Below are 72,089 nucleotides of genomic sequence, written 5' to 3'. Positions count from 1 at the left end.
GAATGGACAATGTATTTGTGAGAAAAAGACATGACTAGAAATAGTAGCACCATGACATTGGCAAACATAATTGGGGATGGTCACTACAAGTTTACTAATGTGTGTAAGTTAGTAATTTATCATAACTACACACATCTAAATACACACACACCTGCAATCACAGTTGAACACATAGACAAGCATTCAACTTAAAAAATGTCACAATGTCACACTTATTTTTTATTTTATTTTTTTTATTGAAAGTTCATGACAATAGTATATCCAATAAATACAAGAAAAACACATTAATACATAGAGACAAAATAAGTATACGTCAAAGATGTTAAAACAGGTAAGAAAAACCGATAATGTAGGAAGAGTGATAATATATCTGTGGAGGACAGGAGGGAATTTCTACATAGGTACTAAGAACTGAGGCACGTAATTTTCGACCGCCTCCATGCTGCAACGGGCGACCACAACCTTAGCCCCATATCCCTGGATTTCACTCCCTTCAGTGCATACAGCTCCGATTCGATGTTATGAATCCCGAGCAGCCTGCAGATCCACATCTGAAAGGATGGGGCATCAGAGTCTTTCCATGCAGCAGCAATTAATATTCTAAAAACAGCTATTGCTAAAAACCCAAGTGCCTCAGCCTCGATGCTTAAACCCTGTTTGGCGTCAAACCCGAATATTAAAAGTGTAGGGGATAGGTCGATCTTGACAGCTAGCAGCCCCTCTAAAAACTTTGCAATTTCGTTCTTAATTGGCCCTAGCTTTTCACAGCTGCAAAACATGTGAGGCAGATCCGCAGGGCCCTTACCACATCTAGGACAGTTGTTATCCACTCTCTTACCCCAATCATACAGTTTTGCCGGTGTATAGTATAAGTTAAATAGGGTTTTAAAATGCTGTGCTCTTAGGTTTGATGAGCGTAAAAACCTTTTATCCATAAGGATGGCTCTATCCAGATCAATATCGGGATCGTTCAGTTTCCCAGCCCAGGTAGCCTCTGTCTTGAGCATATCATCCGGCAGAGTTCCCAAAAATATTGCATATATTTTCCTTATACGGCGACCGCCACCCTTCAAATAATCTAATAGTATACATTCTTTTGATATATCTATCACAGGTCTTTTGGATTTAATTGTGTTAGTCAATTGTATATATTTGAAATCTTGAGGGCCTTGAAGTGAATATCGTGTCTTTAGGAGTTCAAGAGGCCTCAGAGCATTCTTTACCATAACTTGACCCAATGTAGTAATTCCCTGCATTTCCCAGTGTCTCCAAGAACCATCTCTGCTTAAATGCGGGAATAACCCTGATTTCCAAAGAAGAGTATGTTTATTAAACTTAGGAATACTCTGGTTCTTTTGTATTGCCAGCCATACCACCCGGATATCTTCCAATATTTTGTAGCCTGGGGATTTGAAAAAACGTTTATCATAGTTCCTTAACAGTATACCATACGCCTCATTTCCTAGTACTAACTGGTATATGGATGGGATAGTACACTGGGAATGTATCATATCAGCAGGGAAAAAAAGTATAGCCATATCAGTGAGGAGACAATACCAGTGATATAATTTTAAGTTAGGTATACCCAATCCTCCCTGTTCCTGGGGTAGAGACATAAATTTAATTGATCTCCTCACCTTACCGTATTGCCAAAGGAAGTTCATAAAAATAGCCTCCATCTCCCTGATCAGGATATCGTCTATTTTGAAGGGGATTGACCTAAACTTATATAGGATTTTTGGGAACATTGCCATTTTAATGACATTGGCCCTACCTATAATTGATAAGTGCAGAGTATCGATTCTTTTTAGGTCCTGTTTCATTTTCAACAGTAGTGGTGAGAAGTTATCTTTAATGATTTCCTGTATCTGGGCATTAATTGTGATTCCCAGATATACTACCGAATCCACATATCTATCATCCAATTTAGCTATTTGGTTTGAGCATAATACCTGTGTTTTTGCCACATTAAGTCTATATCCAGAGACATTCCCAAAATCAGAGGTGATGTTGATTATTTCACTCATAGCACTAGCTGGATCGACAGTGGTGATAGCTATGTCGTCCGCATATGCGAGGATTTTGGTTTCAAGACCATTGATGATAATTGGTTTAATATTAATATTGCTCATAATGCGGCAAATCAGGGGATCGATATAAAGTGCAAATAGGGTGGGTGAGCACGGACACCCTTGTCTCGTCCCTCTTGAAATCTGAATAGGGTTGGAGGCCTCGCCCATTGACTGAATGCTAGCTATTGGATTGTGATACATGGCCTTAATACCCTGAAGAAAACGGGGACCAAATCCTTTGCCGACCAATACTTCCCAGAGAAAGCTCCACCTGACCCGGTCGAACGCTTTCTCTGCGTCGAGGAAGATCATCGCGATCCCCCCCTCCCCCCGAGCATGCAAGTCAAACAAAGTTATGGCTCTTTTGATATGGTCGGTGGTACCTCTGCCAGGGATAAAGCCATGCTGCCAGGGAGAGACAAGGCCCGCAATGATCCTACCCATCCGTGAGGCCAATATTTTAGCGTAAAGTTTATTATCGCTATTAATTAGTGATATAGGCCGATAGGAGCCCGGGCTCTCCTTGGGTTTGCCCTTTTTATGAAAGACAACGATATTGGTTTTAGTCCAGGATTCAGGTATAATACCTGTGTTGATAACCCCATTAAATAGATCTAGCACGAGAGGGGCCGTTTCTTCCCTCAGGCATTTATAAACTTCAAGAGGTATAAAATCGGGCCCTGCTGCCTTACCAGCAGAAAGATCTTTTAGTGCCTGGAGAAGCTCCTCCATAGAAATTTCCTGTTCTAAGGATTCCCTCTCATTGGACGTCAGATTAAGACCTGTATCCTGCCAATTAATACCAGGATGTGCTGTATCTGCCTCCTCCTTATAGAGGACCTGATAGAATCGCCTAAAGACCTCTATAATTTCTATTGGTTTTGTATACATCTGCTCGCCCTCTTTGATCTCAGTAATAATATTTTTTGAGGTGGCCTGTCTTATCCGAAGCGCTAGAGCCCTGCCAGCATTCTCGCCTGTTTCATACATGCCTAATCTACGGGTCTGATATTCTGCTGCAGCCTTCTTTGCTAAATGTCGCTGAATATCTGCTTTTATAGTATTTAGGCTCTCTAGGCTCTGTGACCCCTGGCTCCCATGACAGACATCCCTCCTGTGTTGCTCCTCTGCCTTCACCAGTTTAACCAAAAGACATTCCCTATCCTCCTTCATTTTTTTCCAAAGCCGTGCAGAGAAACTAATTGTCTCCCCTCTTAGACCAGCCTTAAAACTATCCCAGACCATACCGCGGGAAGCGCTATATCTATTGGCATCAAAAAAGGACTTGGACCACTCCTTCATATGTTTTAAATAGTCGCTATCCACTAGTAGTTTCCTGTCAAAAGACCATGGCCTCATTTTTTCCCCTGGTTTGGTGATAGAAAAATTCAAAACAAGAGGATTATGGTCCGAGATTAGTTTTGGCAGCATTGAAATTTCGACATTACTAAATTGTGTGGCTGAGACAAAAATATAATCCAATTTTGTGTATTTATTAAATGGGTGTGAAAAGTATGTAAATCCCGGATCATTTTTCTTTTGGTTACCCCAGACATCCTTCAGGCCATAAGAGTGCAATATAGAGGACACTGCCCTAAATACTCTAGGCTTACGGCCGCTATATGGGGTGTTACCTGTAAAGTCGGCTGAGATATTAAGATCACCGCAAAATACCATGGGTGCTGGCCAGTTAGTAAGCTCCCGTTCAATGTGATCCATCACCCCTGGATCGTCCAGATTAGACCCGTATACTGAGCATAGAGTGATGCCTAATTTTAATTCACAAATTGCCCATCTTCCCAACGGATCAGCTTTTGATTTTCTAGCACCTCCCAGTCCTACCCGGCCTAATATGGCGACCCCCCTGATGGTTGAGGTCTGTGAGGAACAAGACAAAATTTCATACCCCCTTATGTTCAGCCAATGTTTCTTTTTCCATGGTAGGTGAGTCTCTTGTATACACAGAATATCGGCCCTGATTAATTTGACATACTCCTCAAATTTTTCCCTCTTTTTCCAATCGTTCAGTCCTCCTATATTGAGACTGATTATCTTAATCCTTGACATATCCCTGAAGAGAGACGAGCCAACATACTAACCAGTCACTTTTTATCCTAAATCTGACATCAACAAGTTTATCCACTTTCAACAACTCCCATATATCAATAGACATGTTTATTGCATGAACTTTGTTTTTGCTTTGGTTTCGCCCTCCCCCTCCCCCCCCCTCCCTCGAGGTTGCCCCCCCTCCCCTCCCCCCCGACCCCAACTTACTCCCTGGTGAGGCGCGCAGACTTGTCTGTGCGTGTGATGGGTGTGGCCCTACGCTGGACACAGTGCAATCAATAAATCCAAACTTCGACCTTAAACCTTATGTGTACCCACAAATCTCCATAACGTGACACATTTCCCTTTATGAAATTTATGAAATTCAAACTTAGGCTTAGACCAAACTAGCCCCAAGACTTCAACCAGTGACATAAATTAAAGCCTTAGCCTTTGTTGATTGCCATTAGTAATATAACATGCTATAGAGAGTCTAGGAACTCCTTAGCCTTAATTTCCGAGGAAAAGTATATAGCCTTGCCTAGATGGATTATCTTCAACTGAGCTGGATTGATGAGATAGATCTGCACTCCTTTATCCTGGAATGGTTTGATTAATTGTCTTAATCGCCATCGGCGTTCCACGGTGGTATGGCAGAAATCCGGCGTGACAAAGAAGGACCCTCCTTCAAAGGTTCTTTTAGCGTCTGGCCTGGCTTTCTCTGCAATGGACTGGCGAAGAAGAAAATTGCCTATATAGATTAGGATCGCTCTAGGCTTATCCCCTTCTCTAGCGTTTTTTCTCAGTCTGAAGGGTGTCCTGTGTGCTCTCTGTATTTCAGTGGTCCAGTTCCATCCGGCAATATCTGGAAAGGCTTTCTCGAATATTTTAACAATGAACATTTTGGCATCCTGACCCTCGGCCCCTTCTGGAATGCCCAGGACCCTGAGATTGTTCCTTCTTTGCCGATTCTCCAAGTCCTCCAGCTTCCACTGGATGTCGATAGCTTGAGCTCCCAGTGTTTCGACTTTATTTGTGGCTGCGGCCGCCTCAGCTTCAGTGGCGACTACCCTCTCCTCTAGATTTGAGACCCTGTCTCCAACGTTTACCCAGGCTTTTGACATCTTTCTAACCACTGCTTTCATTTTTCTTATTGCAGCTTGGGATTTAAGACTGCCTGAACGGGTTTCTTCTCTGTGTGCCGTTATCCCCTGTTGGATTGATTCCATCATCGCCATCATTGACAACTGCGCCGTATCGTTATGCCTTATATCACCCGTGGCCAGGTTAGTGCTCCCTTGCAAAGATGTCGTAGGAGAGTGGTCCCACGTGAGTGCAGTGTGGTCCCTTTGGGGGGGCACGTTTTTGATAATAGATGACGGTAGTCCTGCCTCACTGTCGCTCTCGGTCTCCGGATTACTACCATCGATATCTGAGCTGTGTGGCTCGTCATCATCATCCTCTGACCAGTTGGCCTCCTCTGTGACAGAGAAGAAGCACTCGCTGGGGGTCTTTTCTTTTTCCGCCTCACCATGTGTGACCCCAAGGTGAATTGTACTAGCTGTAGAGTCGGCAGGTAGACCCCTATGTACCTCTAGGGCAGTGCATATCTCGGCTGTTGTTGAACCTCCTTGATTGCCCACAATGTTGGCTGGTGGGGCTGCTAACTCTTCTGTTGGGAGGTTCAATGGGAGGTTCAATGGGAGGTTCGTCGCACATTGTGAGGATACTGAGGTGATAGCCTCAGTGCTGCCGGCGGCTCCGAAATCATCAGTCCTTAATTCAGCCATTAGAGACTCTGATTGAATCGTCTGGATCATGTCCCCGCTTGCGGCAGCCTCCCCAGCTTCCTCCACCTGAGTTGACTGGGGGAACTGTGCCTGCGGATGAGTCTGCTGTAACTGCTGCTGCTGCGGATTCGGGACTAATAGTGCGACTGTTTGCGGTGCAAGAGTTGTACCTGGATCCACTTCTGAGATAATGGCTGGTGTTGGTGGAGAAAGCAACTCAGGTAAAACAGATAGAGCGGGTCGTGAAGATGACCCCGGTAATCCAGACGCCGAGGCTGCCAAAACTAACTCACTGTCCTTCAATTTTTTTTTTCTTTCATTCCGATTCAGCATTTCCACCACACTGACAGTCGCTGTGGCTGTAGCTTGTCGGGTTCTGGCTGAGGGTGGACGCATTTCTTTAGGGGTGTTCTGTCCTACGGGCTGTAAAGGTTTTGCCCGCCCTAATCCGGCTTCCAATGCAGGACCTTCCACCTCGGTATTTGCCATAGAGTCTGAGCCTAGAGCATTGTCTGCGCTGCCACCATCAGCCGTGCCTTTCTTTTTTGTCTTGCCCCCAGTATTGCTTTTAGGAGCCATAGATAGTGCCAATCTTATGAGGAGAGAAACCCTCTGCCTCACCTTAACTGTAACTGTAACTGTTACTCCGCTGCGGTGACCCCCTCCACCTCCTTGCACCAACCTGACGTGACTGATGAGTCTATAGGGTCTGACCGAGCTGCTGCCGCTGTTTCCGCTGTTTCTGCCGTTTCTGCCGTCTCTGCTCCGTTTCCCAAGTCTCGCCGGCTTTGATCGGCTCCGCCTCCGGGCTCCGCGAGCTCCGCGAGCCCTGCCTTGCGCCAGCCCTCCTCCAAGCGAAGCCTCAGCCAGACGCCGCTGCAGACCCATGCGGAGCAACACGGCGTGGAGATCACCGACAAGCACCATTGATCCCGTCACGATCATAAAAGGTAAACACCGGGTGCACTTTTGCCGCTTTGCCGCGGCCGCTGAAATGCTGAAATGCAACTTTCGTTCCCTCGTTCCCTCGTCGCTTTGAAGGTTGTTATGACTTCATGTCTATCTATCTCCTATGGCATTAGCTTTGCTCCATGTGTCCATATGTCCAGCCGGTCGTGTAACACCAGTGTAACACCAGTATATTCACCGTCCTAATGCTCAAGAGATGATGGCATCTATAATCACAGCATCACCGCACTGTGCACTGTGTCTGGCGCTGCCGCTCAGCCGCTTGTCACGGCCGCCATCTTCCTCCATGTCACACTTATTTGTATCTCTCAAGGAATGTACAACATGCACTGTAGAAAACATAGTTGTGCAGGATGGCAAAAAAACATATATGGCATGTGTTGCAGTCCTGTTTGGCCAACCAGTACCTCCAATCCAGTCATATGTATGCTACACCAAAACCTATGTCCGGACAGAACCAAGGGAAATCCACCATACACACAAGAACAGCATACGATGTGATGATGAAAAGCAGACCCACATGGTTATCTCCTGTATGACAACTTTGGAAAGCAGAGAACATGTGAGACATATCCCATGTAAGCCAGAGTTGTACAAGAAGTGTGAACATGTTTTTATTAAAGATAACATCGCTGTGCCTCAGCTGCTTCAAATAAAACCATCTTACAACCATGGACAAGACAAAAGGCCTCTAAACACAACGCACTTTCATAATCAGTGACTCACCTAGCTCAATCCTTGGTCAGCTGTGAGTAAGCAAGCATGGGTACAGCTAGGCACTCCGAGTATGCTGGGGAAACCACATGTGCTGGATATGCAAATGGCCTCTCCAAGTTACCCAGTCACAGGAACCCTGCCATTCAGGATTTGTCAAGTTCATGTGCATCACAATCACCAGCTAATGCTCTGCACAAAACATCATGCATGATGATGTGAAAAGGGGCAGGACGAAATAGGATGTCACTCCTGTCAGCCCACTGTTGTGTTGGTGTGTGCCATGCAATACATAGTACCCTGTGTACATGATCAGGTGCACCTTGAATGTTCACCCCTACAAGGTGCACCATGTGTGCTTCTCCTGTCTGCAATGGGTCTACATCTGGCCTGCCAGAGTTTGTAGACATCTAAGTGTCATTGATGCTGCATCAATGTCAACTGCTAGTGCCCACAGGCTTGTGGATGAAGCAGGTCTAGCCTTCAAACACATGGGTCAAATACAAAAACTCAGTGATGAGTCAATTCAATGGGGACAGTATGTGCTTACTGCCATTGCATGCCATGCTGCTGTAAGAAGTGCACTAGGTAAAGTGCAGCTTTGTTGTGGTCGGCCAATCATGCCCTATCCAACTTGGACTCTGGCTCTACAATATGTTTCCACATGACTTTGTGTGCTTTGTTGACCTCTACATATTTTGCACCAGACTACTGCATTCTGAATTCCCGTGCATGGATTTCTGCAAGCATCAGCAGTGCTACCAGAAGCTCATGTCACCTACAGAGGCTGAAACATGACATATTGCATCACCTGTCCAGCCATCATATTGCTTTCTACCTAGCTTCAAGCTGTCTATTGCTGTCACACTAGACTGATGTGAAATTTTGCCGGACACAAACTGGTCAGTATGCCATGTAAGAATGTATTGTACCGATGTTGCTGAAATGACAAATAAAATGCGAGATCTACTCAGTTTGCAAACATCATCAGATTAGTTTTAATTCCTATTGCGTCCCACAACCACCTTGATTCATGCACATGAGTGACTTTGCAGCTGGGCATGGAAATTGTGCACATATGCCATTCTAGCTGAAGAATTAGCAAATATAAATCTGTGGCCAAGCCTTTACATTGCTTGCAGCATCCAAAATACGTTTTACAAGTACTAGATGCCTGATGTTCATTTACATGTGTGTTGCAAGCCACTCAAACAGTTGCAGAGAGTACAGCAATGTGTAATTTGACAGTCACATGTGTTGTCACACAAACAACCTATGCCAACTATAATGACTACCATGTATGCATGCATGTCTTATCACACATGAATCAATGTTGATAGGCTGCAATGTGTGGTCCAAGAGCACGTTGACAACTATGTGTAACTGTAATTGAGACATATCAAAATGACTGAAGTCACATACACAGCACTGTTCACATCACATAGACAAATGGTGTCAACAGTCATGCTATTTCATGAAATCTTGTACATCTGTTGAACAACATGCACTTAGAGTTAAAATTCTGCAGAATAAACATGAAAGCAATCATTGTTTTCACAACCACTGTAGGACTTGGCCCTTTTTGGCTACAGTTCCCTAAATTCTTTGCTTTCCCATTAGACTTTTTTCTGACATGGTGATGCTTTGGACACCTTGCCACTGCTAAACAGTGTCAAAGTGCAAGTGCTCCCTGTGTAAAGTATAATGGTAATTGGTTGTCAATGATTGGCATCTTTGACTTACTAGTAAAGTCCACAGTAATGGGCACTATGCTCTATGCACTAAAGTGGTAATGCAAATGTTACAAGTGGGCCTGTAACACTAATTGTGCCACCCACACAAGTAGCCTTAAAAAAGGAACACAGGCCTGCCATTGCAGGGCCTGCGCGCAGTTTGTCAAACTCCCATGTTTTTCTGACAAGTGCACCCACTTGCCAGACCTTACCCTTCCCTTTATATGCACATCAGACACCTCTATGGTAGACCCCCACCAATCAAAGGAGGAATGTGTCACTGGCAGGGAGGCGCTCAGAACTGGTTTGAACAGGGGTCAGTGCCCCCTGAAACACAAATACTTCTAAGCCACTGAGGGGTATAACTATGATTTCTGAAGCCCCTGAACTTTGGAGAATGGCTTGATCAAGATTGAACAAGACTGGAGCTACTTCATGGTCAAGAGGATCCTTTGCCAAGGAAGAAACAACTGAAGAGACTGATGGAAATAACTGACCATTGCTGTGTGTTCTGGGACTGGCCTGCAGTTTGCTGTTCTAACCAAGGAAAGGCTAAAGGGACTTTGCTGTGTGCTTTGTCCCCCTGCTTGAAAGGACTTTGCTGTGCTGTGGCCTGAAGAAACTTATCCCCGAGGGCCCGAGGAGAGCTGGCTTCCTGTTGCGGAAACACATGAACACAAAAGTTTCCAGGGGAGTCTCAGCAGTACACTGTGCGCGTGCTTGTTGCAGCCTGAGACCCTCGTAAGGTGTGCCCTGTGATCGTGGCACCTGGAGTCTAAGCAAGGATCAGCAACGCTGTGTTTGTGTGTGTGCTTTTTGCAGCCTGAACCTTTTGTGAGGATTGTCCAGTATCCCGTGCACCGGAATCCAAGTGAGTCTCATCGACGCTGTGTGCGTGTGATTTGTCCAGCGTGTGACCTTTGTGAGTATTTCCTTGTTATTGTGCACACCCGGAAGCCAAGTGAGTCTCATCGACGCTGTGTGCGTGTGCTTTGTGCAACGTGAGACCTTAGTGAGGATTGCCTTGTTAACATGCACCCGGAGTAAAAGTGAGCCTCAGCAGAGCTGTGCGCGTGTCCTTCGTACAGCTTGAAACCTTCTTGGGGAGTACCTGGTGATCATGCACCCTGAAGCGTAAGGAAGTTTCAGCGACACTGTGTGTGTGTGCCCTGTGGCAGCCTGAGATCTTCCTAGCAGAAGTAGCCCGGACTGGCAAGCCCCGGCGGAGCTGAGCCGCCGGCCTGAGCCCGCTATTGCCCATTCACCAAGATTGCATCAGAGACCCAAACTGCTGGTCGAGGAGAGGAGAGTGAGTTTGCGCCCCCTAGGTAATGTGTGTTGACTTCAGGGGCAGGGTGGGGGCTCGGAGTGACATGCTCTCTGCCTCTCTTTCGTTCTGGCAGCGCGAGCCTCTGCTTCGGCTCGTATCGTGGCCTGTATTGCCAAGGGCGTGGCAGTATCAGGGCTGGAGTGCGGAGCTGCAGTTTTTGTTACACCGTACCTGTGTTAGGGGCAACTGTTACACAGGTCGACTGCGAGTTAGAAGAAGTGGGGAAGAGGCTGCCAAAGGCACCGTGATTGGTGCCGGAGTGTATTACGTGTATCTGATTTCTGCATAATTGAGTACTTGATTATCGTATTACACATTGCATCATTTCTGCATAACAGAGTACCTGATTACTGTATGACGCATTGCATTATTTCTGCATAACGAACTACCTGATTAACGTATTACGCATTGCATTATTCCTGCATAACGAACTACCTTTTAGTGTATTACGCATTGCTTATTTCTGCATAACGATGTACCTGGTGGTTGTATTACGCACTGCATTATTCTTACATTGCAAATTGACAGATTGTTGCATAACGCATTGCAATATTTTTACATTGCAAAGTGCCTGATTATTGTTTTACGCATTGCATTATTTTTTCCCTTGCAAAAGTAACTGATTCTAGCATTACGAACTGCATAACATGGTATTAGGATTACAGTAGGATGTTTAGAAGTGCTCCTTAATATCGCCAGAATTTACAAGGGCTGTTTGGCCTAACAAATGGCCAGGAGAGATAGTACATATATTCATATGTTGGATATATATTTTACGGTCTTACCGTATATCTTTAATATAAAATGTATACTTGTTTTTATAAAACTTGTGTGGAGTCTATTCGTGATGTCATCATTGGGTTGCTGTGAGCGTGGATGCAAATACTTTACACATTTGCCTTGAAGATAAGCCTGGCTGCTCGTGCCAAGCTACGGAGGGTATGAGCGGGGGCTATCTCAGAAGGTGACCTTGCTTACCCTGACGTGGAACCGTGGGTCCCTATTTGGAATAATGTACATACCTCAGCCAACCAGGGATCACGGGTCTAACAACAACCATTGAAAATAATTTGAATATACATGTTACAACACTGAAAATTACTGAAAAGCCAATAGCGTGCAAAATAATATTACAGAGTTGAAAAATAGGCCGCAAACACACAGGAAGTGATGTCAGCATGCATCCTGTATAACGGAGGAGTAATGAAAACTTTCACTTTCTCTTTTGAGCACACTGTCAGTGTCAGTACAAGTGTTGGAGGTGGATTGAGTTGTGAGCTGGTTTGTTTGGAAAAGAGAGTGGTGTTGTGTCTGTAAACTGTCCCTAGGTTCTCCATGAAGTCCTGTGTACTTGTCTTCACATGTATTTTGCGTCTTGTAGTAAATCCGGTTGGGTGTCTGTCCAAGAGGTACTTTTATCATATTAAGTGTTGCTGGGTAATATTTTTGGGCTTTTCTTTTTACATAGTGGGTTTAGGTCTGTTTTTGGAGATGTTGGGTGTGGGTAGGGAGGGCAGGCTGTCAGAGGGTGCATTGTGGGGCTTCCTCTGGCTTGTTAAATTTTAAATGCCATTGATGTTTGAGAGTGGGGGAAGGATCCTGCAGGGATATGCTGTCCATGTTTGCAAGGTGAGTTGGGAGCATGTCCGCAGCCAATATTCGGAGTGGACAGGAATGTCCACTAATGGAAGCGCTGATGGCAGGATTGCACGGCTGTGAGGGTGACATGTTGGACCACCTGGGAGTCATTGTTGGCAGGCAAGGTGGTAAGTACATCTCAAAAGTTTACCAATCAACTTTTTTTTTCAAACTGAAATAATGCAGTCTGTAACAAACTCTACAGGATAATATCATTCATTTTTAACATCAAGCTGCCAGCTCAAACACATTCCACCTTGCACACATTGTGCAAGCATGACAGTGTCAATTATGATGTATGACCATGTGCAGGAATGTCTACACTCCTGCACACAATAAATATGTGTCATGTTTCAATGTGTGCTGCACAGTGCATCCTATTAAGATTGTGTTTGAGGAGATGTATGTGTGTGGACCCTCAATGTTAAAGAAGTGGCCATGTGAGCAGTACAATGCAGGACACATGACAAATCACACTGCCTGATGGACAAACAAGTCCAGCACCACAGTGCAACGGTCTAATCATATGGTAATACCTCACAATGTATGTGAAGCATCAAATGTCTGCCACACTGCTTTAAATTCAAAATTGCTATATGACATGGCTGATTTTGGGTAAGGTACAATGAGATAAAAAAAATTGCATTGGGACTCATATGCCTTTTTTGAAGTGTCAGTCAGTCTTATTCATGATGTGGGATCAGACTACATCAGTTGTCTCAACACATCCTTGTGAGAGCAGCAGAGCAAATATTGTCTACAGGAAGTAGAAAAAATGAGGTTGTGGCTGGAAACTTGGCCTTTGTAATGTGTCACGCAAGTAGTGTGCGCAAAATGAGCACATTTAGTAGCAGGGTTGTCTTATGTTGCACAAGCCTGCACTGGTCATGTTTTGTGGGGACGACAGGCAAAGAAGATCCAGTCATGTATTTATTTATTTTGTGTTTTATAAAGCCATAGCATGACCTGTTATGGTATAGAGCACGTTACAGAGGTAAAAGTTGCATACAAGTAAGACGTAGGTAGGGGGTTGAAACATTAGGGACTAAAACAAGTGCATACAATTTTCAAGTCGAAATGTAGAGAGAGTCCAAGAGGTAAATGTGTGGGAGTACAGGGAGGTGCAAATTGGATAGCATCTGAACAGTCCAGGGTGTAGTAGCAACAAAATGAAACAAGGTTGCTGAACGATGTGTGCACAATGCAGGAGTTATGAGAGAAACTTGCCCATTAGGAATGTTTTGGCTTCCTTTGTAAAAAGTGCCAGAGAAGGAATTCTTCTGATGGCGGGTGGCAGTGATATGGGAAGAATGTTTGAAAAAACCCATGTATGTAGTTGAACACAGTCTGGGTGTGTATCATATGGACCTCGCCTCTAGGGTGATGATGGATGATAAATGTATGATGTATGCCCAAATATATAAAGTTGATATGGAGCACAGCATTTGTCTTCATAATGTAACTCTGCACATCTAAGTATCAAACACAAAAGTCTGTAGGTATATCAGACTCCCTAAAGAGAGCTTGTGAGCACAGACAGTACAAGCGATTGGCTCCTACTCAAACATGGAAAAAGTCCTAGTTAAAAGGATGGAATCCCATCACCCACCGAGGTGGCATGCTTCATCATCTGGTATCTCCTCTTGGTTCCAAATCCTAGGGCAACAAGGGCTACAACCCCCTCACTGTGAGGAAGGAGCACAGGGATGTTTTGAGGGTCAATAGAAAGGATCTCCTAAAATCCGTTTGATTCGAAGCAAGAACATGTACGGGGTGATGGTTGTAGTGCAAGGAATGTGGTGATGTGTAACGTCATGTTAAAATTGGCTACCAATAGAGAAAATAGTTTAATAGTTGCCTCTTGGTGTCAAGGTTAAAACACAGTGCAAGCGCGGTCTGAAAGAATGAGTGCAATTCAGATCATGGCCTTCCTCAGGACCTAGATGGTTATTGCTGCTGTAGAACTATGTGATTAAACTAAAAAATGTTACTGATTAGGACGATACAACCTACAAACACCTGTGGTCTCCTTTGTTAAGAATCTGCAGGGTAGTTGATGTCACTTGTAAAAAGAAAAACATAGTGACATACTGAACCTTGAAAAAGTGGAGAAATTACATGTTAAAAACACTTTTACTGTACTGTGTGCTCAGTTATAGGAACAACTACCAAATATCATTCCGAATGTGTATATAGTGCCACTAGCACTAGAAGAAACACATTGTAAATAGATGTTTTTTCTTACTCGTAAGTGCACGGGTGAACGCCTCACCGCATCTGGCAACAGCTCAGGATGTGAGGCACCGCTCTGTTAAAAGGAAAAGCTGTGATTATAGACCCTATCAGTGTACAATAAGACAGCTCTCATTAAATTTTAAAGTCAACTTAAACATTTCATTCACGACTAAACCTGGTAAAACAGATATGCAATATCATGAGAGCATGGCGTGTGATGTAGAAGTATATACATACATGACCAAACTCCTAGTACAAAGAATAGCCAGTGAGAAATGTCAACTATCAGCACTACCTATTCACTCGTACTGTGTTTTTAGATAACGTATAGTTAGGACATGATGCCATTGCATCACTATTGATCTAAAGCGAAGCTGTAGTGACATAAGGCGCGTGATGTAGCAGTATGTAGATATATAGTTAGTGAGAAATATAGACTGTCAACAATAGATAGTGCGTTGTTGAGACAAGATGCCATTCCATCACTAATGATCTAAAAACGTGGTATATGTATATCATAGTATTGGAAGGATGAGCTGTCTTAGCGCAATGGTAACGCAAAAGAGACTACTCTTTATATGTATTCTGACTTTTGAGCCACAGTCACCAGACGTAGTGTAATCTGCACCACACAGCTATGAGAAAATATAAGCCAGAGGGAAAGAGATGTGCTGCTTTGTGCTTACAGAGTTATAAAATGTGCTTATCTTTAGACTATGTGTCAGAGTCAATGGAACAGCATTAGCGGCTAGGGTGACCAACTGGCATTGGTGCAAATTCAGGACGGTGAGTGTAAAAATTCAGGACAAAGGGTCAAAATTCAGGACACAAATTCAGGACAGGAGGTCAAAATTCAGGACAATAGGTACGTTTTACAGACACATCAGAGGTCGCGCAATAGTATATAAGTAAGCCCAGCCATTTCCAAACATATTCAACCATTTGCAAACCTATCCATCATGTATCCTTTCATCTATCATTTCACTCATCCATCCCTTGATCCATCCCCTCATCCATCCTTTCACTCATCCTCCATTATCCATCCATCCATCCACCCTTTCACCCTATCCATCTGTACACTTATCCATCCACTCTTCATCCCATCCATCCATTCACTCATCCATTCAGCCATTTAACCTTTCACCAATCCAGCCATCCTTTCACTTACTAATCCTTCCACCCATCCTGTCTTTTAGTCATCCATCCATCCTCCCTTTCTCTCTCCATCGACCCTTTCACTTAGCATTCCTTCCATCCATCCATCCACCCACCCATCCATCCATCTGCTCATCCACTCATGAATCCATCCATTGCCCCTATCACTCATCCATCTATCATTTCACTCCTTCACACATCTATTCATCGTTTTGTCCATCTACCCTCCCTTTCACTCACTCATCCATCCTTACACCCACCCTTTCACTCATATGTCCATTCATTCACCCTTGCACTTATCAATCCATCAATCCATCCATCATTTCACTCACCCACCTACCCCCCATCATCCACCCACCCACCATCCACCCACCCACTCATCCATCCTTTCACCCACCCACCATCCAATCCACTGATCCATCCTTTCACCCTCCCACCCACTCATCCATCCATCCCTTCACCCACCCACTCATCATCCATCCATCCTTTCACCCACCCACTCATCATCCATCCATCCATCCTTTCACCCACCCACTTATCCATCCATCCATCCATCCTTTCACCCACTCTCCATCCATCCATCCATTCACCCACCCATCATCCATCCATCTGTCCTTCCCCTCATCATCCATCCATCCATCCCCTCATCATCCATCCATCCTTCCCCTCATCATCCATCCATCCTTTTCCCTCATCATCCATCCATCCTTTTCCCTCATCATCCATCCATCCTTTTCCCTCATCATCCATCCATCCATCTGTCCTTCCCCTCATCATCCATCCATCCTTCCCCTCATCATCCATCCATCCTTTTCCCTCATCATCCATACATCCTTTTCCCTCATCATCCATCCATCCATCCTTCCCCTCATCATCCATCCATCCTTCCCCTCATCATCCATCCATCCTTTCACCCACCCCCTCATCATCCATCCATTCCCTCATCATCCATCCATCCATCCTTTCACCCACCCCCTCATCATCCATCCATCCACCCTTCTCCTCATCATCCATCCTTTCACCCACCCCCTCATCATCCATCCATCCTTCCCCTCATCATCCATCCTTCCCCTCATCATACATCCTTTCCCGTCATCCATCCATCCTTCCCCTCATCCTCTTCCTTTCATCCATCCTTCCCCTCACCCATCCATCCATCCCATCCATTTATCCTACCCCTCATCCATCCATCCTTCCCCTCCATCCATCCATCCATCCTTCTCCTCATCCATCATCCTTCCCCTAACCCATCCATCCATCCCATCCATTTATCCTGCCCCTCATCCATCCATCCTTCCCCTCCATCCATCATCCTTCCCCTCATCCATCCTTCCTTTCATCCATCCTTCCCCTCACCCATCCATCCATCCCGTCCATTTATCCTGCCCCTCATCCATCTATCCTTCCCCTCCATCCTTCCCCTCACCCATCCATCCATCCCGTCCATTTATCCTTCCCCTCATCCATCCATCCTTCCCCTCCATCCATCATCCTTCCCCTCATCCATCTTTCCCCTCATCAATCATCCAGCTACCCTTCCACCCATACATCCAGCTATTTACATTTTCTCTCCATCCTTCCCGTCACTCATCAATCCATCTATCCTCTCTCATTATCCATTTATTCAATCTTTCATTCATCCATTCACCCTTTCACTAATTCATCCAGCCATTCACACATCCCTTCACTTACTTACTCGCCCACCTTTCCATATTAATTTTGAGCTGCGCCCTTTTGAGAAGAGGCCCATCAAGAACTTCACCCTCGCTGCAGGGGCCGTTCCACGACTGGGACAGAAGCCACCCAGGGCGGAGACAGGATCCACCACAGGGGGGGACAAGAGCCATCACAGGCGGGGTTGGACTGGAGCCACAACATGGGGGACAGGAGCAGGAGTCATCACAGGAGAGGAAACGTGATCCACCAGGGTGGGTACAGGGGTGGGTATGCAGTATTCTAGTATCATCTTGGGCTTCTCGCCCCCTCCTGCACAAGACAACGAGAAGACAGGCTCTCTGACCGAAATGCCATCCCCCACTGTGATATACAGTACTTACAGGAGATACTCTAAGACACTCACTAACTTTCCGTCGGGGCCAAAATTACAGTGAGGTTTGTGGCCAAGGGCCGCACCAGTAGGACTGGAGTCAGTGGGGGCAGGGGCGGGGTTAGAGTAAAAAAAAAACCCGTTTCGAAACATTACACAGTGCGATAATGCTGTATTTCAAAAGCAAATGTAACTACAAAGAGCATATTTTGATAATACTTTTTTATTAGCAGACAATAGCAATATTAAGAGGTATTGCATAGCTTCCTATACATTTTAATCCCAATTCCATCAGTCTCTCTCTCTCCCAGTCCATCTCGCTCTCTGACAGTCAATCTGTCTCTGTAGGTCTCTCTCTCTCTGTCAGTCTCTCCCTCTCTCTCTGTCAGCCAGTCAGTCTCTCCCTCTCTCTCTGTCAGTCTCTCCCTCTCTCTCTGTCAGCCAGTCAGTCTCTCTCTCTGTCAGTCAGTCGCTCTCTCATGTAAACAAAAAATCTTTGCTTAGCATAGTTTGCCACCCTACTGGTATTTTGCTGTTTGTCATTTTATCCTGATATATCATATACAACCAGTGACAATATACCAGCGACAAGTCCGGACTATTGGCTTTGCCAATGGTTGTTAGTTGCATAAGATAAATAAGCAACAACTATGGCTTTGTTGTATATATATTATAAAATTGAAAATGCTTCAGTTCTGAAACGATGAGACTTTGAAGGAACTAAAACAAGTCTATTTGAATTACATCAACGTCTTTAAGCAATGAAGCTGGTATTGAGATATTGTTGGCTCACCCTGAGGGCGAAAATGGAGACCAATGGTTATTAGTAGCATAAGATAAATAATCAACAACTATGGCTTTGTTGTATATCATATCTAACATTGAAAATGCTTCAGTTCTGGAATTATGAAACTGTAAAAGAACTAAAACGGACCTATTTGGAATTGCATCAAAGGCTTTGTGCTGCTGTTGAGTTGATATTTATTTAAGGGCGAAAATGGAGACCCCAGTAGTTGTTAGTTGCATAAGATAAATAAACAAACACTATGGCTTTGTTGTATATAATAATGAGAATGCTTCAGGTCTGAAATGATGAGACTGAAAGAATGAAAACAGTGGATTTGAAATGAAGGCTTTTTGAGCAGTAGTGCTGCCGCCGAGTTGATACATATTTTTTCACCCTGAAGGTAAAAATGGAGGCCCAATAGTCTCAGCAGCCCTGCCTGCTAACTCGGGGAGAACAAACTCGCCTAAAAAAATTACATTTCAGCCGATGATTAACTCACAATATGTCACAGAATACGGGAACAGCGCCATCTACTGCCATAGGCACTTAAATTAATATGCGTATGCAAAACCACTCGTAATAATTGAAAAGAAAAACATACATAAATAAATCTTCTGCCCAAGATTTTAAGCGCCCTGGAAACCCCCCAAACGATATCTTTAACTTTTGTGTGGTGCGTAAACAAGATCTAGCAAAAGAAAACCACAAAGCATGGGGGCCCAGCAATAACAATTCTAGTATTGGCACACACTTACTCTTTTCAAAGGCGAGGAGACGCGGCAATTGGTGTCAGGTTGCAGTGAATCTCGGCTCGGTTTCAGCTGGCACACACTGCTTCCATTGGTGTGAGTCCGAAGTAGGTCCTGCTGCAAGCCTATGACGTCACAAGGGCAGGTGAGGGGGTGCTGCAGGTGAGCATGGAGACACTAAATGTCTGAGCATGCCCTATGGACTTTGCAGCCCCCAAGGAGACACCACAGCAGCAGTTATGGCGCTGAGTCCGTGACTGCTGTGGGGGCCGCAAGGAAAGGTCTGGCGGCCGCAAATGGCCCGCGGGCCGTACTTTGAGTACCACCGCTCTAAGAGAACTGATTGAACTGATTGTCCTCCATACTTTGTTAATCAGTGTGGGTGCGATTGTGCCATTTCTTTATTGTATTACATTATGCATGTTTGAAGAACTGAGGTTTGCTTACAAATTAGTGACAGTAATTAAGCTCGGTGAAGAGAAGCAGGTGCTGCCTCAGTGTAATCAGGGGTGTAATCTGGCCGAGTCTAGGATGTTTTGGGCCCTGGGTAGAAATGGAATGTGTGATCCCCCCTCTAAATAGCAGATACAAGACGCATTCAGGGCTGTTTGCATGTGAATGGATGCCCCCTGCTCCTGAACCTGCAGCCCCTCCCTCTGTCACCTTCGATCACCTCTTAACAGCTCATCAAGGGCTGGAGGTGTGAGGGTTGCCATCCCGCTGTGCCTCTATAGTGCTGCAGGGGGTCTGAGCTTTAATACAGCATCGGAGTCAAGAAGGGAGGTGGGGGCAAGCTGTGCCCGGTTAAAATTACGGACAAATGGCGTCCGTTAAAGAATCCTTCACGGACAATGGGCAGCAAAATTACGGACTGTCCGTGAAATTTACGGACGGTTGGTCACCCTATTAGCGGCGCCGAGTGGCTAAGAGGAGTGTAAGCCTCAAGGGGAGCGAAGTACTGCCTAGCGCTTACAAACTCATGAGGCGTGCTAGGATCTAAAAAGAGGATGCTGTTTTACTTACCTCTCCGGCGGTACCCCGGACTCATCTGTAGCTGCCACTGGAGGTAACCGACAAGAGGAAACACGTCCTCTTATACCTGGCTTAATTCACTAATTGCAAACTGCTGTGTAAGCTGTTGATTGTGAACTACGTCATGCGTCCCTTGAAGTATACCGAACTACAGAAACAGCTCAGAATCATGACCTTTCTTGGAGCAATTATCATGGCATGGCAAACATGTAGGCACTCTGCAAAATGTGCAAGGGGCCCTGTTCTGGTGGTTCTTTATAACAGGGGGCTTTTCCAAAAACCTGTTCTGGTGGTAGCCATAGCAAATGGACACTGTTGTGTATGCAAATAATTGTTGCATTTTTTACGTGGCACCTTGTTTGCCAACATGTATTAGCAACATGTAAAATCCCTATTTCTGAGTAGGTCAATACAATACAACATACATTTCCAAGGTTGACCCTCTTCAATGTGTCCCATCCGATGGGTGATGCAATGGAATTCATTGTGCCCAAATTCCCAACATTCTATGCATGCTGAGGCTGTTCTTGCCCAGATAAATGTTGTACACAACTGTCACACAATGTGATAGAAGAAATGCATTATACCCGGATCTCAGGTGTGAATACATGTCAAATTCACAGAGTGTAAATGCCTTCTAGGCATTGCATTATGTGTACGTGGCATCTTAGTCTTACTTTGCATGTCGACAGCTAAATAACATGTGATTTGGTCAGTTTGTACAAACTGATTCAGTCAATGAAACCTGTTAAATTACACTGACACCTTCACTTAGTCCAAAATTACCAAATGGTTATGTCACTTCAGCGGATACATGTAGATTACACAGTGTACAGACAGGAGAGGAGACATGTGAGTAATGTTGGTGATGGCTATGACTAGACATGTAATATTTGTACAGCCTTGACTGAGATAGCTGCCATGATGATCAATTCTTTGGAGCAACATTTATCAGTTACAGGAATCAGTACAAAGAGGCAGTCACATACACAATGTGCTAGCTGGTGTACGTGATTAAAGAGTTAGTGTTGCAGGAGCTAGAATCACACCTCCTTTGGATGTGTCAACATCACTGTAATGTATAGTTATTTGCCAACATTTTATTCCTGTCAATTGTCAGTGTCTTTCCTCTGATGTGTTGTATCTTTGACATGTTGGTGCATATTACAAAGACACAATTTTCTCTGCAATGTTACATGGTACAACATTGTGGTAGCAAGAGTGCCTTATTCTGAGTCTTGATGCAGCGCTAAGCCGGCTGCCTCTGATTGATGCCCAATAATTCTTCATACCACCTTTTCACATCATATCCTGTGTGCTAATGATGGGAACTGTATACATGCACAACCAACATTTTGGATGTCTGCCTCTATCTACAAGCCCAGCATGAGTATATTTGAGTGTGTAATTTGGGATACCCTGGCCAAATTGTATATAAATATGCACTGTAGTGTGAATGGTTTAATTAGTTTCCATCCCTGTTGCTCCAATGTGTGCTGCGTTGTGCGATACACATGGAAACAGCAAGACACCATTGATTGTTCTAGTGTAGGAAGGATTTGCCTTACAGCACATTACCAATCTGTGAATAAAAATGCCATCTTGTGACTTCCATATGTGCTGCATTAAGCAGCACACATAGAAGTGACAGTACATAATTTCAAGAATGGTGATGTGCAGGAAAGGGCACTCACTGGCACAAGATCAATCTCCACATCAACGCAGACACTCTTGTACCATGTTGCAAGTGGGGCTGCACAGGAGCAAGGAGGTAAAACCTTAACTGCAGCACGGGGGTAGACACAGGTCTGTGCCATACTGTTGTAGGTATGGTGCAGACCTACATTCCTGAAGTTGCAGGGTGGCGCATTAAGCCAAGGAGACCAATGGTGCCCTCCGCCACTATCTTGTGAAGATGCCCCTATGTCTTTTTTGGTCATGGCATGGCTCTGCAATGGGCCTGTCAAGCTGTCTCCTTGGGCTCATTGCCCTGGTAGACTCAGTCTGAGTATGCAAAAGCCCCATCATTTAATTCTGCCAATGTGAAAATGTTGTGACTCTACTCTGCCCTTGACATGTCCCATGCCATACATTGTCAGGTCAGTAACACCATCAGGTTTTAATTGATCCTTAATTCCACATTGTATTGGCCAGGTCACTTTTGAAATTCCAAATCTTTGGCGAGAGTGTATCGGCCATGTCATATGTCTTATTCTTCAGACATCATGTTGCCAGTGGAAGCACAGGCATTCCAAATATGTAATGAATGATTCATTCACATAACCCGGGTGGCCGTGGGCCATTGTGCAATGGTGAAGAGGTATAGAGAGGACCATGCAGTTGGAAGATGGACATCTCTGCCTGAATTTGCACACAAAAAAGTTTGACAAGGGACACAGAGGCCCTACCAGGCCTTTCTAATGTCAGATGTGGGTGCAGCCATCTACACTGATCTGCCACTCAAGGTCAGACACCACACAGTTAACCTGCTGCAACTGGAACAGGCATGCAAACAGGTGTCCCCTCATGTCCACGCACACAAGTGACTGCCTTGCTGCCATCTGCAGCAAGGACTCATGGTGTATGTTTCACAAACAGGGACTGGCGGTGCTTGCTGGACACAAATGTGTGGCTGGCACAAGTGGAAAGGGACTTATCAGACATAAACACCCACCTCCAGGACATCAAGTGTGCCCTGGTGCTCCCGTTTTGAGCAGCCCAGGTTGTAAGCCTTCCCCCTTTTCTACAGTCCCTCAATTCCTTTTATACAACTTTTTTGATATTAGTCTAAGTTTATAAGTGTTATTAAGTGTAGTTGTAGAGTAGAAATAGTTAGTGTAAGTTTTAGATAAGGTTTTAGATTTTTATTCTCTTAATATAGTATTATGGGCGAAGTTTCCTTTTGCTTTGGGCGGGGGGGTGATGTATTTTTCTTGCATAAAATATATATATATACTCAATCACACAACTATCATTAGAATGTCTATAAGTGTGGTCATGACATAATATGTTTTGGAATGGCTACTTTCATGATTCTGTAGGCTTGTGTTCAGGGAACACGTATGAATTTCAGGACGGCAAATTTGAGCTATGCCCTTGGATGTGAGGTTCCGTGACAATTGTAAGTGGTGTTTTTCGACTCATACGAATATGGTCGAGTCTGGTATCTATGAACCGCAAATGACGAGTTTAGTAAGTGTGCGCAGTTTCGCTGTGCTAACTTAAACCGTTCGTTTGTTATGTGGGTTTTTCATCTGTACCCACGGGTTCCATCTTAGATACGGCATCCATTTTGTCTCTTGCCCTCAAGTAGCCAGCGAACGGACGATGTCCGCTTCGCGACCCTGGGACTCCCAAGATATTTGCGGAAGACACATGTTCTTTGTGAGTGTCTTTATTACGAGGGGGTTGCTACTGTAAGGCAGATGGCGCCGCTCGAGGCTCATCTTGCCGCACGGACTTATTGTCTCAGCCGTGCATCTCATTAGGCACGTCCCTTTGATGCCTGTATCTCGTGTTTCCCGATACCTCCCCTTTTACACCCTTTCCGATCTCCCCACTGTCTCCGTCTTCCTCTGCACCTGTCTTTGTTCCTATTTCGATCTGTTTTACTGCTGATTGGAATTCACTAATAGTGGGAAGATGGTTTTTACAGTTGGGAACCGCCAAATGTTTCCGCACTTATGTTCCGGACCTCATGTGTTTCAAAGTGACCAAAGCGACCCCTCTGGGGGATAATGATGGGAACCGGGTTGTAAACTTTTGTGTTCAATGTTATCCTATGGGTAAAAACTGTATAAAAGGAGCGATCCACAGAACCAATTTGAAGCAGTCTCCCCAAGTTGCACGTGGTGTACTTGTCGTGATCTCTGTGTTCCCTGCAGCAAATAAAACCTTGAATCTTTGACGTCGAAGGAAGTGTCCCGTGTCTCTGTCACTCGTACGCCGGAGCAGGTTACCCACGAAGGTTTCAGGTGTTGTGCCCTGGCACCGCTGGGTCTTAAAGAACCCAGTCCTTCAGTTGGCGCCCAACGTGGGGCTCCATCAGTGGTACCGGTCCAAGCCCGACGATCGTGAGGAACTTCGTGTGAAATCTCCGAGGGAAGGTGCACTCCGCTTCATCGATCCTGTTGTCGAAATAAGTGGCCCGAAGACTTTTCCCGCGAAGATTCCCGCCTCCGGACGGCTGCGACGGACTGCTGCCCTGACTGTAGACCTGTTTTGGCGCCTGGCGTAGACCTTGGTATAGCGAGACGATTGACGGGCCTTCCTGGTGACGCCATCGATTTTTGAGTTAAGTATTTGTGGGTCGCTCCCATAGTTCTTGGTTGTTGACACTTTAGCGAGTGTTCTTGTTGTTAGCGCTGTGTGAGTGTTTTTGTCGGTGACACTTTGCTAGCGTACTTTGTTGTGTTGTTTGACGACTGCAGCCGCCAAAAACCGAGGGTTTTGTTCTTTGCTGGGACTTGGTAAATCCCGTAACCCTTGAAGTTTGTGAAACTCGGCTAGTGTGCAAGATGCCTGGTCGTAGTACTTTGTTTAGTTGTTTCAGACCTTGTGGTACGGATTCCCGATTGGAGGACTCGTGTCCGATACCTCCGGTTGGAACTCCCACGTATGAGCTCTATAGTAAGCATGGGCTAGGCCCAATTACCTTTAACGATTACTGGATTAAATACACAAAAAAGGACGGCGACCTTCGTTGGCCACCTCATGGTAGCCTCGAAGCTCCGATCTTAGATAACCTAGAGATTAAACTGTTCGAACGAAAGTCAAGGCCGGCCATGTTTGATGCCTTCCGGTTGTGGCGCAAAGAAGCCCGACAGAAAGAAATCAGACAGACTAAACGTACTCAGCGAGATAATGTTGCTACCATAGTGAAGAAAGCAGAGCAATTTCAGCGAGATAAGGAGGTTAAGGATAAGGAAGTGTTTGACCGATTACAGCGTATGACTGTAGATAAATGTTACCCCGCTTTGCCTACGGAGTCGGAAAAGAAGGAAGAGCCAGTTGAGGATCCCTTAATGTCTTATCTTATGAAGTCGCCACCTCCGTACGTACAGGGTACCGCAGCTCCTGTGGTCCCTGCCGTACCTATTCTTCCGCCTATTCCTCCTTTGCCTGTTCCTCAACCTGCACCCGTTCTTCCGACTGTTCCTGCTCCTTTGTCTGTTTCTATACCTACTGCTCCTCCGCTTCCACATACTCCTGCTCCCGCTACTGCTACTGCTCCTGTTTTGTTAACTCCTGTTGTTGCTACTGTTTCTACTCCTTCTCTTGTTAGCCCTGTGTCTTATACTTCTCCCTCTACTCGTAGTCGCAATTCTCCTCTTGCGGCTAGTTTCCTTCATTCGCTCGGACCTGTTCATGGGTCCGCTGGTTCTGATGGTCCTCAAAGACGTAGTCAGCTCCCTGGAAACAGAGAACGCGTTGCGCTATATAATATGGCGATGGGTTGGATGGTAAATCCTGTTAGATGTCCACCCCGTGTTGTTCTCGAAACATTTTGTCAATTCAATATACCAACCCAGAGATATGTGTTTAACGAAATGTGTAAGTACCTTTATGATCAAATAGCGGTTGATGCACCTGACGAGGTGCTCACCGCTCTGTCTGATCTCCAGCTTCAGTTCGCAAATGGACTGATAGTGGATACTAACGTTCGACGTGCTGTTGAACGATTGCTATCTCTTCGTCCCGCTCCAATCCCTCATGCATTGTTTGTTGAGGATATTGAAAAACAACCAGACGGTTCTGGCCAATATCCTATGCGTGAAGTTCCGCCGGTCTGGATACCAGCTAATCCTAATGCTCAACCTCCGACATTGGCGCACTTCCAGAAAGTGTGGATACATCTCCCATGGAAACGCTCGGAAGTGTTACAGGTGAAGCAATCTTTGCCTGATCCACGCAAGAATCCTACAGGGTATTACAAAGAATTATCACAGCTTGTAGATGCTACGGTAATGAATCTTGCCGATATCGACATGTTGTTCGGCAATGTCGTGCCGCAACCGGTATGGGCAAAGATTCGACAGGAAACTCATCCGGCTGAATTAGGTGGTGCTTGGGCTGCCATTGTAGCGGCAGACGCCGGACAAGTAGCTGCTACTAAACCCGACCAGTTGATTCTTGACCTTCCTCAAAGGATTATTACGCTAATGAAAACTCTTATGCCAGCTATGAAGGTGAACTGGGACAAATTGTCAGCTTGTAAGCAAAAGAAAGATGAGAGTGTTTCCGACTTCTTTACGAGGTTTGAGGAGGCATTCATCGACCATAGTGGTCAGGATATGGGCACTGAGGGTGGTCAGAGATTGTTTGTGGACAAATTTGTCTCGAATTTATTGCCCGATTTGAGCAATAAATTGAGGAATTCAGAAAGTGCATGGGCCGTTTCTACTTCGGCTCAGATATTGGCTACGGGACAATATTATGAGAATAGGGAGAAAGAAGAGAATGACTGTGTTGATAAAAAGACGAAAGAGCTCAAAACTAAAGTGTTGTTGCAACAAGCGTATCCTCCGCGGTCAAATCAGAATAATTCACAACAGAATAGGTCACAGCCACAATCGAACAGATCCCAAACCCGTAATGATTCCTCCTCCCAAAGATCCTCGTTAGGGTACAATCAATGTGCTTATTGTAGACAGGAGGGACACATTAAATTCAATTGCCCTGTTCTAAATGAACGTAATAGTGGTAACTCATCTAGAGGAGGTCGTGGTGGTTCGCAGCAGACATCACGTGGTAGAGGTCGTGGTTCTCAGACTGATCGCCCAGATAACTCATCTAATTCTAATAATTGTTTCGATCAACGTGGATCATCGCAAGGACGATCTGCGCAGTACAATGTAGACGATTATTACGTCGATCAGGGAACTGACGACAGTAATTACTAGGACAGCCATAGACAAGGAGAGGGAGTGGTATCAGTTCCGGTTGATCAGAGAGGGCCTTACGTCGCAGTTGCTACATCGGGCGTCGTTGAGCCTTTTCTGTTGGACACTGGTGCAGCGAAAAGTTCTATCATGCATTCGAAACTCCCTGGCGCACCTTTGTCTGGCTTAACAAATGTTTCCATTGGATTCTCTGGCGCCCCCGTTAGCAATCCAGTTTCGCGCCCTTTGCCCCTTAAAATTGGGCCACGAGAGCTAGAAGCTCCGTTGATTTTGACTACGGGTTGTGGTGAAAATCTTTTGGGTCTGGATTTGCTTAAACGTTTGTACGCAACTTTGTATTGTTCTCCTGCGGGTGTAAAGCTTACGTTAGGAGAGAGGGTTGTCTCTCCTATGTACTTGTCCCTCGATAAGCTCCCACCGGAATTGAGTTCTCTTCCTGCGTCTTTGTGGGCAACTGGTCCAAATGACGTGGGCCTACTTGATATCTCCCCTTATGTCGTACAGCTGAAATCTAATGTGCGATTGCCACGTATTCCCCAATATCGTATCTCCCTTGATGGTGAACGAGCACTGTTAGCGATCATCTATGATTTGATCGAGAAAGATGTTATTGAAGAGACTCGGGGAAACGTGTGCAACAGCCCTGTGCTGCCCATTCTTAAACGTACAGATCCTTCAAAGCCGCCTGTTTATCGTTTTGTTATCGATTTACGGGAGGTGAATACAATTGTGGTTCCTCAATTTCCTGTTGTGCCTGACATCACGGCGCTACTGACTCTGATTCCAGCTTCTGCTTCATGGTTTTCGGTGATTGACTTGAAAAATGCGTTTTTCAGCATCCCGATTGCCGAAGAGAGCAGGGACCTTTTCGGTTTCTCTCTCGGTGGACGCAGCTTCCGGTTCAAACGCGCTCCTCAGGGCTACTGTGAAAGTCCATCTATTTACAGCCAAGCCTTGAAGGGTCAATTGGATGCATTTAGGTTGCCGGTCGGTGCGGCCTTAATCCAATACGTCGACGACTTATTGGTGGCTGCCGATACTCAGGACATTTGCAAAATTGCTACGGTGTCGTTGCTGCAACATCTCTGTGAGCTAAATCACAAGGTGTCACCTTCTAAACTCCAATATTGTTGTCAAGAAGTTACCTATCTAGGTCACTTATTGTCAAAGGAGGGAAGGAGATTGACCCCAGAGAGAATTGCAGCGATTGCGCGAATGGCTGTGCCAAAGACCCAAAGAGATGTGCGTGCCTTTCTAGGTATCACGTCGTACTGCAGGCAATGGATTCCTAATTTTTCATTGCTAGCGAAACCACTGGTGGCTCTTACGTGCAAGGATGTTTCAACTCCTTTACCATGGACGGACGAATGTCAGAAAAGTTTTTCTGAACTGCGTGATTCATTGTGTTCGGCTCCTGTGTTAGGTACTCCTGACTACAGTAAGCCGTTTACATTATATGTTCACGAAAGGGAAGGTTGTGCTTTGAGTGTCTTAACACAACCTTTTGGTGGTAAGCAACGTCCATGTGCATATTTTTCCTCGACCTTGGACCCAGTAGCTAGAGCATTGCCGAGTTGTTTACGAGCAACAGCGGCAGCTGCGGTCTCCATCCAACAATCAGCAGGATTGGTCATGGATAATATGCTTACGGTGATGGTTCCGCATGCAGTCGATACTCTTTTTGAATCGAACGAAAACTCAGCACTTGACGAGTGCGAGGTTGTCTGGGTACGAATTGACGCTCTTGGCAAGCCACATTCAGATAAAACGTTGTAACGTTCTGAACCCGGCAACTTTGTTACCAATTAGCACAGAGTCAGATGAAGTAGCAGAACATGACTGCTACTTGAGGACTGAAGAGGAAACGAAAGGTCGAGTGGACCTTAAAAACACCCCATTGGAGGATCCGGATGGTACTTTGTATGTGGATGGGTCATGTTTTAAATTGCCGAATGGCGATGTGACTACTGCTTATGCTGTTGTAACATTGAATACTGTTGTTGAGACTGCAAGGTTGAATCAGAATTCTGCCCAAGCTGCAGAGCTGATTGCTCTTACTAGAGCATGTGTGTTAGCAAAAGGGAAACGTGTGAATGTGTTTACTGATAGTCAATATGCGTTCGGTGTTGCACATAGTTTTGGACGATTGTGGAGAGAGAGAGGTTTCTTGACGTCGCACGGTACGAAGATACAGCATGGCCAGCTTGTGAATGATCTTTTGGATGCGTTGACCTTGCCTACGCAAGTTGCGATTGTTAAGTGTAGTGCGCATCGTAAGGTGACGGATGATGTTGGTCGTGGTAACGCGTTTGCTGATGATATTGCTAAGGAGACTGCCCGGAACCTTGGCACTCGAATGTATGTGACGAGTTCGGTTAGGTGGCCTACAGAATCGAGCATGTGTGAAGACACTATCGAGAGTGTGAAAGCAATTCAGAATGAGGCCACCGAGACTGAAAAGACGAAGTGGAAAGAAAGTACGGGAAGGTTGGATGCGAATGGTTGTTGGATTGATTTGTCGGATCAGAAAAGATGGTTGTTGCCTGATGCGTATGTGCTGGCCGTTGTGACAATGGCGCATGGGTTAGCACATATTAGCGCGAAAGGTATTTGCAAGTTGCTATCTCCTGTGTGGAAGAATGATGGTATTACGAAATGTGCTGAACGTCTGGTGAAGAATTGTATGGTGTGTATGATGTACAATCCTGGCAAGGGAACCCCAACTCCTCCTGGCAGTTTTGCTCCTCCTTCGTATCCCTTTGAGGTGATTCAATTGGACTTCATCCATATGGAGAGATGCAACAACCTGAAATACGTTTTAGTTGTGGTTTGCGCATTCTCCCGATGGATCGAGGCCTATCCCCTCAAAGACAATACTGCTTTGTCTACTGCGAAAATCCTACTGAAGGAATATTTTCCTCGGTATGGAATGCCTAGAGTCGTGTGGTCAGATAACGGAAGTGAGTTTGTGGGTAGTGTGATGAAGAGTGTGTGTAAGGGCCTTGGAATTAATCAGAAATTCCACAGCGCCAATCATCCCCAGTCAGCTGGATTGGTTGAAGGGTACAACGGCACCCTTAAACTAAAGTTAGCAAAGATTCAGGCTACGACTGGCCTTTCGTGGCCTGACGCTTTGCCCTTAGCATTACTGTCAACTAGGGCGACTGTACACTCCCGAGTAGGGCTTAGTCCCTATGAAATAGTGTTCGGCCGTCCTGCGAATGTGTGGGGGGTTCCTAGGCCAGGAATGTTTTCTGATCTTGAGTACCCAATGTTGATCGATTATCTACATGACTTGACTGCTAAACTGAGGTTAATTCACCAACAGGTTTACGACGCACTGCCGACGCAGACGGAGGGTCCAGGCCACCAGCTCCAGCCCGGAGACTGGGTGGTGACAAGGAACTTTTCACGCAAAAATAATCTGGACCCGAGGTTCACCGGACCCTACCAAGTACTCCTGGCCACGAGGACTGCCGTTCGTCTTGAGGGACGTAAGAATTGGGTGCATGCCACGCACACCAAAAGAGTCCCCATCCCTTTGCCAGCAGACCCGTGGGTAAGGAGAGGCATTGCGTCATCTGAAACAGAAACATTGTCGGCGTTTGTGCCTTTTAGCGACGCACAGCTTGTTGAAGAACCCTCAGCGCAGCAGAAAGACATTGTTGAACAATTAGCATCAAAAGACTCAGGACCAGAACACTCAACCGATCAGCAGGACGCTGTCTCTTCAACGGATCCTTTGTTTGACGAGCAGACACGTCCTGGGAAAACTCGATACTTTTTGCGATCTCGCACTAAGGACAAATAAAAAGATCTTGCCTTGTTGTATTGACAACTGCATTACCCCGTTTTCCGTGATCAGTTTTGAACACTCATGTTACTGTAATTATTTTGTATATATATTGAGCTTCATTCCTTGGTTTTTTTTTGCCTTTACAGCTGAGAGACTTTGTTTTTGCATATACATATTGTGCATTGAAGGCCGTAGGGCCGCGCGCGTACTTCCTTCTGGACAGTAGGTCTTGACGCTAGGTTGAAGGCCGTCGGTTCCTGGGAACTCCTAGGGATTGACTATTGCTGCACAGAACGAAGTGCGTCAAGAAACGTTGCGGACGGTCGTAGGGAATGACATTCTCGAAGCTGAATGATTTGGAGGGAGCTCAAGTCCACAGATTCAAGCTGCAGCAACTCAGTCGTACCAAATGTTTTATATTCCAACTGTTTGTATTGTTCTTGACTGTTTCTGCCTTATTGGCGGGTGGGGTGTATTACACGATGTCTTACTTCTTACCTGCTTCACCTATTCCTACTCCTAACCATAATCTTACCTCTACGGTTTCTCCCCATTCCTTTCACATGTTACCGGAACACGAACAGGCTAGACGTGTAGAATTCCGCAACAATTCCTTTATTCAGCTCCCCCATGAGCATCAGTTAGTGGTTAACACCACTAATTGTTGGGTGTGTGGGTTGATGCCACATACTACGGATAAGGGAATTCCATATCTGGTGTTACCGTATAGTTCCCAAGGGTCAGCTCGAGCATTTCAAACAATGTTTCGAAGCGCACTGGGCTTCCACCCCATTCGAGAACCACGTTCCCCCTACTCTGGTCCTACTTCGTATCAAAAACCTTTGTCGATAGCAATAGAGGATTTAGATAGTGACATCTATGATCCTTCGCTTATCCCTGAAGAAGAGATACAAGCCTATAGGGTCCTAAGTAGAGGTGAATATAGTGCGTTCACTAGCGAAAAGCAGCTTAAAAGCTCGCCTCCGATATGGGTCGTACCCCACACTGGTAATTTTTGTCTTATGGGTCGTGGCCGAAGATCGCAAGCCCGACTTGGAGCAAGTGCTTGCACTGAGAATTACATTCTGCCGATGTTCTCGTCCCCTGTGTTTCTGGCTGCCAAGGGTACATACTTTATCTGTTATGATCGTGCATACACTTGGTTGCCTGCTGACTTCATGGGCTCATGTTTCATTGCAAATTTGTTGCCTCCGACGTTCACTGTAGATGCCGATTATCACAAGACTAGAGTTGTACGAGGCGTAATTAGCGAAGAGGATACTGCCGGTCAAGAGGCAGGAGACTTTTTCAAGGGTTTCCTCCCGTTTTGGGGACCTATGGTCAATAGTAGGAGCCTGAGACAGTTGACTCGAGTGGTAGAATCAACAGCTAATATTACTGCCAGTGCCCTTGGTAATATCACCACTGAACTTCAGGCGGAGAGACTTATGACGTTGCAAAACCGTATGGTTTTAGATGTCATCTTAGCAGATCGAGGTGGGGTATGTAAGGTGATCCATTCGAGCTGCTGCATTTTCATTCCAGATAATGCTCCTACTTTCTATCAAGCCATCTCGAGGTTGCATAAGATCTCCGAATCCATACACGTGGATGTAGGGGATTGGACGCTACTTGGATGGTTTTGGGGCCTGATGTCGACTTGGGGTTGGAAGATTCTGATGATCATCGGAGTCGTTGTAGTGTTCCTGTTCACGTGTTGCCTTTGTGTGCAGTGTGGTCCTGCCTTATGTGGCCTCTGTGCTACAACGTGTATGAGACAACCATCTGTTACCAAGGGGACTCGGTTGGACAGAGCTATGCTACAGCAACATCTCGATGGTCTGATGAATATCGAATATGATTCCGACTAGTGCTTGCCTACATGAGGGCAAAAGGAGCGTCTGAGGTTCCGTGACAATTGTAAGTGGTGTTTTTCGACTCATACGAATATGGTCGAGTCTGGTATCTATGAACCGCAAATGACGAGTTTAGTAAGTGTGCGCAGTTTCGCTGTGCTAACTTAAACCGTTCGTTTGTTATGTGGGTTTTTCATCTGTACCCACGGGTTCCATCTTAGATACGGCATCCATTTTGTCTCTTGCCCTCAAGTAGCCAGCGAACGGACGATGTCCGCTTCGCGACCCTGGGACTCCCAAGATATTTGCGGAAGACACATGTTCTTTGTGAGTGTCTTTATTACGAGGGGGTTGCTACTGTAAGGCAGATGGCGCCGCTCGAGGCTCATCTTGCCGCACGGACTTATTGTCTCAGCCGTGCATCTCATTAGGCACGTCCCTTTGATGCCTGTATCTCGTGTTTCCCGATACCTCCCCTTTTACACCCTTTCCGATCTCCCCACTGTCTCCGTCTTCCTCTGCACCTGTCTTTGTTCCTATTTCGATCTGTTTTACTGCTGATTGGAATTCACTAATAGTGGGAAGATGGTTTTTACAGTTGGGAACCGCCAAATGTTTCCGCACTTATGTTCCGGACCTCATGTGTTTCAAAGTGACCAAAGCGACCCCTCTGGGGGATAATGATGGGAACCGGGTTGTAAACTTTTGTGTTCAATGTTATCCTATGGGTAAAAACTGTATAAAAGGAGCGATCCACAGAACCAATTTGAAGCAGTCTCCCCAAGTTGCACGTGGTGTACTTGTCGTGATCTCTGTGTTCCCTGCAGCAAATAAAACCTTGAATCTTTGACGTCGAAGGAAGTGTCCCGTGTCTCTGTCACTTGTACGCCGGAGCAGGTTACCCACGAAGGTTTCAGGTGTTGTGCCCTGGCACCGCTGGGTCTTAAAGAACCCAGTCCTTCAGATGGGTGAAAATTTGCTGTAATGTTTATCATCTTATGATTAACTCACAGAGTTTTACACCACATTGGGGCACATTTACAATAGAATGGACAAGCGTGGGGTTGAATAAACATTGAAATCACACTGCGTATCCATTCAGAAAATGCAGTTATGCGCTGTGTTCACAAGAATGCTGCACACCCCTACAAGTCTTGCGCAGAGTCCAGCTGCCAGGCACCCTTGCTACATTGTGCAAGGGTGTCTGTATTGGCAAAATTGAAAATTTAGGTGCAGGAAGGGTCACCTACCTGCACAAACACAATCTAGTAAGTTTGCTGGTCTGATGTGTGCTGCAAAAGACAGAACACAATGAAACAACAAACACAAGGGGAATAATGCATTTCTCCTTGTAGTGCCAGTGTAATACCTAGTTTTCCCTGGTATTACTTTTGGCACTGCCTCCTATTTATTCCTCCCTTGGGAAAGTGGGAACACATCTGAATCTATGCTACTAGCAGTGCACTACACAGCACAAATCACATTGCTCTCCCCTTAGATGCTGAGCACAGCATGAAAGTGTGCCTTATTTACAAGGCATTGTTAAGCCACGTTAAGTGTCGGAATACTGCCTATTAAATGAGGAAAATACCTTATTGCCACCACAGTGTCACCGAAAGTGAAATTGTGGTTCCAATAGAGCCTTGTAAATATGTGCCATTACACTTCCTCACAAGAAATTTGTATTTGAGCCTAGAGGGATTGGCTAATTCACACACCCTGTCATCTCACTGCCTATCTGTAACACAGACTCAACCTGACCATTTATCAAATGTCCCTCTGGTAAAGTTTTGATGGATAGACTGATTATACATTTATTGACACGTCTATATTTGAATGGTCATAGGCAACACACATCCGTGAGAATTTAGTGATTGATTGTATTTACACGTGCATTCATAGAGGTAAAGGACTGGCCCAGTTATGTGGAAAACAAACCCCACATTGTGTAAATGCCCAGTGCTAGGCCAGACAGAGTCCTCGGGGGAACATGTGCAGAAACATGTTGAGGGAGAGGCATAGTTCAGTTAGCAGGATGATTGCAGTGTCATTGGGGACATTGGCAAATTTGGCAGTCTTATTAAAGTCCAAGATGAGTATAGCAGAGTAATTCAGAGGACAGTGGAAGTTGATGTTTGGAGGCAAAGTGGTAAGCACGGGTCCAAGCAGAAACTGTCCATTTGACGCAGATGAGTGTTACAGCTGACTGTTTTGCCAGAATGTTGATTCATCCACATCTTCCTTCTCTAATGTGGCATGGGCCTCCTGTGTACCTGATGGTGCATTGGCTGGAGCACTGTGAAATTGTGACACCTCAGGGGGGAAGAGGTTGATGTTGATGGTGCAGCAGAATTCATCTGTACCAAATGATGAGACATAACTGCAGTAATGATTTAGCTGCAGGGCTTGCAAGACTCCAGCAACGTCTCAGTGGTACACAGCCATGGCAGCCAAGTGCGAATCCAGCATCCTCTCCATGAACTCCTTGATGACATCGCTGGAGCCACTTTGACTGGACACTTGTCTCTGAGTAAGTAGTCAAAAGATGTCAGCCATGGAATGCTGAAGAGCATGGAGCGGACTGTGGGTTCCATGTATCCCATCCATGTTGGCCGCTGATGTGACATTTAAGTTGGATATTGCTGTGATATACCCCAAGATATGACAACTAGATGTTCTTGATTTGCCATGCTCTGACAAAAGTCTATGAATTTGAAGGTGACCAAATAACATTGACACATGTTATTCACTTTGATGTTTGTTGATATGCAGGGAGGGGACAGCTTCTTATTTATTGTCACTTTTTTTTAAACTGTTTTTATTGATATACACATTAGGGCATGACAGTTACACACAATACATATTCGTAAATGGCCGCAATCATAACAGGACTTCATGACAATGCCGTACAGTTCATAGTCAGTAGGGATGGATTTTTACATACATCTCTCCTCCCAGACACCCCATCTCATGCTTCCAGCTATGGCGATGTGACTTGCCCCTCTAATGGCGGTGGTTCACAAATATAGCCTCTGTATTTGTTCCATGCACCCCATACTTTTTCCCACTTGTGAGGGCATCCACGATGTACAAAAACAGACTTTTCGACCATCATTGCTTCATCCAAGTCTCTGCACCAGTGTCGGATGTTGGGCGCCACATCAGATCCCCACAATCTAGCAATGTTACGTTTGGCAAACATCATTCCCAACATGACCCAGTCCTGGCTCTGGTGAGTGAGGTCATTGGCCTCCCATACATTCAAAAGGCAACGCCTCGGCTCTGGCACCAGCGAAACACCCACTGCCTATGAAATCGTGCGCATCACCTTGACCCAGTAGCCTGCAATGTTGGGGCAGTCCCAGATTGTGTGAAAGAAGGTTCCCCTCTCCCCACACCTCCGGAGACAGTATGGGTGTTTGCGCTTTCTTAATGGCATGAAGCGTCGTTCTGGTGTAGTATGTGCGATGGAGTATTTTTAATTGAATCAGTCTGAGTCTCGATGCTATCGCTGTTTCAGGCGGGGATGATAGGGCCTCTTGCCATTCCGATTCTTCAAAGTCTCCCACCTCCCTGGACCATGTGTGCTGCAATCTAGACGTTGGGTCAGGCAAGTTGTTAACTAATTTGCGGTAGGTGAAGGATATTGCCCTGGTGGTCATATGCTCTGTCTGGAGTCTATCCTCAAGTGGGGTGGCCTCAGGTAACAATGTGCCAGGCGCTATAACTGCCTGTAGTGCATGCCGGATTTGGAGATACCTGAATTTTTCTGTGTGCTGCATTCTGAACTGAGTTTCTAATTGTGTGAATTCGACCATCGCTCCCTTTTTCCACAGGTCACCTACCATGGAGATCTCAATATTGTCCCAGGCTTGAAACCCTTTACTGTTCCTGAGTCATCCCAGCTTTTGCGTGTCCCAGAGGGGAGTCATTTGTGTGATTGTTCGTGCACATTTTAAGCGGGCCTTAGCTTGGTACCATATGTGAATTGTATGTGCCGTTGGGCCGGATAACCCTGATGGTCTACGTGCACTGTATAGGGCCAACAGCAGTCCGTACCCCTCCAGTTCCTGCCTGTCCGATCGATACACTGGCTCGTCCTGTGGGGCATGAAGCCAGAAGTTGATTATTTTAAGGTGTGCCGCCCAGTAATATAGTTGCACATTTGGAAGCGCTATTCCTCCACCGTACCAACTACGTACTAGTTTGTCCCGTGCGATCCGCGCGGCCCATTCCCCCAGAGTAAACCCGACACTTCAGCCGCAATGGTGTTGAAGTAGGCCTGAGACACTGGAAACAGCGTATTTTCTAGGATATATAAAAAACGTGGAAGAGACATCATTTTATAGAGCACCGCTTTTTCCAACATTGTGACAGTAAGACCGTTCCAAACCGCTACATCCCGTCGGAACCTTTCCAGGGGGGGTTTCAGGTTTTTTACATAAAACTAGTTGGGATCTGGAGTTACAAATATGCCCAGGTACTTAAAGGCTTCGGCAGTGACCCAAAGCGGGCAGTCTGACGGTAATAGCGGTGGTGGGCCGGCCAGCACAAACAATACGGACTTGGACCAATTTATGGTGTAGCCAGACACCCTGCCGAACTTTTCACAAATATTCAGAAGCACAAGGATGGATTTTCTTGGGGAGGTGAAGTACAGAAGTACGTCATCGGCATATAATGATATGCGGTCCTCCCAATTGTCACTCCATTGGAGTCCGCGGAATGAGGGCTCCCATCTAATCCATGCTGCTAAGGGTGCCAAAGCTAACGCAAACAATAAGGGTGACAGTGGGCATCCTTGCCTCGTTCCCCGGATCAGAGGGAAGTCTCGCGATATATGGCCATTGGCCACCACATGTGCTATCGGTTTGGTATAGAGTAGGCGGATACAGGCGCAGAAATTTGGCCCGAAGCCCAAGTGTTGTAACACTGAAAATAAATACGACCATTCAAGCATATCGAACGCCATACTCGCGTCGAGCAAGAGAATGGCCGCTGGGTTCCCATATTAACGATCTTCGAGCCATCACCGCGTGCAGTCGCCTCAGAATAAGTGCTGTGCTCTGCTGGGGCATAAACCCAGACTGATCTGGATGCACTAATGACTGCAAGTGAGGGGTCAGCCTCGTCGCCAGCAGTTTTGCCATTATTTTGGCCTCTGCGTTGATTGGAGATATTGGGGGGTATGAGCCGCAGTCCTCCGGGGGTTTGCCCTGTTTGTGAATCGCTATGATTGTAGCCAATCTTTGGTCGCGCGGCAGTTCTCCGTTCTGCAAACTATCACTCAACATATTCAAGAGGAAGGGGGCCATGAGGCTCGCTGTATGTTTATAGAATTCAATAGGGAAACCGTTCGGCCCCACCGCTTTCCCGGACGCTAGAGAGCTGATTGCCGTCTGTACTTCTTCAACGGTGATATCAGCCTCCAACATCTGTGCCTCTTCTGTGGAAAGTGTTGCATTGCAATATCCTTAATATAGCCATGGGCCTCCTCAATTTGTGAACGTGGAACGAGAGGCGTAGACTTGTTCAAAATGGTCCGCCAGCGCCGCTACAATATCATTCGGGCCGATACAAGGGAGTCTGTTGGCGTGCGCAGTTGCGCAATCACCCGAGCCTCCTCCTCCTTTTCTTCCAGCCATGCCAAGAGCTTGCTCGTTTTATCCCCTAATTCATACACCCTGTGACGCGTGGCCTGAAGCCGGGCTGTGACCATCTCCCTCTGATATGCTACAAACTTGCTTTGTTTGAGTCACACTCTTTGTGCTGATTGGGGGGTCGGGCTATCTGGGTGTTGGCTCGTCGCAGCAAGCAGTTGTGCCTCTATATCATCTAGTTCGGCCCTTTTCTCCCTTTTGTGCCCTGTGATGGCGGCTATAGCCTGTCCGCGTGCCACTGTCTTGTAGGCTTCTCAAAGGATGCTGGGTGACTGCACCGAATTCGCATTCTCCTGAAAGAAGTTATTAGTAGTTTCCATGAGCCCTTTTAGTATTGCAGGTACGCGTAAATGGTTGGGATAAATGGGAAAAATACGACGTCTGACCGGTTGATGGGTGGTGTATGATAACAGTATTGGAGAATGATCTGATATACCCCTAGGGCGAATATCTACCTCAGTCACCCCTCCCAGGCCTTCCGCAGAGACCAAAAAGTAATCAATACGCGACAGGCTACCATGGACCCCTGAATGGAAGGTGTATTGTTTTGCGTTAGGGTGCCTCTAGCGCCACGCGTCCGTAAGTCCCAGTGCCTCTATCAGAGCATTAAGTCGATGTTTACTTGGTGCGTTTGACCTGGCTGGGTATCTGTCAGTATTTTGTCCACTACTTCATTAAAGTCGCCCCCAATCACAATCCCCCCCTCCGGAAGTGCAAGCAAGAAAGCCGTGAGTTCAGGGTGTGCTATCGCATGAAGCACAGGTGGGACATAAATGGAGACTAGATTGAACAACTTCCCTTCCCACTGACAGGTAATGGCTGCAAAACGTCCCTGATCGTCAACTTTCGTCTGTTGTATGATTAGTGGGAATTGTTTCTTGATGAGTATGCCCACCCTCCTTGACCCAGAGCAGAACTCAGAGTGTGCCACCATTTTGTAGCCACACCTATCTAGGGCCTTGCATTTTGATCCCGTCAAGTGAGACTCTTGTAAGAGAGCCACCGTGGGTCCGCAGCGTTTCAGGTATTGCAGGACTAGGCCTCTCTTTACCTTATCTCCCAGTCCTCGCACATTCCAGGTGAGTATCGTTAGATGGGTACCCGGGGTTGGCCGAGACATCTGTTGAGTACTGTCAATATGAGTCTGTGTAGGCATGTTAAGCATAAGTAAGTTGAAACTTTACCATCATATCGCAACAATATAATCCCCTCACGAAAGCAGCCAATCATCACAGCAAGTGTGCCCACCACTTTCGTTTCAAACCCGCAAGACTTGCCAACAGAAACAAAAAGCAAACTAATCAGCATACAAACACCCCTACTTCCCAACCCTCCCCCCTCCCTGCCTCCCTGCTCAGCGGACTTACAACCGCCCGCCCCCGCAACTTAGTAGAGTGCTTCTTCCCATCCCAAACCATTGTACTTGCTTGTCGGGGTTATAGGTCCGATGGGAGCGGCAGCCCTACCCGCTCTTCAAGGCCCGTCCCAGGCCACTGTCCATAGTCGGTTCGGCCATTGTCATGTACGGTAACTGTTGGTGTCTTGGGAACCGTCTGTTCAGGAGTGTGAGTCTTGCTCAACCTCTTCCACTGCTGTTCCCGATGATTGATCCGAGTCCGGTCGTTTGGACGCCTGAGTTGCGGAGCGGTCCCCGTCCTTCCTGCGGTGTTGGTTCCTGCTTCCACGATGGGGTCCTCCTGCTTGCCTCCAGCCTTCGAGCCAGTCGAACGCCGCTTCCGGTGTTTCAAAGAACCTCGTTTTTCCTTCCGCCACCACTCGGAGCCGTGCTGGGAACAGCATAGAGTAAGGCAGTTCCTGTGCCCTTAGTGCCTGTTTGATTTCTATGAAACTCCTCCTGCGACGCGAGACCACGGCCGTGTAGTCCGGGAAGAAGGCAATCGTTGCATTCTGTACTTTAATTGGTGGCGAGAATCTAGCTGTTTGCAGGATTGCATCCCTATCCCGAAAGTTAAATAGTCTGGCTAACACCGGTCTCGGGGCTGCGCCAGGTTTCGGCTTGCCACCAGGGACCCTATGCACCCTCTCCACCGAGAAGAAGCTGGACAAGCCTTTGGGTTGCAGTCTCGTCTTCAATAGTTTCTCTACATAAAGGTCCATTGCTTGTTTGCCTTCTCTCTCTGGAATTCTAAGTATGCACACGTTATTTCTTCTGGAGCGCCCTTCCTGATCATCCAGTTTCTCTCTCAGCAGCTTGTTCTACGTTTCAATTCACGACAGGGCAATTTGCAGCTCTGATGTGTCTTCCAACAGTGACTTGGTGACCACTTCCACCTGCTTGACCCGATCGGTCATTTTCTGGAAATCGGACCACAGCAGCGATACATCCGTTGGGATCGTTACTACAGTGGCCTGGACATTCGTTAACACCTTCATTATGTCTTCCAGCGTGACCTTCTTTGCCCCATCATGGTCCGCCGCTTTGCCCGCCGACAGGCGCCCCTCCGTCAGAGGCGGGAAGCTCTTGTCGTATGCATATTTGTCGAGCTTAGCTAGCGTGGTCAGATTCCGCAGTCCTCTTCCTGACATGAATCGTTCAACGTTGGGCATACAATCTGTCGCGCAGTAGTAGACAGTCACTCGTGCGCCAGAACCTTGAGTTATTACTGGTTTCACTACTGGGAATGAGGTAGCGGTATGCGGCTGTCGTTGTTTGCCTCGGACTCTCAGCGGGTGGCTCCCTCAGGTAGGGGTCTCAGGACACCTTTGAACCTTCCGCCTTACTGCTGCTCCGTATCACCAATGGCGTGAAGTAGACTGTACCTCGGGCACATGACACCAGCGCTCTCAGCAGCAGCTCGTGCTGGACTGGGCGTTTTCACTGACCTGCTCGTGACTGGTTGTCCGCCTTGTGTGGGGGTGGGAGATGCACCGGCTCCTTTTTAACTTCAACCACTCTCCTTTGCACTTCGGTGCATTGTCAATGGTGATATGTATCAAGACAGAGGACATATGAATATTAGTCAGGCTCATGAACTTGTGTATTGTTGTGCTGCAGGCGTTTTTCTTGCCTCATGCGGGGCATAGTTGCAAAGAAGTGACAGAGTGGGCCTTCTTCTTATGGGATTAACGCCGCATTCTAAAACTTCTGTGACACAGGCCCCACCACAGTTACAAGTTTGAGATGCAGCCCTGCGTTTCAGCCTGAACTGGTGGTTAACTTGTCAGCTTGGTGCAAACACAGGCGCCTTTGCAAGATGGTGCAAGTGTGTCTGGGTTCAGAGGAAAAATGTGTAAGTGCAGGAACGGACCCTTTCAGGGACATTAATGATGATTGACAATTTGCTGTTTTTTATGTGTGCTGCACAATGCAGTGCACATGAAAACATAATAAACGATGAGAAATAGAGGATTTCTATTTGTTTGCATGCTTGAGATTATAGTTTATCTGGCCTTTAGTTTTGTGATAGCCTCTGATTAATTTCACCCTTGTGAACATAGGGCAGCGTGTTTTTCAATGGGTGTTGTGGGGGGACACCCAACACAACACCCATTACCCTCCCCTTTGACACCAAGTGAAGCATGTTAGTGGTCCTTGATTACATGGAAGGACTTTACGCTTGCTTGTAAGTTGTGCAAAGCCCATCTCACCATCCAAACTTCACAGCAAGTGACATTGGCGTGGTGATGGGGGCTTGTGAATATGGCCCTCAGATGTACAAATACATGATACATGAGATTATGCTCAGGGTAATTGGATGCCTTTCTTTGTGTAAGTATGTTTACAGACATTACTGCCTATGCATGTGTCCACTGTCACTGTTGACTTTACCTAAGAACCGATTTCCATGCATGTCAATGTGTCTTGGACATCCGACACTAGGACTGTGATAACAATACGGTACTGGAGATTGTACAACACATGTAGATACTTTGATGTGGATGACTGCATTTTGATGTTTCGGATGAAGGTGACACTTACCAAAATGACATGCATAGGTGCAACATTGTAAATATTGTTCATTGTCATACTTCACTTGACATGCACGTGACAGGGACTGTGTGGTTCTGTGAGCATGGCAGACAGAACAAACATGTTGTTGTTTTAGGGGACACATTCCTGATATGCAGAGTACTTACACAGTACTTTTGGATGCATATCTCTTCTGCTTATAGTTGAACATCACATTTGCCCTCCAGTATCTTCATTTTTGACAATTTGTAATGTGTACCTTTTAGACCCAGGGGTTTATATTTGGTATGGAGTGACGATGCATGTGTTTATGCAATGAAGACTCACAGCATGCTTTTTCACTTTCGCAACATAGCATTGCATCTCAAAAACACGCAAAGGGGCATATTGACTGGAGAGGTAGCAGAGTTTTGCATTAGCCTCCTTGGCTTAACACCACACTCAGCCAAATTGTGAACACAGGGCTGCATCTCATTGACAATAACATGATGCAGCTCCATTAACCACTCTGCTCTGAGGCAAAAGTTAGCAGGCCACCATAAATGCAAGCACACATGCACCATTGTGCAAGGGTGTCTGAGTTGAGTTGAAGATTGCACATGTGCAGGAAGGGGGACCTTACTGCACAAGCACTATCTTCCCCACAACACAGGCACCCCTGCACAATGGTGCAAGTGGCCCTGAATCATGGTGGCTTGCTAACTTTTGCCCCACAGCAGGGTGGTTCATGGAGCTGCATCTTATTGTTGTTAATGAGATGCAGCCCTGTGTACCCAATTTAGCTGAGTTTGGTGTTGAGACGAGGAGGCTAATGCATCACTCCGCCACCTCTCCAGTCAATATGCCTCTTTGCTTGTTCATGTAGCCCATAGTTTGGAGACTCATGAATAGCACATTTTCTTTTAATTGATTATTTTGATCTTCTGAATTCCAAGTCAGTGACACCACCATTATGTGTCTTTATAAGTATTTGACAGCTGAAGTGGCTTGTGTTTAAACTCCCAGATACCTATGTATCTGGAAGTAGATCTGCACACAGTGTGGGTGTGCACTGAGGAATATTTGGTTGGACACGAGCAGCATTAGTTCCCACCGGCCACTCCCACCAGTCCCAGTTTGTTACTTACCCTGTTGCTGATGTAGCTGGTCATGTTCAATGCTAGCTTGTCCCTGGACACCAACCACCGACTCCTCGCTGTTGACTGTAGACACCTGTTCCTGCAAGGCACCCAGCTCCTCCTGCGGCGCTGGACCCCCACCTCCAGTCTGCAGTGCTGTCTGCCAATTGTTGGACAGTTTCTGCTTGGTCTTGCACTTAGCCTCATGCCAGTGCTTCTTGCAGTCAGTCACTGTCATCTTGACCTATGCTACTGCATTCACCTTGGCTACGATGGACTACCATATTGCATTGTTGGTCCCTAATGAGAATGTGGAGCTGACAAAGAGCTGGTGTTGTTAGCCAATCAACTCCGCAATCAGGATCTCATGTTCCTGCTGGCTGAACCTGGTTTTCTCTCTTCCTCTTCCCCTGGGTCTCTGGCTGGTGCTCCTGGCTGTCAGGTGTGATAGGGGGGTTGTTGTTTTCTGCAGTACTTGTTCCAGGATGCTCCATGTTGCATCCAGGGTAGTACATTTTTGTGATTTGTGTTTTTTTCGTGCTTTGCTGGGTTTTTATAGTTTATTTGTTCCAGATAAGCGTGAAAAAAATGCCGTCATGATGATTAACATGCATTTTCTGGCTGTTGATTGGCCAGCCGTCGCTTTTTTTCATGTAGCTGCAAGATTTTTATCGCCGGAACGTTGGTCTTTACTTCAACAATTCCCGCCACGATTAAAAACTATTGCCATTTTGCAACATATTGTAAATATGTCGGTACATGGTGATAGTTTTCAGCGCTACGCTGCGGTGAGAAAACTGCTGCTAACTAAAACTAATGCCAGTTAGTGGCAGTTCTTGTAAATATACCCCTGAATGTTTTTAGTTAGCATGACAGTCGTATGTGTCCCCATTTTGCTAACAATATATTTACTGTAGAGACGAAAAATATGTCAGGCTGGCATGGGTAAAATTCGTAGGTGAGTTGAATTTTTCTAGCTAAAACTCTGAAAAATACTTTTTAAGTTCAATCCCTGTAAAAACACCCCATTTATTTTGCAGAAAAATTCAACTATTCTGCAGAAACAATCTCCGGCAAATTTGACCCAAAGGAGAACAACCCGCGCAACTTCTTAATGAGGTGTTTTCATCTATTCCCCAGCACCAACACTACGCACGCAAACAAGTGCTGCGTTCACACGGGGACAGGGCAGATCCCAAAATGTATCCAAGCGAAGAGTCTGACACAACTGTGAACAGCAATGACAGCTTTGAATTTCGCAGGCTGCGGCATGTATTTAATGACACAGGCCGCCTGCTGGTGCATTGACACCCTGTTCCAGCTTCAGCGCTTCCGTTCTGACTTCTGGCGACATGACAAATAAAAGTTATGAAAGGGAGGATAGCAGCAGTAATAGGAAACAGAAAGAAGAGTGAGTGACACTTTGGCTTTCTTCCCTTCCCTTGTCATAAGCTTCATATCAGTGAGAGATATCATCTCTTAATAAAAATGAACTGTAAATGCAATGGCGTCTAAATCATGGGTAATTTTACCAGGGTTGAGGTTACTCAGACACCTGTGTGACTTTCTCTGTTATCTAAAATCATTTATTTCTTTAATCTTGCAGTGTGGAGAACAAATATAGCAGCAACACATCATCACAGTCATAGACAAGAAATGCGTTTTTGGCAACCTAGAGCAGGTGTCTATTGTGGAAAAGGTTTCTGTGTATACGTCTGTTATTGTTGAGACTGTAATTGCATTACAGGTTTGTATCACCTCCATTTTTACATACTTGCAGCAAAAATTGCTGAATAAATATCAGTAACAACGTTACTGCTGGCATGTTTCACACCCTCACCCAAGCACTAAATAAATGTGGACATAGTTGAGGAAAATGCTCCGAGGTATACAGTTTTCTGTCAAACTTCCAGTAAAGTTCTTTAATACTTTTAAGTTGTAGCTTAAAAATAAAGGGGCATATTATCAAGGGGGGCGATAGGCAATTTTCGCCACTTTAGTGGCCATTTTTGGCCGCTAAGCGGCGATAATACTATCGCTCTATTTGCAAGCTGACGCCAACAGCAGTTAGAGACAGCTTGTAGGCTATAGCGAGCGGTTTGGGGCCCGCTTTGCATGTCAGTGATATTTATCGCTAATGACATGCAAAGTGGGTGTACCCAACCTGTTAGCGACTGAAAGCAGTCGCTAACATCGCTATCGCCTATTAACAACACAGGCGTAGCAATGGAAATATTCGCTCTAAGTGTGAATCTCTCCAAAGACTAACACCTGCTCAGACCAGTTCTTAGCCATTATATCTAATGGGAGGTGGATATAATGGCTAAGACCCTGTTAGCGATAATGCGTAAATATCGCTGTATTCTCAGCGATATTCACAGATTTTGCCGCTATCGCCAGGAATTTTAGCGCTTTTGAGATAAACGTTGCTAATAGCACGTTATCTCAGCAATAAAATCCTGTGATGCGCGGCGATAAAAAAATTGCCGCTAACCCTACTTAGCAATAAACATTGCTATTTGTTAATAATATGCCCCAAAGTTTCTTAACACCAGGGTCGACTTAAGACCTTTAGAGGCCCTAAGCACTTAAAAGATTTTGGTGCCCCCCATATATATCTAATTTAAAATATAAACAATAAAAACCGTAAAATATTTCAAAATGAAAAAAAACTTAGAGTGAGGTGGAAAATACTGTTTATTTTTCCATACTTCCACTTTATTTATAGGTTCACCTGCACCATTTTCAGTTGTGCACCATATGTATGGTCCATGCTAAATCAGGCAATGGAAATTTCTGTGCTATTCTTGATTGACTTTTTACCCCTCTGCCCCACCCTATTCTAATATATCTGCTTGATACTATCTTCTAGCTCCACCTTTTTCCTTCATCTCTTTTAACTCTTCTAGATATTCTCCAGCCTTAATATCTGAGAAGAACATTCTGACTCTGCCCCCCACAATAACTTTTAGTTTTGCCGGGAACATCAGATAGGCTTCAGCGCCTTGCCTCTGAAATGCCGCAATCATTTGCCTGAGTCTCCACCTCCTTTCCACTGTGACGTGGCAAAAGTCTGGTCTTGCAAAAAATGTTGTTCCATCCACCATCTTTTTAGAGTCAGGTCTGGCTTTGTCCATCAGCTCTTGTCTCGCCAGAAAGTTCCCAAAGAATACTAACATCGCTCTTGGAACTGTACCATCACCTCTTTTTTTCCCCTTTGTCGTGAGCGGAATCCTGTGTGCTCTTTGCACCTCTTGTTCCCATTGCCATGGGGTCTCCGGAAAGGCACCTTTTAGCAGCTTAATCACAAAGCCTCTGGGGTCTTGCCCCTCTGCCCCTTTCTCTATTCCAAGAAGACGTGCATTATTTCGCCTCTGGCGATTCTCCAAATCCTCCACCTTCCATTGCAGATCCTCCATCAGCTTCGAATACTCTTCTCTGCTTGCCTGCCAATCCGTCACTTCCTCCTCAATCCTGCCAGTCCTTTCTTCCACTTCGGTAACTCTTTCACTCACTTCCTCACATTTTTTGTTTATTCTCCTAATAGAGGCTTGAATTTTTTTAGTATCATGCCTGGCTCTTCTACTCTCTGCTCTAGCTTCCATTTGAATTTGTTTTAGAGTTGTAAATATTAGGTCTAGTTTCCCATCCTCACTCTGGGGGTCTTGCCCATCCTCCTTGTAGAGGTTCGAAGTAGCGGAGTAGTCCCAAATCAGTTTTTTATGAGAGCTCTTATGTAATGTTGTGGGGGAGCCTGTTCTCCTGCTAGCCAGCCTGCGTTTTTTTTGTGTGCCTTTCTCTTTGGAGCCCCCTGTATCTTCAGTGCTAGAGCACGAGTCTCCTGTTTCTCTCTCATCCTCACTGCTGGTTATAGTGGAGTCTGACTCTTCAGGGACTGAGAAGAATTCTCTGTCCCCCTCAGCTCCCTCTGCACTCTCTGCGCCCTCTGTATATCCAATGACAAGCTGCTCCTTTTGTCCTTGCATTATACTGTTACTGGTCTCAGAGTTTCTATGCACATTATTCCAGCTTTGCACTTGATCTGCCAATAAACCTGCCTCCACCTCCTGTAGCGCTTCTAACAAAGGGTCTGTGTTTAAGGGTTCAGTTGCATTAACCTCTTTTACCGCTCTCACCTCTTTCTCCATGATCGTGCGCTCAGCCTTCTCTCCGGCGGTGACTGACTCACTTGCAGCTTGCTCCGCGGAAAGCGTGAGCTCTGCACGTCCCGTTCGCGTTGGTTGCCTGGTAACGCCTATGCTTGCGTCCACGAGGACGCTACCTCCAGGACCGCTTGCCGAAGACTTCTCCGCTCCCAGGACTGCCTCTGCGTCCTCCGATGGGGCCGCCGGGGGTGCCTTACTGTTAAAAATCTCGATCACTGAAGGCTGACGAAAGGTAAGGTCGCCCTTCTTTATCTCCGTGGTGGATTTTCCCGCTTGGCTGGGTTGAATGCTGTGACTGCCGCTGCGAGTGTCATCATTTGGGTTAAGTGCCTTGCCTCTATCTTTCTCGGCAGCTCTTTCCGTTTTCTCGATTTTGCGCTGCTGAGCCTTGGAAGCCGTCGAGATCGTGGGTGTAGAACGTTTGCTGGGTGGGGGCATCTTGGTTTTCGGGATTGTGCAAGTCCTTCCCGGATCCTTCTGGCCTATCTCTTTTGCTGGTCCGATGCTTGAGACTGCTGTCTGTTTGTCTTTTGCCCGGTTTGCCATTTTAGGAACAATAGCCTTTCGAAGCTCCCCAAAGAGTGATTTCAGTTGCAGTAGGCTTTTTTTTAGGCAGTGAAAAACACCACTATTCCCCTCCAGCATCAGCCAGCATAACCTCTGCTGCATGCTTCTTTAGCAGCCGATCAGGATCCTGGTTCCTCCATGGGTCAGAGAGGGGTCTAGATGCGACTTGCACCTACAGCGCTACAGAACAAGAAGAGGAAATGACATTGGGGAAAAACAGTAATGATCAGCAAAAAGGGTAATTTGGAAAAACCATATAAAGACTAGGGAGAATAGGAGTTTTTCAGGGATTGGATGTTCCTTTTCTCATTTGGGTAGGGGAGGAGAGGGGGGCGACGCTACATCGCACAGTGGACACGCATAGGTCAGTACTGACCTATTTGCCTGTCACAGGGGGGGGGGGAGCAGCTGGGGAGGGGGGGTACAGAAGGGGAGGGTGGTGGGGGGGCACGTTTTGTGGTTGGAGTAAAAATACAGTACAGATTGGTAAAAGTCATTATGATCATTATGTCGAGAGGAAAAGTTGGAAGTAATGGGCGTGGAAAGCTGGGAAAAAAAAAAAAATGTGTTAGATGGAAACTAGGATAATCACGTTGAATATATGTGGACTAAATAACAGAGAAAAAAGACAAAAACTGGGGGCACTACTGCGATTCTGGAAAACTGACATTGTCTGTCTACAAGAAACGCATATAGCCGTTAATGAGATGTATTTGTTGGAGCAAATGGGGTATGATGTTCTAGCCTATACAGGCCAAGTAGAAAGATGTAGGGGTGTTGCAGTGCTGGCAAGGAAAGGCTGCACAATAGTCAAAAGGAAAAAAGAGGATAGTGAAGGGAGGTGGGTGATGATTGAGTTGGAAACAAATGCATTTCGATTTACGATTGTTTCAGTATACGGCTCAAATGATGATGATCCGGATGTTTTTGAATTTGTGGACAGAGAACTAGCATTATGGCCAGAACCTGTGATATGTTGTGGAGATTTTAACATTAACGGCTTAAATGGTTTGTTTGAGAAGCATGGGGGGAGTTATATGGGAAGGAAGAAAAAGGTATATAGATCAGTACAAAATCTTGCTAGCCATAATGCATTAAGCGATATGCGGGCCGAAAAAAACCCAATGGGTTCAGGCAGCACCTTTTACTCCGCACCACATAAGTCAATAGCTAGATTGGACTATTTTCTCATATCTAGCTCTCTTGTTGGTATTTCCAGTATAGAGCGATACCCCAGGATAGTGTCAGATCACAACCCCCTGGTTTTAAGTATACAAACAGCTCAAGTCAAAGAGAGAGTAAATTCTACTTGGACGTTTGAAAGAGGGCTGCTAAAGGATGAGGATTACATTACAAGTATGAAAGCATGGATAATGTATTTCTGGGACATTAATAGATACTCTACGTCGGCAGATGTAGTATGGGATAAGGGGGGAGACACTAAGCTATACAATTGCAAGAAATAGAAGGGAGAAGGAGAAAACGGAAGAAGAGATTAGAATCCTAGCGACAATAGAAGAGGCTTTGGTAGATGCAATAAGTAAGAGGGAACCTTTTGAATCGATATTACTCGAATTGGAAACTCAAAAAGCAGAAACAGGTGTCTCGTTAGCGCAGAAGCTAGCTAGGAATTACCTAGCAAAAAAAGAGCAGTGTTATGAATTTAATGAAAGGGTCGGACACCTCCTGGCAATAAGAACAAGACAAACGCTGGCAGCAGGGGAGATAAAAGAGGTTAGGGATAGCACTGGGGCAATCGTGAATAAGATAGAGGAGGTACAGGAGGTATTCAGGAGGTACTATGAGGTTTTATACGAGAAAGACGTAACTACGAGTGAGCTTGAGGAAGAAAGTATGGGCTATTTAACACCAAGACCACAGACAGAATTTAGTATAGAGGAGAGGGACAAATTAGATGAGGTGTTTACTTTCCAGGAGATAGGGGATGCAGTTTCTGTTCTTCCAGCAGGCAAAGCAGCAGGACAGGATCAGATACCTGTTGAGTTTTATAAAACTTTCTGGGACGTCATAGGTATAGATTTGTGGGCGATATGTTGTTTGGCACAGGGAGGTAGGATTGTCCCAAAGTCATGGTCTGGTGCAGACATTATCGTGATATTAAAAAAGGACAAACCACCAACAGAACCAGGGTCATATAGACCAATCACTTTACTCAATGCCGATGTGAAGATATACGCCAAGGCCCTTGCTAATAGATTGAGCAAGATCATTGAGAAAATGGTGTCCCCGGAACAACATGGGTTCATACCTGGTAAAGGGACTACCCAACATACCAGGCAAATGATCACTGTCCTGGATGCAGCAGAGGCCCTGGGAAACCCTGTCGCAGCAATCTTTCTAGACGCCGAGAAGGCCTTCGACAGGGTTTCCTGGGCCTACCTATGGAAAGCGATGGAGTGGGCAGGAATAGGGAAAGGATTTATGGCTGCAATCCAGGCTCTATACAGACTTCCTACAGCCAGGATAAGAATAAACAAATCCTTTTCAAAAACGGTACAGATCGGGAGGGGGACAAGACAGGGGTGCCCAGCTTCCCCGTTGTTGTTTGCCATCTACTTGGACCCCTATCTGAGAAGGTTAACAGCGAATGGTAGGATCAGACCTGTCACATTGCACGGGAAAGATTATAATTTATTTGCCTATGCAGATGATGTAGCGATTGTCACGCCAGAGCCAGCGCAAGCACTGACCGAAATTGAATACGAGGCAAGGAAATTTGGTATGTTCTCAGGATACTCAATAAATAGAGGGAAAACACAGATAGTGCAGAATAATTACTCCACCTTTAGTGATATTAGAGTAGTTCAGGAAGCAACATACTTGGGTGTTAAGGTGACGGCCGATTTAGGGAAACTGGTGGAAATAAATATGGGGCCATTATTAGGGAAAGTTAGGAGAAATTTGGAGAGGGTCAATAATTTACATTTGACCTTAATGGGGCGTATTAATTTTATTAAAATGGTCACTTTCCCCAAATTCTTATACCTTTTTAGGGCGATCCCTTTATTGTTTGATGGGATATGGTTTAATAAAATTGAAGCAACACTGAACGGGTTAATATGGGCACAAGGGAAGACACGAAGAGCATACAGATTTTTGACACTACCACGGGAAAAGGGAGGTTGGGGGGCACCAGATTTCAGATTTTATTATTGGGAAGCAGTACTGCAGTACTCTAAGGCGCTATTAGGTGGTGGTTCTTCTCACGAGGAAGGGATATGTATAGAGAATGCTTATAAAGCGTTACTAGGGGAAAGGGCTGAGAATGCCCTGGTTAATACAGTAGAGTTTACCTACTTCAAACATACTAGATTTAAGACCTTGGAGGCAGTATATAAAATTTGGAGGGTTATTATGAAGAGAGTAGGGTTAGGAAGATTTAATAGATACCTGAGGCTATACCTAAATGCCGATTTGCCAACAGAAATTTTTTGGGATAACACAATGAAAGATTGGAATGATAAAGGGGTTAAGAAATTAGGAGATTTGATGGATGGGGAAGGGGCGTTTTTATTATTCCAAGATATCCAACATAGATTTAAAATATCCGGAAATAACTTCTTTAAATATCTACAAATAAGAAGTTACTTCCACCCAAAAAAGGGGGGGCTAGCAGGTATGTCAGGTTGTAGGATTATGGAATATTTAGGGAGTGGTATAAGGGGTTCAATCAGACAATTGTATATAGAACTACAGGAGTATAAAATCGATGACAGGGAGAAATTTAGTAATAAATGGGTTGAGCAAGTTGGGGCTCACCCGGAATCTTTGCAAGCCTCCTTAGACTTTGGAAGAACCATACTTTGTTCTGCTACATTGCAAACACAACATTATAAGACCATCTTTTCGCTATACCCTACACCAGCTAGAATAGCACAATGGGGGGGTAACACTGGTATAACTTGTCCACGTTGCGACTCATCAAATGCTAATATTACGCACATGTTCTGTCAGTGCCCTCAGTTATGCACCCTAAAAATGGCAATAGAGGAGTTTCTTGAGAAATCTTTAAGACTAAAGGTGAAACTTACAGACAAGCTGATAATATTAGGAATTAGTATAGGCGATAACAATAACTATCCCGAATTTGTATTTTTGGCCACAGCAGTTTACAGACTAATTATTGCGAAAGCCTGGAAAGATAAATCTGCACCATTATTTCATATTTGGATGGCAAGGTTACTGCATATATATAATTTGGAGAAAGCCATTTATGATAGGAAAGGCAAAAGGGCAAGAATATTGGGGGGGAAGATATGGCGCCCTATAGAAGAGTGGAAGAATAGCAAGACATGAATTATTCTTTCTCTAGGATTACGTTAGGTTACGTTTTATTCTGTTTTATTTCTTTAAATTTCGTTTTACTTTCCTGGCTCTGATTGTATGATAATATATATGACTGTATAATTGTGAGAAAATTCTGTACTGTATATATTGTAATGTAACTTACGGAAAAAATGGGAGAAAAAAAAAAAATAAAATAAATAAAATAAATAAAAAAAAAAAAAAAAGGAAATTTCTGTGCTAACCCCTTTCCTTGATGCCCTAAGCCCGTGCTTATTTTGGTTAGTGGTTAAACTAGTCTTGTATAACACAATTATCAAAATGTTTTTAATTGTAATGCTTCAAGAGAAAGATCGAAGAGCTGCTTCTTACAGCACTGGTGGGGAAACTACAAGAGTACAAGTCTTAATCCTCCCCCCCCCCCCCCAATTTCTGAGTCTCCTTGTTACTCTCATACAGCATTAAAATAATTCAGTCAAGCATGCTAGAAAGGAATCACCTTGACATATTTCGAACAAGATAAGAGAGACGAGACACATTTATTTTTGTTATTTTCAGAAATGTACAATTGTTTTATGCACCCCAATCCTACCAGGTGGATTTCAGCATGTTTTCCATTTTTGATAATTAGGCTATGGTTGAAAGCCATGATTCAAACACAGGTCTCCAGGTGCTGAATTCTTCTCTTTCTCTTCACCTCCTCTCCAACTTCCGGTTAAAACCCAAAGGATCAACACGTTTTCCAGTCTGTTGATGGAAGAAATGAAGTAATCAAAATGGTGCCCATTTTTCTTCAGGGGACATGAGGGGCAATGTTTCTCCTAACACAATATTTATATTAATATTTTCATAAGGAAACGTCAAATTATTTTTTTCAGCTTAAAACCCCTACAGGTGCTTTATGCTGCAGATAGAAAAAATCCTCTGGCGTCTCTTTAGGATGTATACCATTTTAGGGCTTGAACTTTAAGGCTTAAGACTTGAGCTCGGGCTTTTTATCCTTATGATAACCTACTTTTCAGTTCTACTATGTAGTTGGCCAATTATCTTAAAGACCCTCATTTTGTTCTGTTTATAATACGAATGTTGGGGGGAAGGAGTGCCTACACCACATTGACATGGAATCTCAGTGCTTCATTTACCAAAGCAGCCAAACCTTACAACTCTCCTATGTTACACCAACATCTGTTCTTAGTGTATCTTTTCTTTTCCTATCAAATATAATGACTGTCGTACAAAACAGTTTTAATCATAAAAACTCACAAAAATAAACTTCCACTTCTTTAGGGGTTGCAAAATGTACACATTTTAAAAGAGAACTGCAGAAATCCCCTCTCACTTAAAAGAGTTTACCTTACATTCTCTTTGTTCTCCACCTCACTCTGAAAATTTTTGGTGTTCCTTGTCACTGTTTGTGCAGCAGTTACGTCTGGTACTTCCATTTGTAACATAAGTGAGCAGGTAAATGTGGGAAATGCACTTAAGCATGCTTGTGAAAAACATGCGTTACCTGTATTGGCCTGGACCACATTTCCCTGAGATTTCCATAGCCACTCCAGCTAAAATACCACTGGGGGCACCCGTAAATGAAATATAAGAGTGCCCCAGTCAGACACATGAACCTTCCTTTACGTATAGATAATTCTCTGATTGACACTATTTTTAACTATTTGTGGATATAGCTTAAGTTGCGAAATCGTAAGTCACTTATCCTAAACGGTGTAGGTCAGCCCTAACTTGGAAATTATCCCCGTGAATCAGGCCCTGATTTCGTCCTGGACTTTTCTCATAAAATATGTCACCTCTGTTATAATTGTCAGGGAACCTCCCCTTGCAGTTATTGATTGTGACCTACTTCAGCCTTCTTTATCATAGCCCCACTGTCAGACATGATTTCTGTATTTCCTCCATGACAAAGCATAAGGAGATGGTGGAAAGGTTCTTGTGCTACATGAATGGCGCGGTACAAAACTCATAGTTGCATACATTATCTATAATTAGATACATCGAAAAAGTACATTCATTATGGAGGTCATCTCTCTCACCCACCTGCAAGGAGTTGAACATTTCCACTTATGTCATAATAAAACTGTTGCAGGCAGGTCGCCCCCACGCCGCTGCTTGTCACCTGATTGCCCTTGCTGCCTCCATGTTCTTCAGGTTGTTTTTTCTCGCCTCCCCCCTGCCTGTGCGCCAGTTCCCCCTGCCTCCCTCCGCTCCCGTCCCGGCCCTTCCCGCCGCTGCTTCCCTGCGGCCCGCCCCCTTGCACACCCATTGGCCTCCCAGTTCCTGCCTCCCAGCTTCTCCTCCCTCCCAAGCCATCTCAAAAGCAGGCTGCACGCAGCGGGTGCACCGCTGGTGCTCCAAAGTCGCGCCTAAGGCAAGCCCATCTGCGCCCGTCCACGCCAGGACCGCGCTAAGCGCCAGAACCCCTGGACCCCGCGAATGCCACAACACCAGAATCCACTACGACGCCAGCACCCTCCACGCACTCAACACCAGCCGATACCACTTCTGCTTCCAGGCCGTCCCGAAAGGGACCTACGGACCCTTCTCCTGCCACACCTGCAGCTTCACCTGCGACAGAACCACCAAACTTCCAAAGACTGGACCCAACGACCTCCACTGCATACTCCTCAACACCCGCTCCGCTCGTAAACACGCCGCCGAACTCTGGGACCTGCTCGACAACTCCGCCCCAGACGTGGCCTTCCTGACTGAGACCTGGTGGAACGACTCCTTGGTGCCCGACATCGCCATAGCCATCCCGGACTGCTACAAGATCACCCGCAGGGACCGCACCAACGGAATCGGAGGAGGAATAGCCATAGTCCACAAGTCCACCCTCAAGGTCGCCACCCATGCTGACGACACCCTCAATACAGCCGAACACCTGCACTTCCGGATCCACACGGACCGTAACACCACCCTCAGAGGAACACTCATCTACAGACCCCCCAGACCCCGGGCTCAGTTCAGCGACTCCATCGCCGACCTCGCCAGCACCCACGCACTTGCTTCCACGGACTATATTCTCCTCCAGGACCTGAACTTCCACCTCTAGAACAACAACGATGCCAACTCCGCCACCCTGATTGCCAACCTCGCCAACCTCAGCCTCAGGCAACTCGTCACCGCTCCCACCCACGCTGCCGGCCACACGCTTGACCCCATCTTCTTCACAGGCTCCCACATCGCCTTTGACCACACCACCAAACTCCACTGGACCAAACACCGCTGCATCCATTTCACCTTCAAGAAACCAACCACACATTGCCGCACCCAACAGCTGCCTCACCTCTGCTGGAGCAAAGTCACGGAAGACCAGTTGATCATCTCCCTTGCCAAGAACCCACCCACCGACCCCACCAACCAAGATGCCGCAGCCCGCAACTTCAGACAGTGGCTCGATGACTGTGCGAACACCCTTGCCCCGCTCAAGAAACATTCCAACAGCGACGCCAACAAGAAAGCCACCTGGTTTACCAACGAGCTCCAGGCCTACAAACGCGCATGCCAGAAACTGGAGAAGACATGGCTCCACAAACGCATACCGGACAACCACGCAACCCACAAGGACACCACTTGCAGACACCACCACCTCATCAGATTAGCCAAAAGATCCTCCTTCAAAGAACGCCTGGATAACAACGCACACGACAGCATAGAGCTCTTCAGCATTGGAAAGGAACTCTCCAACCCCCGCGCCAACGCCAACGACATCTCGCCCTAACAAGAACTGTGCGACTCACTAGCCATCTTCTTCCACCGCAAGATTGCTGACATCCACGACAGCTTCAACACCACAACCAACCCGACTATGCCAGACTCCACCCCCCTGCGAACACCACCAGCGCCAACCGCCTGACCTCCTGGTCCAACGTCAACGACAACGCGACACGCAAGGTCATGAACTCCATCCACTCAGGATCTCCGTCTGACCCGTGCCCACACTAAGTATTCAACAAAGCAGACGCTGCCATCGCACCCCAACTACGGAAGATCATCAACATCTCCTTCCAAACAGCGACTTTCCCGGTAAGCTGGAAGCACGCCGAAATCAACGTCCTCCTGAAGAAGCCCAAAGCGGACCCCAAGGACCTTAAGAACTTCCGGCCCATCTCCCTGCTCCCGTTCCCGGCAAAGGTCATCAAGAAAATTGTCAACATGCAACTGGCCAGCCACCTGGAAGACAACAACATCTTGGACCCAGTCTGGATTCAGACAAAACCACAGCATCGAGACAGCGTCATCGCCGCCACAGACATCAGGCACCAACTAGACAACGGCGAAACATCAGCCCTCATTCTCCTGGACCTGTCAGCTGCCTTCAACATGGTCTGCCCTCGCACTCTAAAGACATGCCTCCTAGAAGCCGGAATCCTAGAGAAGGCTCTTGACTGGACCATGTCCTTCCTCTCTGGAATAACCTAGAGCGCCCGCCTCCCACTCTTCCGATCTGAAGCCACCAACATCATCTGCGGTGTCCCCCAGGGCTCATCCCTCAGCCCGCCGCTGTTCAACGTCTACATGGCCCCCCTCGCACAAGTGGCCTAAACATAATCTCCTACGCCGACAACACCCAGCTCATCCTATCCCTCACCAAGGACCCACGCACCGCCAAAACCAACCTCCATGAGGGAATGAAGGCCGTCGCCGACTGGATGAGGAGCAGCCGTCTGAGTCTGAACTCGGACAAGATGGAGGTCCTCATCCTCGGACCCTCACCTTCAGCCTGGTACAACTTCTGGTGGCCGACCACACTGGGAACGGCACCAACACCCACCGACCATGCACGCAATCTAGGATTCATCCTCGACTCCTCCCTCTCCATGTCTAGGCAGGTCAATGCTGTCTCCTCCTCCTGCTAAAACACCCTCTGCATGCTCTGCAGGATCTACAAGTGGATCCCCACCGAAATAAGAATAACTGTGACACAGGCCCTCGTCAGCAGCAGACTGGACTAGGGTAACGCACTCTAAGCAGGAATCCCAGCCTAACACCTACGACGACTACAACGCATCCAAAACGCCTCCACCAGACTGATCGCCAAGGTCCCCCGCCGCAGCCACATCACCCCCCACCTTAGAGACCTACACTGGCTCCCCGTCGACAAGAGGATAACCTTCAAGCTCCTCACCCACGCTCACAAAGCACTCCACAACGCCGGGCCAGCCTACCTGAACAGCAGACTCAGCTTCCCCACCCCCACCGGCCAGCTTCGCTCCACCAGTCTCGCCCTCGCAGCTGTCCCCCGCATCCTACGTATGACCTTCGATGGCAGATCCTTCTCCTACCTCGCCGCCAAGACCTGGAACACCCTCCCTACCCACATACAGCAGACCCAAGACCTTCTTGCTTTCAGAAGGCTCCTCAAGACCTGGCTCTTCGAGCAGTAGCAGATTCCCCCCAACCCCCCTCCCCTCAGCGCCTTGGGACCCTTACGGGTAAGTAGTGCACTTTACAAGTATGCTGATTGATTGATTGATTAATTTACAATGCTTTGAGCCTTGTGGCAATGGGCGCTGTGTAATCCTTGCTTCTGCCATCACTGATGATAATACTCCACATTACTGAATCCTAAATCGTCTGATAAGATTGACATTGCCTGTCTGATGTCTGCTTTTCAGTTTGCTTAACAGAGGATACGGCATCTCAGTGGGTTGACAAGTCCCCTGTGCTTAAAAGATCTGTGTGTAGTCACAGGTTCAAGCCCTACACAACTAGTTTGAAGAGGCAAACACCTCTTGATAAATTTCAGTACACAGTCTGTGGCTTTTTAGTGAGGATGAGTTGGCTTCCCTACTTTTAGAGGCTGATAAAATAAGGATTCAGGATTTATTGCAATACGCTGTGACTTAGTGCTGTTTAAAAAGAGTCGTGAATGTGAGATTATTGTCCTAGCTGCATGGTACTGTACGCTGAGGTCTAGATTCCTTCTTACTTTGCTCTGTTTCTCCCTCTTCTAAAGTTGTTGCTGTAATATATTAGGTATCATGCCTGTCCTAATTTAACACACAGTATATCGAAACAAAAAGGAGGTAAAATTATTGCACGTATGGTTTGCTCGTTAAATGAAAAGTTAAATGTATAAACATCAGTTTGGTGAACTAACATGATAATCACTTGGCCTATTTTTTGAGCCCGTCAAATGTCCTACATATGAAATTTTTAAACGCTGTAGTTCAGTAACCTGCATCCACATTTATGTACTTATTTTAAGTTAAATCTAGAGTTGGGTGTTACATTTTGGCTGCTATGGAGTGCTGGAGAAACTGTAAACATACCAGGGGTATGGGTGGGTGAGAGGATGTGGCCTAACGGCTAGGGCGGTGAACTTGAAGCTGGGAAACCAAGGGGCCTATTAGGATGGCGGACGGACCTGCGTCCGTCCGCCACCCCAGAGGAGGAGGGACTGTCCGCAGGGGCAGCGGCGGTCCCTCCGTGCGAATTAGGATGTGACCGCCACCCTGGCGGTCACATCCTGTATTTTTAACATTGCGGCTGGTGCAGCTTGAAGCAGCACACGCCGCAATGTTAAAAAAATCATGGTTACCTTTGCATGCACGAAGCTGCAGGCACTGCATGGTGCCTGCCGCTTCGTGCACCCAAAGGCAGGGGGGACCATAGGTACCCCCCATGTGCACCCCCCACTCCCCCTTCACCCCTGGGGGCCCGCAACTGGCCCCCGAAGAAAACACCGCATGCCTTTCCACAGCGGAAATGCCGCCGTGGAAAGGCATAGGAGCACTGCCATCCTAATATGGCTGGCGGTGTCTGATAGACACCGCCAGCCATGTTAGAGCTTTTCCGCTGCGGTTGGAAGGCGACCGCGGTGGAAAAGCGGCGGACAGAAAAAAAAAGCCCCAGCCATCCTAATCTGGCGTGGGGTCTTTTATCAGTCCGCAGCGGATAATCCGCATCCTCCGGGCCGACGGTGGCTTCCGCCGTCCCGGAGGATGCGGATTATCCGTTATCATAATCGGCCCCCAAGTTCGATCCTTGGCTGGAGGCTCAAACATCCTGTTATTCTCGGAAAATCGCTTCATTTCCCTGTGCCTGAAAATTAATGCGTCCATCTGTAATGCAACTAATGTTTATGTAAAGCGCTCTAATATCTTCGGATCGAGTCCGTGCTGTATAAAACTGAAAAACAACGTTGTGGCCCTCAACATTTTAAAGAGGTGCAACACAGGGGAGAGGGTTTGTCCAGTGCCTGAGGTTGGTGCACATTCAGGCCATTTTAAAGAGTGTGGAGGATGCATTCCTGTCTAGAGCACAGTTACTTAGGGCCTGATTTAGAATTTGGTGTATTGGTACTTTATTCCAAATGTGATGGATATCCAGTTTGCCTTACTACAAATGCATTATAGCCTAGGAAACCTGAAATAACTTGGAGATGATGTCCTTAACATTTGTGATGAAGTACCCACCTGAGAAACCTAAATCAGGTCTTTAGTTTGTGGTCGGGCTGCACCAAAAAATAGTGACCTGCTTGGTCACATCTGCTTCTTAATGCGTGAAAAAACAGAGAATCAAAACAAACTCCAACAATTTATATATGAACCCAAACCTTCCCTTTGCCACATTAGCAAAATTAAATATCCATGTTTCATCTTGAAATCATCATTGAACTCATTTAAGTCTGCAGTTTATCAATGAATTTTCTCATCAGACCGCATCAGCAGGATTTCTACATTTATATTGTCTGAATATGGAACACAGTTTAGTTTTCACGAGTGTAATTGTCAAAACTGGCCATTCAACATTTGCAATGGTGAGACAGAGGGAAAAACACAGCAATCCTTGATTGCGTGCATCCTTCTTAGTAATGGAAAGAGAGGAAATGTGAAAGTGCTTGTGAGAAGCTGGAAGCTAAAAAGAGAGTACAACTGTGTAAAAAAGGCAGTTAAGTGAGGTTTGTGGAAAACAGAGGATGTGAAAGATTGCAAGGAAATGTGTGCATATTCTTTGAGTTTGAGCGTGATTGTGAGTGAGAAAAGGATAGTAAAAGGAGTGTGAGAAACAAACGAAGATCTTTGAGAGTGGGTGTGAGAAGAAGGTGGGACTTGAATCAATCAATCAATCAATCAACAATTTGTAGAGCGCATTACTTACCCGCTAGGGTCTCAAGGCACTGAGGGGGGAGGGGCTGCAGCTAGTGGTCGAAGAGCCAGGTCTTGAGCAGTCTTCTGAAGGCCGGGAGGTCTGTGGTCTGACGTAGAAGGAGGGGGAAGGCGTTCCAGGACTTGGCGGCGCGGTGGGAGAAGGATTCGCCCCCGGAAGTGGTTCTGTGAATGCGCGGGACGGTGGCCACGGACAGGTCGGCGGAGCGGAGTTTCCTGTTGGGTACGTAGAAGGAGAGTCTGTCGTTGAGGTAGGCAGGGCCGGTATTGTGGAGTGCTTTGTGTATGTGGATCATGAGTTTGAATGGGATTCTTTTGTCGACGGGGAGCCAGTGCAGGTTTCTTAGGTGCGGGGTGAGGTGGTCTCGGCGTGGTAGATTGAGGATCAGGCGTGCGGTAAATATCGTTTACAACGCTGTGTTTACACCGCAGTGCCTTTACAACAATGCCATGACATCACAAGTCGTTACTACGACTTGCGCTGTATGGCGCTGTTGGACAAGGAATGTTGTAATTTTATATTCCAACACCTTCCCTACTGTTACGTGGATGGTGTTGGAATATAAAATGATAATATTCCAAAATCCTCCAACGCAAGTCGTTGTAATGACTTGCGTTGCAATGCCCGCGTTGTCAAGTACCGCGATCTAAAAGATCGTGTTGTACTGACATACATCCAGGAGTGTAAAGGCGTTCTGGATTCTTTGGAGTCTGTTGATGAGTTTGGACGGGGCTCCAACTTAGAGGGGCGTTTCCTCAGTCGAGTTCAACTGCTGACGAGGACGTGTGTGAAGGTTTTCCGTGTGTCCATCGGGATCCATCTGTAGAACTTGCGGAGCATATGGAGGGTGTTGAAGCAGGAGGAGGAGACCGTGTTGACTTGGTTGGTCATGCTGAGCTTGGAGTCGAGGATCACCCCTAGTTTGCTTGCGTGGTTGGTTGGTGCCGGGGGGGTTCCCAGTGATGCGGGCCACCATGAGGCGTCCCACCCTGAGGGGTTGGGCCCGAGGATAAGGATCTCTGTCTTGTCTGTGTTCAGCTTGAGTCGGCTTGCCTCCATCCAGTCGGCGACGGCCTTCATGCCCAGGTGTAGGTTGGATTTGGCGGTGAGGGGGTCCTTGGTGAGGGAGAGGATTAGCTGGGTGTCATCGGCGTAGGAGATTATGTTGAGGTCGTGTATTCTGCCGATGCGAGCGAGGGGGGCCATGTAGACTTTGAACAGAGTTGGGTTGAGGGAGGATCCTAGGGGGACCCCGCAGATGGTTTGGGTGGTTCCGGATTGGAATGAGGGGAGGAGGACTCTGTGGTTTCTGTCGGTGAGGAAGGAGTTGGTCCAGTCCAGGGCCTTGCCTCGGATTCCTACGTCATAGAGGCGTGTGCGTGGTGTGTGGTGGCAGACGGTGTCGAAAGTGGCAAAGAGGTCCAGGAGGATGAGGGCCGCTGTCTCGCCGGTGTCGAGTAGGATTCTGATGTCATCGGTGGCGGCGATGAGGGTGGTCTCGGTGCTGTGGTTGCTGCGGAAGCCTGACTGGTCCGTGGGGTGCGTCCAGGGTTTGAAGCTGTTGTGGATGTCGGTGATCCTGCGGGGGAAGAAGGCAGCGAGGGTGTCGCACAGGGCTTGTGAAGGCGGGATGTTGTTGGTGCAGGAGCTGGGAGTGGAGAGTCCTTTCACGATGTTGAATAGCTCCTTGCTGTTGTGTGCGTTGTTGTCAAAGCAGTCTTTGAATGAGGTTTTTTGGGTGGTCCTGATGAGGTGGTGATAGTTGCAAATGGCGTCTTTGTGGGCTGTGTGGTTGGCGGGTGTTCTATTGTGGAGCCAGATGTTCTCGAGTTCTCTGCAGGTGTGCTTGGAGGTTAGGGGCTCCGGGGTGAACCTGAGGTTCCGTGACGGTTCCGTGACGATTTGAACCCGTGTTTTCAAGTTTGTCGGAAATACATAATATTGGTATCAGCGAACCGCAAATGATCCATTTAGTATATCCTGGTGTTTTCGCTATGCTACGAGCAAGAGCACTCCTTTTATAAACACATTTCTGATCTACCCACGGCATCCATCTTAGATCATGGCCGCCATTTTGTGTTTCTTGCCCTCACATATGCAATAGCCTCTGATCACTTCATTTCGATTAAGGACACGTAACCTTAGCCGGAGATTCACCTCTTTCATGACACGTGCACCTTAAACCAGATCACGCTGTAGCTGCATGACTCGACAAAGGCTACCTCCTCTGCCCGAGGCCAGTCCTGCCAAACTGGTCTTCGTGTCCATTGTCCTGATCATGATTAGGCGGCCGAAGCCGGTAGCCTTGCCCATTTACAACCCACAAACATCCCTTATCCCACTTTTCTATCTTCCACACCTGGCTCTGTTTATTTCTTTCTGAATCTTTATTAGGGGGAGGTAACGAACTTTACGATGAGGCGGTCCGGGTCCTGAATGCAATATTGACAGGGAATTGTGACAAACTAGTGGGAACCCCTCTCTTCACAATGTTTGGCCTCAGATATTATCGACGGTTCCTGTGTAACGCCAAATATTTATTGTTTTAGACACAAAGGTTTTGGGAATGTATTACATGTAAAGAATTCGCCCCCAGCTTAAAATTTAGTATATAAGGAGCAACCCGCTTTGTACAAATTGAACAGGCTCCTGGTTACTGCCCGTGTGTAGTATCTGTGACTTCTGTGTCCCTGCAGTAATAAACCTTTGGTCTTTGACGCCACCATCGAGAAGCCCGTGTTTCTGTTCATTTGTGCACCAAGGCAGGTGGAACTCCGGGGTCTTTGGGTGTTGTTCCCTGACACCTCTGGACGGAACCAAAAAGTCCAGAACTCCAATTGGCGCCCAACGTGGGGCGACGTCATTCGGTACCGGTCCAAAAGCCTGAAGAGTTCGAGAAGCTTCGTTTGAAGATTCCTGAGGGAGGCGCCCCACTTCATCGATCCCGGCATATCGCAAAAGTGGCCCGAAGTTCTCTTCCACGAGGGTTTCCCGTTCAGGACGGCTGCAGTGGGCCGTTGCCTTGACCGTCGCCCTGTCTTGGACCCGAGGTGCAGTCCTTAGTACAGCGAAACGTGACGGGTTTCTCCTTGGTGACGTCTTCAGTGACTCAGTTAAGTATTTAGTGATAGATAGCTGGTTACTTTTGTGAGGATTGTTAAAATCCTTGATCGGTTCTTGGTTTGGTTTGGTTTTGTAAGATTATCACTGGTTGTTCTAGTTACGATAATCTATTTGGTTTAGTTTGGGTATCGATACATCAGTTCGTTTTGGTAGGCCTAAGTTCTTGGTTCGAGTGCACATATTTGTTCCGTGTTTTGTTTGTTTTGTGTTCCGGACTAAAAATGGTAAGTCGGAAAATGTTGTCTTGTTTTGGTTGCAACCGTGACTCACGATTGGAGGACTCATGTCTGGTTCCTCTGATTGGGACTCCCCTATATGATTTATATTGTAAGCATGGCGTGGGTCCTATATCTTATAATGAGGTATGGGTCCGTTATTGTAAGAAGGATGGTGTCCTTAGTTGGCCACTGCATGGTTTTTTTGAACCCGAGATTCTCGACAACTTAGAAGCGAAATTGTTCAAGAAGAAAGCCCGGCCGGCAATGTTTGATTCTTTCCGTTACTGGCGAAAAGAATCCAAACAGAGAGAAATGAAAAGGTTGAAGAAAGAACAGAAAGAACAAGAAGAGTTAACTCTAGAGCAAGCGGCTAAACAGTTGCAGGCTAACGAGTGTGAGAAAGTCATAGATGTAGCAATTAGAGAGCATAACCTAGCGATTGACAAGTGCTATCCTGCCTTGCCATCGAAAATGGCTAAGATACTGGAGGATTCCGAAAACGATCCTCTGTTATCTTATCTGTTAAGGTCACCTCCACCGTATGCACAAGGTGCTACGGCTCCACTTGTCCCGAATGTTCAATTGCCGGTTGCTGGACAACCTGGTGTTCCTGCTCCTGTCCCTCAGAATCAAGTTCCTGTACCTCCTGTGATGAATGTGAATGTTCCTACAGCTCCTCCTCTTCCTGCACTGCCAGCCTCTATACCTACTTCTGTACCTACTGCTCCACAAACTATTTTCCTCGATACTCCTACTGTTCCGTTATCTATTCCTACCTCTACTGCGTTCTCTACGTCTGCGAGTGTGCTAACTCCACTTTCTGTTCGTCGAAGAATCACTGATTCTGTTACTAATATGCTGTCTCCTTTATATAAAACTTTAATTAAGACTCCTACTCCTGACTCTGTTCAGAGACGGAGTCAGCTTCCAAGTACTGAGGAACGGGGAATTTTGGATTCCACGGCTCTCAGATGGATTTCGAAGAGTAGAAGATATAGTACGAGAGATGTGTTAGACACATTTATGCAATGGAAGGAACCGACGCAAGGAGGGAAGGAAGTTGACCCCAGAAAGAATAAAAGCAATTACGCAGATGAGTGTTCCACGCACACAGAGAGAAGTACGTGCCTTTCTAGGTATTACCTCTTACTGTAGGCAGTGGATCCCAAATTTTTCTCTTTTAGCGAAACCATTGGTAGCTTTGACTGGGAAAAATGTTCCGAGTCCGGTGCCATGGTCTGATGAATGTCAAGAGAGTTTTACTGAATTACGAAAAGCATTGTGTTCAGCTCCTGTATTGGGTACACCCGATTACAGTAAGCCATTCACGCTCTACGTTCACGAAAGAGAAGGTTGCGCGTTGAGTGTTCTGACACAGAAGTTTGGTGATAAACAACGCCCTTGTGCGTATTTCTCATCAACATTAGATCCGGTAGCTAGAGCGTTGCCTAGTTGTTTGAGAGCTACAGCGGCAGCTGCAGCTTCCATTCGACAATCTGCTGGTTTGGTGATGAACAATATGCTAGTGGTCATGGTTCCTCATGCAGTGGATACACTCATGAACCGAACGAAGACACAACACCTTACTAGTGCGAGATTATCTGGTTACGAGTTGACATTACTAGCGAGTCATATTCAGATCAAAAGATGCAATGTATTGAATCCAGCAACATTGTTGCCGACTGATCAAGAGTCGAGTGATTCCGAGCCACATGATTGCTGTTTCAAAACGGAGGAAGAGACGAAAGGACGCATTGATTTAAAAGATACTCCGCTATCAGATCCGGATGGCACGCTGTATGTGGACGGGTCATGTTTTAAATTGGAGAATGGTGATGTGACTGCTGCTTACGCAGTAACGACTTTGAAGACGATTGTGGAGACTGCAAGAATGAGTCAGAATTCTGCCCAAGCTGCAGAATTGATAGCTCTAACGAGAGCGTGTGTTTTAGCTGAGGGAAAGAGAGTGAATGTGTTTACAGATAGTCAGTACGCATTTGGCGTGGCCCATAGTTTTGGCCGGTTGTGGAGAGAAAGAGGTTTCATTACGTCCCATGGGACTAAGATCCAACATGGTCAGCTAGTTAACGACTTGTTGGAATCTCTAACCTTGCCGACTGAAGTTGCGATTGTAAAGTGCAGTGCTCATAAAGCAATCATGGATGATGTTGGTCGTGGGAATGCTTTTGCTGACGAAATTGCTAAACAGACAGCTAGAGACACGATGAGCAGAATGTATGTTGCTACGTCTGCAAGATGGATTGCTGAGTCTGGAATGTGTGAGGATACTATGGAAAGTGTGAAAGAAATTCAGAAAGAAGCAACTGAGGAAGAGAAACGTGTATGGAGAGAAAGTACGGGCAAGTTGGACTCGAATGGATGTTGGATTGATTTGACAGAACAGCAGCGTTGGATGTTGCCCGATGCGTATGTGCTTGCAGTAGTGACGATGGCGCATGGAGTAGCGCATATAAGTTCTAAAGGGATATGTAAGATGTTAGCTCCGGTCTGGAAGAATGAGGGAATCAGTAAGTGTGCAGAGAGAGTGGTGAAAAATTGTATGGTGTGTTTGATGCATAATCCTGGCAAGGGAACTCCAACTCCAGCTGGTCATTTCGCTCCTCCTTCCTGCCCCTTTGAAGTGATTCAGTTAGACTTCATTCACATGGAGCGCTGCAATAATTTGAAGTATGTCCTGGTGGTAGTCTGTGCTTTTTCCAGGTGGATAGAAGCATATCCATTAAAGGACAATACTGCCCTATCAACTGCCAAAATTCTTCTCAAAGAATTTTTCCCTAGATATGGAATGCCACGGATTGTATGGTCAGATAACGGAAGTGAGTTTATAGGGAAAGTTATGCAGAGTGTGTGTGCCGGCCTAGAATTGAAACAGAAATTTCACAGTGCAAACCATCCCCAGTCTGCTGGTTTAGTCGAGGGTTACAATGGCACCCTCAAGCTGAAAATAGCCAAAATACAAGCATCCACAGGTTTAGCCTGGCCAGACGCACTTCCTTTGGCCTTGTTATCAACGAGAGCAACAGTACATTCTAGAATAGGGCTTAGCCCTTACGAGATAGTCTTTGGTCGCCCGGCAAATATCTGGGGTGTACCAAGGCCTAAAGAATTTTGCTCCATAGAATATCCTATGTTGATAGACTACCTTTACGACTTGACTGCTAAATTGAGTCTTATTCATCAACAGGTTTTCGATGCTTTGCCAAAACCTCCGGAGAGTCCAGGGCATCAGCTGAAACCAGGAGATCTGGTTGTCATCAAGAACTTCGCGAGGACAAAGAACCTTCAGCCGAGATTTGTGGGGCCTTTTCAGATCTTACTGGCAACGAGGACAGCAGTTCGTGTAGCTGGCCGTAAGCACTGGATACACGCATCTCATGTTAAGCGTGTTCCTTTGCCGCTCCCTTACGACGACTGGGTGAAAAAGGGAATTGGTGCCTCCGAATCTGAAAGCACACCGAAGTTCATCTCTTTCAGCGATGCCGAATTGATTACTGACACTCCAAAATCCGACTCTCCTCCTGAAAAGACTCCTTTGAACACTGAACATTTGTCTCCAGCATCAGAAGAAACTTTGCTATCTGCGAACTTAAACTCTGCAACAGCTGCTAGTGATACCCTATTTTCCGATCAGACAGTACCAGCGAAGCAGAGATATAACATAAGAAGCCATAAAATGGACAAATAAAGCAGGCAACTGCATATTGTGATTTTGATATATATTGAACTTTTGCCTTCAGCCAGGAAGTTTGCTATTGTTTATTGTTTTTAAAATTGCCTTGCCGTCTGGGTAGCCGTAGGGTCGTGGCTGTGTGCCTAGTTTGAATTTGCAGGGGTCTGACACAAGGTCGATCTTTCTGTTGGTTCTGGGAACTCCCAGGGCTGATAGAGGCATTTTCATCTACGTACACATCATCAGTGGTCGCGAGCGGATTGTAGAAGATGGAGCTTCCTGCGCTGCAACGAGAGAATGTGATTTATGTTCGCAGAAACAGACTTAATAGAATTCTTCATAGCAAATGCTTTTTGATGCAATGTGCCATTACATTTTTGATTGTCTTAGCAACATTGGTGGGTGGAATCGTCTTTAGTATAAATTTAATTTTTGTGCCAGTTTCTACAGTACCTCCCCTTGATCCTGCTATTTCTACTGTTTCTTCTATACACTCTTTTCACTCGTTTCACTCGAACTCTGAGCCCGACGCTCAGAGTTCACCAACAACACTTTTGTACAGCTCTTGCACCAACACCAACTGGTAGTTAACACTACAGACTGCTGGGTGTGTGGCTTGATACCCCACACTATGGATAAAGGTATTCCCTATCTGGTTTTGCCTTACAGCTATAATGGATCATTTCAGGCCTTCCAAACCATCTTTGCTTATGCCCTTGAAACCTATCCTCCACGTCCACCGCGTTCCACTAAATATAACTCTGCAAACAAAGCCTTAGTCCAGGGAATTATTGACATGGTCAAGGACGTCAATAATACTCCATCTTACCCTAGAGACGAATTGCGAGTATATTTAAGTTGGAATACTTCAGAGTATCGCCTTAGTTTAGGAGAAAGCAAGCGTAAAAGCTCAACTCCAATCTGGGTCGTACCTCACCGAGGTCAGGTCTGTTTGCAAGGTAATGGGAGAAATCCGAGAGCTCAGCTAGGGAGGAGTGAGTGCGTAGAGACTTACGTGTTTCCGGCTAACTCTTCCCCTGCCTTTCTTACTGCTAGGGGTACCTACTTCATTTGTCGAGACAGAGCTTATACATGGTTGCCTGCCGACTTTTCAGGATCATGTTATATTGCTCGATTGTTGCCTCCGACATACACTGCTTCATCTGATTACCACAGAACCAGAGTAGCGAGAGGTGTCTTCAGCAAGGAAGATACCGCTGGTCAGGAAGCTGGAGACTTCTTCAAAGGCTTCCTTCCGTTCTGGGGGCCTATGGCCAATAGTAGAAACATACGTCAGCTAACACGGGTAGTTGAATCTACTATTACCGAAACTGCTGGTGCCCTTAGCAATCTGACAGCTGAGCTTCAGGCGGATAGGCTCATGACGTTGCAGAACCGTATGGTTCTAGACGTTATACTTGCAGATCGAGGTGGGGTATGCAGAATGATCCAATCGAGCTGCTGTGTCTTTATTCCTAATAATGCTCCAACAGTCTATGAGGCGATCTCTAAGTTGCACAAGATTTCAGACTCCATACATGTAGACAAGGGAAACTGGTCCTTCATGGAGTGGTTTTGGACTCTGATATCAGCGTGGGGATGGAAGGTTCTAATGGTCATTGGTGTCATCTTAGTGTTCCTATTCTCATGTTGTCTGATTATCCAGTGTGGTCCTGCTCTGTGTAGTCTTTGTGCTGCAACTTGTCTCAGAAAACCACCTGCGTTTGGAGAAAAGACACGAGAAAGGATGATGATACAACAGCATGTCACTGACCTGATGAGCATAGAACTAGATTCTGACATAGACTGAGTAATTGCCTATGTAAGGGCAAAAGGAGGGTCTGAGGTTCCGTGACGGTTCCGTGACGATTTGAACCCGTGTTTTCAAGTTTGTCGGAAATACATAATATTGGTATCAGCGAACCGCAAATGATCCATTTAGTATATCCTGGTGTTTTCGCTATACTACGAGCAAGAGCACTCCTTTTATAAACACATTTCTGATCTACCCACGGCATCCATCTTAGATCATGGCCGCCATTTTGTGTTTCTTGCCCTCACATATGCAATAGCCTCTGATCACTTCATTTCGATTAAGGACACGTAACCTTAGCCGGAGATTCACCTCTTTCATGACACGTGCACCTTAAACCAGATCACGCTGTAGCTGCATGACTCGACAAAGGCTACCTCCTCTGCCCGAGGCCAGTCCTGCCAAACTGGTCTTCGTGTCCATTGTCCTGATCATGATTAGGCGGCCGAAGCCGGTAGCCTTGCCCATTTACAACCCACAAACATCCCTTATCCCACTTTTCTATCTTCCACACCTGGCTCTGTTTCTTTCTTTCTGAATCTTTGTTAGGGGGAGGTAACGAACTTTACGATGAGGCGGTCCGGGTCCTGAATGCAATATTGACAGGGAATTGTGACAAACTAGTGGGAACCCCTCTCTTCGCAATGTTTGGCCTCAGATATTATCGACGGTTCCTGTGTAACGCCAAATATTTATTGTTTTAGACACAAAGGTTTTGGGAATGTATTACATGTAAAGAATTCGCCCCCAGCTTAAAATTTAGTATATAAGGAGCAACCCGCTTTGTACAAATTGAACAGGCTCCTGGTTACTGCCCGTGTGTAGTATCTGTGACTTCTGTGTCCCTGCAGTAATAAACCTTTGGTCTTTGACGCCACCATCGAGAAGCCCGTGTTTCTGTTTATTTGTGCACCAAGGCAGGTGGAACTCCGGGGTCTTTGGGTGTTGTTCCCTGACACCTCTGGACGGAACCAAAAAGTCCAGAACTCCAAACCAGCTGGCTCTCTGGCTGGTGTCTCTGTCAGTGGGTTGCTTCACGGGTGCTACGGTGTTGGCGCAGTCCTCCATCCAGCGTCTGAGAGAGCGGGCCCCCTCCTCCGGGTCGGTGGAGCTGGTCGGAGGGTTGAGTGCAAGGTGTGTTTCTAGTCATTCCTTGGTGACTTTGCCCAAGCGTCGGCGGGGGGTCTGTAGAGTGCGGTGGTGGGTAACGGGTTTCTGAAAGGTGAAGTGGACGCAGTGGTGGTCAGTCCAGGTGTGCTGGGTGGCATGGCTGAAGGTGACATGGGGGCTGGCGGTGAACATGGCATTGAGCGTGTGGCCGGCGATGTGGGTTGTTGTAGTGACGATCTGTTTCATTCCGAGGGTGGCAAGGTTGTCGACCAGGGTGGAGGAGTTGCTGTCGTTGTTGTTCTCTAGATGGTAGTTCAGGTCGCCGAGCAGGATGTAGTTGGCCGAGGTCAGGGCATGCGTGCTGATGAAGTCGGGGATGGAGTTGCAGAATTGGGGATGTCGGCCGGGTGGTCTGTAGATGAGGGTGCCTCTGAGGGTGGTCTTGGGGTCAGTGTGGATCGTAAAGTGCATGTGCTCGGTGGCGCTGAGGGTGTTGTCGGTGTTTTGGAGACCTTGATGGTGTTCTTGTGGATTATGGGATGCCTCCTCCGACTCCACTTGTGCGATCTCTGCGCGAGATCTTGTATTTGCTGGGGATGGCCACTGCGACGTCTGGGGCGGAGGCTTGGTTCATCCACGTCTCGGTCAGGAAGGCGACGTCTGGAGAAGTGGTGGTGAGCGTAAGTAGGGGCGAATTTTGCGAATCAGCGGTTCGCGAAGTCGCAAAAAAATCAGCTAATTTGCGAATTTCCCCGCAAAATCATGGATTTTTTTGCGATTTTGCACCATACTTAACTGGAGTACTTTCTACTGGCTAATCAGTAAGTGCTACCTCGTTGGGTAAATGTATAGTGCTTTTCCTGCACTACCGCTGCGTAGGGACAGAAGAGTTGCCTCCAGTGACCATGTGTGTGTAACTTGGCCATCGCACCGAAGGACGCCGGGGTCCCGCGAGTGAGCTGTCCATCATAGTGGGTAAAGGGCGGCAAGACGGTGCACACCGCTAGTGTGTGGGGGGGCAAATGTGGGGGGCTTCTTTGCGAGTTCACAATCTCTTGTGTGTATAAAAGGTCAGGCACCGATCAGAGCAGCAGATGGGGAGAAAGAAGCTACTGTTTACAGGAACTGCACAGGGATTGCACTTGTGAAAGTCAAGGATGCAAAGGCCTCCATCAAGCATCATAGCTAATTTTCGATTGTAGATATGGGGAGAAAGCACACCTGCCCAGCCTCGACAAAGCTCACAATTTTTTGGGGATGATTAACCTTGCCATCGCGCCGAAGGGGCGCAGGGGTCCCTCGAGTGAGCTGTCCATCATAATGGGTAAAGGGCGGAAGACGGTGCACACCGCTAGTGTGTGGGGGGGGGGCTTCTTTGCGAGTTCATATGCCTCTTGTGTGTATATAAT

The sequence above is a fragment of the Lissotriton vulgaris genome, chromosome 4_1 (assembly GCF_964263255.1).
Source record: "Lissotriton vulgaris chromosome 4_1, aLisVul1.2, whole genome shotgun sequence".
Taxonomy (NCBI): Eukaryota; Metazoa; Chordata; class Amphibia; order Caudata; family Salamandridae; genus Lissotriton; species Lissotriton vulgaris.
This window is presented reverse-complemented; position numbering follows the sequence as displayed.